General features: G+C 39.6%; 3 protein-coding genes and 1 long non-coding RNA gene across 6 annotated transcripts in view; 3 read left to right on the forward strand and 1 right to left on the reverse strand.

Annotated features, from left to right (window-relative positions):
* Positions 1-3,213, forward strand: part of LOC146383188 (uncharacterized) — an 8,556-nt gene extending 5,343 nt beyond the window's left edge. The window contains exons 1-4 of one of the 2 annotated variants that reach the window (XR_014800610.1): positions 2,237-2,300; positions 2,392-2,434; positions 2,629-2,684; positions 2,782-3,213. This is a non-coding gene — a long non-coding RNA (uncharacterized LOC146383188). Of the gene's footprint in view, positions 1-2,236; positions 2,301-2,391; positions 2,435-2,628; positions 2,685-2,781 lie in introns of those variants that run through there. The other variant, XR_014800611.1, reaches the window with a different exon arrangement.
* A 2,521-nt stretch (positions 3,214-5,734) lies between these two features.
* On the forward strand, positions 5,735-23,692 carry cry2 (cryptochrome circadian regulator 2). The gene is made up of 13 exons (XM_084934393.1): positions 5,735-6,046; positions 10,030-10,138; positions 10,828-10,970; positions 11,994-12,178; positions 12,351-12,439; positions 14,027-14,167; positions 15,873-15,998; positions 16,244-16,429; positions 16,552-16,703; positions 17,107-17,309; positions 18,669-18,749; positions 18,850-19,304; positions 21,080-23,692. Exons 1-12 carry the CDS (start codon positions 5,889-5,891, stop codon positions 19,296-19,298), a joined length of 2,022 nt encoding a protein of 673 aa, XP_084790519.1. The 5' UTR covers positions 5,735-5,888; the 3' UTR covers positions 19,299-19,304; positions 21,080-23,692.
* Positions 23,693-30,315: 6,623 nt separating this feature from the next.
* LOC146383191 (C-Jun-amino-terminal kinase-interacting protein 1-like) lies at positions 30,316-55,363 on the forward strand. Its single transcript, XM_084934394.1, has 12 exons — positions 30,316-30,494; positions 36,430-36,502; positions 39,306-39,872; positions 41,156-41,704; positions 42,912-43,142; positions 43,745-43,820; positions 43,914-44,080; positions 44,168-44,271; positions 47,300-47,410; positions 51,407-51,477; positions 51,646-51,744; positions 52,706-55,363. Exons 1-12 carry the CDS (start codon positions 30,423-30,425, stop codon positions 52,776-52,778), a joined length of 2,193 nt encoding a protein of 730 aa, XP_084790520.1. The 5' UTR covers positions 30,316-30,422; the 3' UTR covers positions 52,779-55,363.
* Positions 55,364-64,933: 9,570 nt separating this feature from the next.
* Positions 64,934-71,810, reverse strand: part of cstpp1 (centriolar satellite-associated tubulin polyglutamylase complex regulator 1) — a 7,384-nt gene continuing 507 nt past the window's right edge. The window contains exons 3-10 of one of the 2 annotated variants that reach the window (XM_084934397.1): positions 70,390-70,520; positions 68,684-68,768; positions 68,406-68,491; positions 67,734-67,778; positions 67,571-67,664; positions 66,864-66,973; positions 66,639-66,702; positions 64,934-65,882 (exon numbers count right to left, since the gene is read on the reverse strand). In XM_084934397.1, coding sequence (XP_084790523.1) covers positions 65,714-65,882; positions 66,639-66,702; positions 66,864-66,973; positions 67,571-67,664; positions 67,734-67,778; positions 68,406-68,491; positions 68,684-68,768; positions 70,390-70,520 — 784 coding nt within the window. In that variant the 3' untranslated portion in view covers positions 64,934-65,713. Of the gene's footprint in view, positions 65,883-66,638; positions 66,703-66,863; positions 66,974-67,570; positions 67,779-68,405; positions 68,492-68,683; positions 68,769-70,389; positions 70,521-71,810 lie in introns of both variants that reach the window. The other variant, XM_084934395.1, reaches the window with a different exon arrangement.

The following is a 71,810-nucleotide window of genomic DNA, read 5'->3' on the forward strand; positions in this document are numbered from 1 at the left end:
AAAACGGAAAAAAGTGACATATTGCCCTAACTGACAGAATACCTGAAGCTCATCCGAGTGACTTCTTCAGTCTCAGCTGACTGCAGGTTTCCCCAATCTTATAAACAGTACATTGCATAATGACTGAAACCAGCCCAGTGAAGGAACAATGGGCTGGGAGGTCAGTAAATGAGACACTATTTTAATAGACTGCATTGGTGTTCAGTAACAACATCTACTGGATTTTAAAAGGTCATAGCAGGCAACCTGGACAAAGAGTGTGGTGAAAGACTGAACTAGATACGTTTATTCTGACATCTGGGACCTATACTACGAAGCAAGTTCAACATATCCAGCATATTTTTCCATTACCCTAACACTGTTGATCAGGATAAATGGTCACAGAAACATGGCTATCTACAAACTAGGTTAACCCAGAGAATACTCACATGAAAGGTGTGGTGTTGGCAGCATCTGACCAATCTAAAAGAGGTGTTTCACAGATCATATCACTTTTCTCCCACAGAAAATGATCTATATGACACCTACACCAGAGACATTATCAAATGGTAATGAAATTATCTATAAAGAACACAAAATAAAGAAAATAAAATAGTGGAGGGCAACACTGTTGTAAGAGACTTTCTAAGAACAGGAGACCATCATCGATCATTAAAGTGGTGATATAGAGCTACTCTAATGTGCAGCCAAGTGACGGCACATTGGTCATTGTGTTCAGAATATGGGGTTGTCGTGTGCTTAGCAAGCAGTAGGAATGTGTCACTAAAAAGTGACAAAACTACACTGATCTACAATAACGCCTTCAGGCAAGCCAGGTTGCACGTTCCAAAGATCAGGACCACAGTAACTGAAGGCCCCCTCAGCACACTTGGGTCTGATTTACATTTGGGACAGAGCGAGCAGTGTGATCTCACTTGTTTCCCCTTTTCAGATTCTTACTTTTCTCTGTCTACACTGAAATTGAGAAGAAAAAATTCAAAGAAGACAAAAAGGATAATTTAACTAAGAGGAATCTGCTTCTGTTGTAATACTTCTGCCGTGATCTTCAAGAACTGTGTGCTGCAGAGTATAGACTGCCTGCTGCACAGTGCACACTGTGTGCACACGGTGTGGGATCAACATTATTTTCTTAAGTAACCTGTGACGGCTCATGTGCTTTGGATTTTGTAAAGGTTAATCAGTTTACCTCAACCTCAATTGTAACTTTTTGTTCCATGGCTCTGGTTCTTTGTTCTAGTGTAATGGTTTTAGAAAAACAATTATGTTTGTTTATTTAGTGAAAATATTTTTTAGCAAGAATGACTTTTATTTCTGTCATCATTCTTTCAAGTATAGTTTTTTTTTTAATTGATTACTGCTTTTAATTTCTGGAAATATAAAATGTCATCAGTGACCACTGTGTCATTGCTACAATTAGACAATTCTCAAAACCAAGCCTGGAATTCTTGTAAAACGAAACATAAAACATTTTCCTGTATAGGGATTTGTAAATGTTGTACATGTTTTTGGCTGGGATAAGCTTTATCTTATTCCAAACGTGAAAAATTTATGGGAATTTTTATATGAAGGTTTCATTAAAATCATTGATAAACATGCTCCATTAAAAAAATAGAGATTTTAAAGTTGTAAAAATACCTGGTTCACTCAAGATCTTTTAAAGTTACTTCATGAGTGTAATGTGGTGTGAGCCAAAACCAGAAAAACAGATCCTAGCTCAGATTGGAAATGCTTTATAGAGCTCTGCAATAAATGCATTGTGACAAGAATAAATGCAAAGGCTGCATATTTTATCTCAGAAAATGTAAACACTCCCTTAAAATTTTGGAAAACAATTCAGTTACTAAATGGATAAGATACTGATTCAGACCCCCGCCCCCACATACATAATCAAAGATAATGAGAAATTTGACAAAAAGAATGAAATACATAGTATTTTTAATAAGTATTTTATTAATTCCTAAAATGTTATTAAAACTCTAAATGCTACCTTGTGAAATGCATCCGGTCTGATTTGAAGCTGTGAGAAGGATGGAACAAAACTGTGTTGGTGATGAAAGGTTTAGAGACTTTAAGAGGACACAATTTGGTGGAAAGACAATGTGGAAACAACTTAAGATGGTAGAATAAAAGGGAAGGGAGGGAAACATGGGGACATCTCCACAAATGAGAAGCTACCTATTTCCAATTAACTACACAGGCAGCTGTTACCACTGAGCAATCAGTCCCCTCTGCAGCAAAGATCATATAAAATCAGCTCTTGTTGTTTCTAGTTGGTATGTGGAAGCTCCTGTTGCAATGAGGTACAGTGCTGGTATTGAGTATGCAGTGTAGTTTATTTATTGGTCTGTTATGCATCTTTTTTTTTTTTTTTTTTTGGGGATCCTGTAACAGGCTCTTGGGGAGGTTGAAACACCTTACTCTACAGCAAAATGAGGTAAGTGATGCTTTAAAACAACTGAAAAAAAGAGTGCCGTAATCCAGCGGCGTCTGCATTAAAATCAGAAATTTGAAAAACGGTTCATGTGCAGTGATGCTTCATAGGAAGGGTGCATTGTGGGTGTGGCTTGGATGATGTGTACATATCATGATTTTTATTTATTTATTTTTTTTAAAAAACATGGTCTGCAGGTTGTTGTGGCTATCATGTCTCACTGGAAGCATCACTTATGCACCTGTGGAAAAAGGTAAGAGGTTTACTAAGCTTAAATGATTGACCGGTTAAAGTTAATGGGAACTTAAATGTATTGGCTAAGTCTTAGCTTCCATTAATTTCTCTTCTAGGGCTGGGACTGAAAAGAGCTGAGACACCACAAACTCTTCCTTGGTATACATTCAGGGGAACGGGGAGTGATTCTGACAAAGCACCAGAACGTACTAGTAGTAGCTATGGAGTACAGAGCCGTCCTCCATATACCCTGTATGGTGCTCCAGCAGCTGGTTTGTTGGGATATACAGTGGGTCAGTATGGAGCTCCAGCAGTTGGCTTTGCAGTAGGTCAGTATGGGTCTCCGGGAGGAGGTTCGGACAGATATGCAGCGGGTCAGTAGCAGACAGGACCTACACAGTTTAACACTCAATCTGGCATCAACAATGACGAAAACAAGCCAGTTTTCAGTGACGTGTCTGGTCTGGAGCCAGTCTACTCCATAAGTTCCCATTCACGCTACCACAAAGGAAGAGCGGCTTTCGCCCAAACCCGCTACACCGCCACAGAATCTCTTGGTTTGTCTGTGCCGCTATTCCCATACACCAGCTACATGTTTGCTCCTCACATTGTCTACTGAAGATCTGGGACTAGCTCTTTTGAATTGGGTTTCTTAAGCTAGTGATGGTTGATGGACTTGTCTTTACCTTGCAGGTGTTAATGTTGTGTCTCTGCTGCTTATGACTCAAAATTTGTCAATAAATGACTTTGGTTTGACTTGTTTAAATCAATTCTGATGCCTTTTGCCATGTTTCCTGAGGCAATATTCCAGAAACTGGCAGTCTTGTCACTATATATATATATACACCAACCTTAAATGTGAAAATGATCAAATGTCAAAATTTGAGCCATGCAATTTAAACTAGGACAAAATGGTCTTTACTGTCACCTTGAAGGCTTTCTTATATATCGCTTACTGTGGACACAATTGCAGGGCACAGAGGTAAGGTTAAAGGATGTTTTAACAGTCTGACTCAAGCCTTGGGAATTACAGGCAGCTTTATGATGCTTGTGCAGCAGTACCAACTCCTTGAGGCTAAGGCAGGGGTGGGCAATTCCAGGCCTTGAGGGCCGGTGTTCTGCAGGTTTTAGATCTCACCTTGGGTCAACACACCTGAATCACATGATTAGTTCGTTACCAGGCCTCTGAAGAACTTCAGGACATGTTGAGGAGCTAATTTAGCTATTTAAATCAGCTGTGTTGGTTCAAAGACACATCTAAAACGTGCAGGGACACCGGCCCTCGCGGCCTGGAGTTGCCCATCCCTGGGCTAAGGGCACTGCAGGAAGGTCATCTAGCTCATCTTGCAGCTGTTTGTCAAATACAACTACTAATCTAGTTAAGAGTGGACTTCTGTAAACCAGTCCACCTCCAAGTGATAACAAGGAAAAAGCACAAAAAACCCTTATAGCTCTTTCTGAGTCTCGCCTGAACTCAAAACATTCATTACAATGTTGTTCAGTAAAGATGGGCAGCTATTAGGTCTGTTGGATGCAAATTATGTGACATTACAGCCAAGGCTCAGCCATAAAGCCCCGAAACTTAACTGCCGAGAGCAAAAAGCGAGGAAAAAAAAAAGAAGTGGTAAATGTAAAACAGTTTTACTTTTCAATGCCATTTTTTTTAATGCTAAAATTGAGTGTTGCTGTTCTGGAACTATAAATACACATTTACAGATTCCTTTGAAAATTCAGAAATGTCTGTACAGATTTACCGATTTATTCAAAACATTTAAAAATTGATTACACACACACAAATCTGCACACAAATCAAAATACACACATGCACAAAATGTTTTGCCACAATGATAGTCTTATACAACTGCTAGAAATAGAACTAATTGAACTTGCTGAACCCTGTATTCCCCAGGTAAGGGGAGAAAAGTGATGACAATTCAAAGAGCTCAGGCCTGACAGGGAATGTACAGTCTTTTTCTTTTTAATGAAAATGATTAGCCTATCACAATGAGATAATGCTTGCTTCACATGGTACTTATAAACGTGTTGATTTCCTAGCATTTTATTTTTGGCAACAAAGAATAAATTAAGTCTGACTCTGCTCCCCCCTCCTTATTTCATGATTTGGTTTAGTCCAAGTGGTGCTGATGCTGAGCATTAAAGTAAGGATGGCACCTTAAAAGTAAAGTCTGGGTTTCAAAAAAGAAAAGGGAGACAGTGGAAATTAAACTCATAGCAAGCTCCACATGAAAGAAACAGTTTGACATTTACTAGTATCAGTTAGCTTACTTCATTTCTAACAGAAAATGTGTTCTGTTAATATAGCCAACATGCAATTGGTGCAGACAGACCCTTTCTACATATGTACGCAAAATCAATTCTCTGACAATCCACTGCCAGGCCAAACAGATCAAACCCCTGGCTCAGGCTTAGTTATAGGTGAGCTCTTTTATGTCAAACACTGTGTCTAATTGCAGGAGGGCCTTTGGGAATTTAGATTAAAACCTTTTTGAGTTTAACTAGGTCTAAGGACAGAGACATATTTTAGTTGGCTATACTTTGTTTGAAAATTAATATCCAAAGGATTATTAAAATTATATTTCCCAATACTAAATATTATATATAAACACATTTAAGGAGTAAAAAAACCCCAACTTTTACTTTTTCATTTGGTATAAGGTACCAATCAGTGTAAACGAAATGAATGAGTAAATAAATAAATAACATTACCATTAAAAAATAAAATGTAAAGAAAATGGCACATGTCTCAACAATCTTGAGCAAAATCAAAATCTAAGCAAAATATATATCCATGTTTGCAATGTGCTATAGTTTTAGTGCTGGAATGGTTTCCAAAATTAAACGGTGGGGCCCAAGGTGATATTTGTTTTCACGGGTCCCCAAATCCCTGCAGGCACCCGTGCTGGTCTGTATCAGAAAGGCGACACAACCTCTCACCGATGCTGCCTCCATCTGCAGCTTCAACCAAGTACAAGTCTCCAGTTTTGTAACTCATGTTCACGATTTCAATTCTGTCCAACCAGCAAACCGACACAACCTAACCATGCCATGCCCACAGAACAGGCCACGCCCCTGAGTGTCAGTTTTCGTTTGACAGTGAGTAAAGTTTGTTGGGAGTCGTTGAGTTGTCAGTGATTTTAACCTTTTTGCTTAATTTCGCCTGTTTTTTTCGGATTTTACTATAACGATGGAATAACAAATAAGAATGGTGGTGAATTCAGTCCACTGGTTTCGTAAATGTCTGCGGTTGCACGATAATCCTGCGCTGCAGGAGGCCCTGAATGGAGCGGACGCAGTGCGCTGTGTTTATATTCTAGACCCCTTTTTTGCTGGAGCTGCTAACGTGGGAATCAACCGATGGAGGTTTGTGACTTCATATTGTGACAGTTTGGGGTTATTAAAGGCTAACTTAACCCAGTGAAATACAGGAAGAGCATTTACTAGGTCAATATTTACACGATCCATTACTCTTGGGCCTCTGCTCCACGTCATTTAGCTAATGCTAGCATAGAAGGCAACCCGATTAATGCTGAGCGCCATTGAAGAAATACATAACTTTAACTTATCGTCGCATATCAGCCAAGTATGTCCACTTAAAAGGCGAAGTGTTTAACGTAAATGAAATACTGTACATTCTTGTTCGGCTTACACTCAAAATTACATTTAAAAAACATTGGAGCTAATTCTTGATGGTGTCTGAAAGGCTTCTGCTAACCAAGTTAACTTACAACAGTTTGGTACAGAAACTATGGAGACAACGATGTCCATTTAACATGAGTAAAAGAAAGGTTCGCATGAAATGGCAAAGCCCGGTTAATCACGCAAGCGGAGAGAGGTGCACTATGGGAGTTGGATGTCAATTTCGATTTGCTTAGCTATGCGAAAATTATTACAAAATAATTCATTGTCACGCCTGCCAAGGAAACATAGAGGTTGCTATAGTAAATTAATTGATAATGACGCTCCAACACGACATAGCTGGAATAACTGCATAAACGTCAACACTCCACCACGTTTCAGAAGAGAACGCTGTACTTTGTTTACTACAGGTGTTTGGCAATATATAAACACATTTATCCAAAATTTCTCAAATGTCAGTGCTTCTCAAGCGCAACGGTTTGATACGTTATGTTAAAATTTATACCACTATAAAGTGTATTTTAAAATTCTATATATTTAATAATATTAAGGTTGTTGCATATTCATCAATTTAATTTTTCTAGTTATAATATACTAGTGGCTTGGATATGGGTATTTGGTAATACAAAGTACTGTGTTCACTCAATAGTAGTGCTGGAGCTATGGATTATGTTTAGTAATCTGTCTATTGTATCACTTATTACTTGGTTACTTGAGTATTTGGTAAATATTAAAAGGTAAAAGACAAAAAAACCCACAGGTCTTTTAAAAAGAACTGCTCATTGGATTGGAATATAGAATTTATAAGGTTTTTAAGTTTAACTGCATAAATTTCTTATATGCAAAAAGTAAAACAATCTCAGGTACAGTCAAAGGTCAGTCAAACAAAATAAGGTACACACACAATCTAGACCAAGGTATAAATTAAATTTGGCTTTATTAGGCTTTCTTACATTAATAGAAGGCAAAAATCATTCTGACGGTATTATATCACCTGGATGAGGTAGATTTTGTGTCTGTTTATATGTATGTGGTTTTTGTGTGTGTGTGTGTGTGTCTGTGTTTAAGTCAATTAGTGTATATTTTGTGTCTGTAAGCCTTTAAAGGAGTATGTTGTGGCTGCAATAAACAAAAGCAACAAAATCAGCATTTGGAAGTTTGCCTTTTGTGTTGATGCAAAAATTTGTGCTGCTGAAAACAGCAAGTTATAATGCTGTACATGTTAATATGTAATTATTAAGAATTATCAATACTTACGGCAACTAATTTCCCAGTCTACTAAAAAAAAAGTTTAGTTTAGAGGAAAAAAAATTGAATAACCGACTTGTCTAAAACTAAGAAACACTCAGATATTACGTTAAATTTGAGAACTGTTTAATGGACAGTGTCAAAACCAACAACAAAGATATTTGAACCCATTAATCCCATTCTTCAGTAATGAATCATGCAGCACCTCGCATCGTTTAGAGCAGGTCCCCTACTGATCGGAGGGTTAGTGGTTCAATCCTAGGCTTCCTCCAGTCTGCATGCCAAGTATCCTTGGGCAAGATACTAACCCCAAGTTGCTCTCCGATGCATCCATCGGAATCTGAATGTGTATGAATTAAGTTAGGAAGTACTAAGTATAGAAAGAAAGTGCTTGTGTGAATGGGTGTGATTGGGTGAATGGGGCATGTTGTAGAAAAGTAGTTTGAAAAGAATCAGTCCATTAACCATTTACCATCCCACACACTGCGAATGCAACATTAACCCCCGGCCTCCCAACCGGAAAATCTTCTACCCGTCACGCTGTGCTGAGCATGTCTGTTTATATACTACCAGATAGGGAAAAATATGGCGACAGCAGGAGTTTCAGATAAGTGAGAGAATGACACTTGCTGTCGTTTGGATTTCACTAGGAGGATGTTGAACAAAATGTGATAATTACCAAAACATGCCTTAAAGACCATTGCTGCAAAAAGTAGCAGTAACACTAATTTATCCAACAAGCTGAAAAGTCATCCACTGCAAAATGAAGCCTGTTTTAAACGTGGCATATCAGCGTCTCCCCACACAGCAAAGAAAACGTTAAATAAACCAGCTCTGATATCTGCCACTGTTGTTTCTGAATGTTTCTGTAATTTGAGGTCAGCACATTTTTATTTTATGGTTTTTACATGTTATAAGCACAAGAGTACCTTTTTAAGTTCATTTAATTTTTATCTTGTGTATTTTTGCTTGATGTAGTTTTTCTTTTTGTTGTTGTTATGATATTTTGTTTGGTAAAGGTTTAGTGTTGACCACTGAAAGAGACTTTCTGTGGCAGTATTGTCATTTGTGAAAAACATCTGTGTGCAAATATTGAATGGTCGATTTGAATGAGTATACCAGTGCAATTTTAGGCACTATATGATTGAAAAAAACCCTTTTTTTAGGATGCTATTGAAACGTATCGCGATATGTATCATTATATAGCCCACAAAAAATTGCAAAATTAGATTTTCCTCATATCACCCAGCCCTAACTCCAAACAGACAAGAAGAAAAACACTTAAAATAAACTGATCTTAATTATGATATTTAAAAAAAATCTCTTACTATAAAAGATGTTCACGTTTTAATATAATATGACAAATTAACATCCAAAAAACTAAAAAGCTGCGACTGAAATGTGTGGCACGTTGTGCTGTGGATTATGAATGATCCACACTGTTCAAAGCTGATTGACAGCTACTTTAATAAAAGTTAAAACCTAAAATAATTGAACAATTGGGGGAAACCTCGAGCCTTTCCCTGCCCAGCCAATAGTAAGTAATCTCTCCGGTGTGTCCTGGGTCTACATCAGGACCTCCTCTCAGTAGGACATTATCAGCTGCAACACCTTAGCTGGCTCATTTCAATGTGGAGGAGTAGCGCCTCTACTCTCAGCCCCTCCCATGTGACTAAACCCCCGGCCTATCGTCCACCTTGAACTTAAATGTCTCTAGGGCCAGATATCAGTACGTCCCACTGCAGCGGCGCATGGTCTGAGCACAGGGTGAACGGGCGTCTCAGGAGGTAATAAAAAAAGGGAGTCTACCACTCACTGGATTACCAGACACTTTCTCTCCACTGTACTGTATCTGACCTCTCTCAGACAGTCTCCGGCTGATGTAGTAAATGGGGCAACCAAGTCCCCTTACCTGCTGGGACAAAACGGTCGGAGTAGCCTACTACGCACAGTTTCTGTTGCCTAAACAGATAAGCAGCTACAGCTGTGGTTTGTATATTTTAGGCTTACTGTAGATTTCCTTGCTGTAAAACAAACAGTGCTGGATTGAAGCTGCAGCATCACATGATGATGACTGAGCATTAAAGATTTTAAGTAAAGCATTGACCCCAAAAAATTGCTCAGGGTTTTTTGTCATGTTATTTAATTTCAAATTCAAATTGAATGAATAGTTGCAGCCCGACTGAATAAGCTGCATTCCTCACTCTGAAAAAGAGACTGGAAATCTTTCTTTTATGTTTAAGAAAAACATTGCTTTCTTGACTTTGTAAATAAAGACCACAATCACAAGAGCCAACCTTCACTCTCTACCTGCACAATGAGCCTCGGCCACCTTTTTTACTGGTTCATCGCTGTTCTTTCCTTGGACCACTTTTCATAGATACGAACCATAGGTGCTGATCACTGCAAACTGGAAACACCCCACAAGGGAGTTTATGTTCATGTTTATGTCTGTGCAGGTTTCTCTTGGAAGCTCTGGAGGACCTGGACAGCAGTCTCAAGAAGCTCAATTCCAGGCTTTTTGTAGTCAGAGGCCAGCCTACAGATGTGTTCCCCAGGCTTTTCAAGGTCTGTATTCCTGTCAGTTGCTTCTCCTCTGTTATTCCTCATCTGCAAAGAATGTTCAGATAGTACAGATGCAGAATTTGCATGTGGGATATATTTATTTTTACATTTTTCTCACTGAAATTGCTGTTCTAATATTTTTCTGCATCTAAAACTAGATTAAAGATCTAGAACTGAACAAGGTCACATTCATACGTCTATCATTTGCATACAAAAACCAAACCTTTCATCTATGTTTTCAATGCTTTTAGCTAATGCATTACAATCAGTTTAGCTCTCTGTTAACCATTTATCTAGTTATAAGGTAACATTTTATGCTACCTTATAACAAACCATTTCTCTGGCCCATTGTTTCTTTTAAGCCTGCCATGTGTTTCGCTGCTATCATCTGCTACCATCAGTGTGAACAGGAAACACAACAGATGAAGTGGCTGTCAAATACATTTCATTTTCTTTACTTCTTATTTCTGTTCAAACTGACCCATTTGGAACAATCCAGTTTGGCATTATAAACCGAAGCTTGAATGCACAACTTGAATACAAAAGTTAGACTTGGTGGTCTGGGTTATAAGTAGGCACATGGTAGATCTATACAAGACTTAGAAACTGTTAAAGCCAAAGATTTAATTAGTTCTTTGATCAATGTTACTATTTAACATCCTTTTTTCGAATTCTTTTATTCTTTGCTGCAGGAGTGGAACGTGACCAGGCTGACCTTTGAATATGACCCAGAGCCTTACGGGAAAGAGAGAGATGGCGCAATCATTAAGTTGGCCCAAGAATTTGGAGTGGAGACCATTGTCAGAAACTCTCATACCCTCTACAACCTAGATAGGTTTGTGTTTTCCACACAATTAGTCTATTTCTAGTGGTATCCCCACCACAAACGCAGGTATTATGCAACCCCATTTAGTCTCTTCCTTCCTGTATCAGCAGTCCATTCTTGTATAATGACAGGAGCTCTTTATTGACAAGTGTTTGAGAAGTAATTTTAAAAAGTAATTCTTTTACCTTAACAAAAGGTAATGAATAAGTCTTCATAGTCTGCTGTAACCAGTATTTGATAGCAAGCTTATGGACTTAGGTATCATTTTCCTTTTGTTTGTTTGTTTTTTTAACTTGTTAATCCAATTCTCAGTTACGTATAGTCAAGCCCATTTGGAAAATGACAATTTTGACCTCATACAACAACAACAGTGGCTTTAAAATTAAGCAGTTGTGGATTAAAGTGTCGACCTGCACCTTTAATACTGAAACTGATGACTGGGTTTCCTGCCTTGAGGTGATGTCCTAGATTTAGCTTCTGCTGTCTTTGGTTGATACTTGAATACCTTCCTTAGTTTTGTATTCAGGAAGTGAATCACATGCTCAGTCAAACTGAACTCAAGTGACTGACTAATCCTATAACAAATATGTGAAATTAATCAGCTAGCTGATTAAACACAGATGCTCTTGCAAACTTACATCTTAAGAACAGTTCATTAATAGTTTTGTTTATTAACTGTTGTAACATTACTCAGTGTTTTCCTTGGTTAATATCACTGTGGTTCACCTAGAAAATAATTTCCTGATGGCTTTTTGGTACCAACATCTGGCAACTCACTTAATACAGTCTGTCCCTAATCATTAAAAAATGTGGTAATGTCAGTGTTACATCAGGGCGCACCAATTGACCATTGCTTTTAATCACTTGTTCAAAGGCTGAGCATAGAGTGTTGTCACGCCGTGTGGAGCCCCTTTACATATTGTCGGCACACTGTATTTCCCAGACTTCTCTCCCAGAGAGGCCACTGGTAAACTGATACAGATATGTTGCTGTGTGTTACTCAAATTTTCTTCCTTTTCTGTTTTGCTACAGGATAATAGAGATGAACAACAACAGTCCTCCTCTGACGTTTAAGCGTTTTCAGACTATTGTGAGCAGACTGGAGTTGCCTAGGAGACCTCTGCCTCCCATCACTCAGCAACAAATGGACAAATGTCACACCAAAATAGGAGACAACCATGACCAGCTATACAGTATCCCTTCTTTAGAAGAATTAGGTATGCATAATTTATGTTTTCACGTAAAGTTTTTCTATAACATTTATGTTTTTAATCTGATTTTAAGAAAAAATAATTAATGGTTTGCACACTACACAACTCTACTTTCCTTATTTATTGAATCTAAAGTTAACACATTGATCTGTATTTGAACTTATTTTGATGTGCCCAGGTTTCAGGACAGATGGTTTACCTCCAGCTGTGTGGCATGGAGGAGAGTCTCAGGCATTGGACAGACTCGGTAAACATCTGGACAAAAAGGTAAAGCTAAAGTCAAAGTGCTTTAATTGGTCTAATCCAGAATCCAGGAGTTTATTTTGAATGCTAAGTTGCATTGGCTGGTTTTTTTGTTTCTTTGTTTGTTTGTTTACTTTTGTCCTCCTTGTTCGTAAACTTTCAGTAAATGCCCGCAGAATAGGGATAAATTAGTAATTTGACAGTGTTGCCTCCTTGCTCTGCTATCCATACCTACTTATCTGGTAATCTCCGGATGTAATGCAAGTTTTTCCGTGTACGATGGTTAAAATGGTTTTATCGTAACAATTGAGTATACAAGATGGCTGCTGTGTTTGCTTCGGATTACTCCTCACCCCCTACCCACCCCTGTTGCTTGTCACGTGCTCCATAATGTTGTGCTGTGGACATTTATGTGCTTTCTGTGTAGAGGAGTGTTTTTGTTTTCTGTTCTCATGCTGTCCTCCCAGGAGCCCAGCATGAGTAGAGGTCTCGTTTTTCCCCTCTTGGACTTTCCCATTGTAGTGTACATTTCAGTGTTTTTCCGTAATACTACCGATCTCCGACCTGTCTCCCCATATGATGTCTGTGTTGTCCATTTCACTGCAGGGCAACTTGCATGTGACAAATAAAGTTTTCTCGAATCTTGTATAAGTTGCCATGGCAACATTAAGCCTGTTTGCATGTAGTTCACTGAGTTTTTTTTCTTCTCACACACACTGCGAATGCATCAAACATTTTTAAGTTCATTTGTTTAACTTTTGTCTCATGAATTCTTGCTTGATGTAGTTTTTTTGTTGCTATGATCTTTTGTTTATTAAAGGTCTTGTGTTGACCACAGAAAGAGACTTACTGTGGCAGTATTGTCATTTATGAGAAACTTGTGTGTGCAACTGATGGTTTTTGTATTCAAAGTAGAAAAAAAACATTGAATGGTTGATTTGAATGAGTATGCCAGTGCAATTTCAGCCACTATATGGTTGAAAATAAAATTTGTTTTTGTAGTTTATTTAAACATATGGTGATATATATCGTATATTGTGATATAGCCAAATAATATCATGATTGTGACTCCATAAGGCTTTCATTGATATACTTTTTTTTTCCGTTGTAATTTTGCATTTGTGAATCACTCCCTACTTTGATTTCTGAAAGCCTTAGTGTCTTTAAGGTGCTCTGTTTGTATCCAGTCATGCTGTTTACCTGTAGCAATTAATTTAGAGTTACTACACATATTTCTGTAAGCATTACACAGCTAGTCTTGTCTTGCTTCTTTTCATTTTTTACCCCTCACACGTAAAAGGCTGATAAGATATTTGCGTGTCCCCACTTGGGTTGGAGAGAATATATCATAAAATATAAAGTACTTTTTGGCATAGTGGTTGGACAGTCATAATTTAAGTGTTGTGGACAGCATGGATAGCTAAGTTTGTAAATGTGATAACTCAAGAATGAGGCGCTGTAGGAGCTTCAAATTCATATCATAGGTGTATCTGCTAGGAGGCTGAGGGGTCGCACTGGTGGGGTCAAGCTTTTTTTTTTTTTCTTTTTTTCTTTCACGTGATACAGCCTCAGCTTGAAGATGATGATTCCTGATTGTGTCTGTCTCTTTAGGTGTGGGTAACCAGCTTGGAGCACTCCCGTGTTAACACCTGCTCTCTATATGCCAGTCCTACCGGTCTCAGCCCCTACCTGCGTTTCGGGTGTCTGTCCTGCAGAGTTTTGTACTACAACCTGAGAGAGCTCTACATGAAGGTACTGTCACAGATAAAATGACTCAAAACAACCGAAGGGTGGTTTAAAATGTCTTCAATTAATATTCATCTAAAAAAGGCCTTAAAAATGTTACATTGACCTAAATTTGTATTGGATAGTTATTGCATGTTTCTCTTGACTACATCAGAGCTTCCAGCAGACAGTGATTCAGTTTATTTTTTAAGGTATTTATTAGTTTAAAAAAAATTATTTAATTTTTTTTTAAGTTACTTTTGCCAAGGAGTTCCCCTTTTTAAGAAGAGGCACCGAGGGGTGTGCTCCTACAGCAGGGGGATTACACTCTCTCAGCCTCTGGGAAAGTCTATGCAAGGGTATTGGAGTGGAGAGTCCATCTGTTTGTAGAGTCTTGGATTCTGGAGGAATAATCTGGGTTTTGTCCTCCTTGCGGACCTCTGGACCAGCTCTAAATCCTTTCGAAGATATTCGAGGGTGCCTGGGAGTTTGTCCAACCAGTTAAAGAAATGATTTGTTGACATGGAAAAGACATTCGACTGAGTCCTTTGACGTATCCAGTGGGGGGTGCTTCGCAAGTATGGGATCTCTGGCCCATTGTTACTGTCCATTCGTTCCCTGTAAACAAGAGCTTTATTCCTATTAATGGTAGTAATTTTTCACTACTGATATACAGCAGTGACAGTGGAGTGTCATTCGGACTGGAGAGGTGTAGTCTGACGGTAACAAAGAGAGGGAAGGTAGTCAGAACTGAGGGGATTGAACTACCACAAGGCAACATTGCAGACATTGAGGACAGCTACAAGTACATGGGAATCCCGCAGGCAAATGGGAACCACGAAGAGGTCGCTAGGAAACGCGCAACCACTAAATACCTGTAGAGAATCAGGCAAGTCCTAAGGAGTCCGCTGAATGGGAAGAACAAGAGCTGGGTTATCAACACCTACACCATGCCCGTGATCAAGTAATCAAGGAGGAGATGGAAGCCAGTGGCGTCAAGACAAGGAAGCTACTCACCATGCACGGAGGGTTTCACCCCTAATCCAGCACCCTGAAACTGTACACCAAGCGGAAGGAAGGAGGCCAGACACTAGTAAGTGTTAGTACCACGATCAAGGATGACACAACGAACATCCATAAGTACATGAGGAAGATGTCCATGTCCAACCGCATGCTCAATGAATACTTGAGGAAGCAGAAACCCAAAAAAGAGGAGCAAGAGGAAGAATCATCATGGAAGAACAGGCCCCTGCACGGTATGTACCACCGGCAGATAGGATTTCTGGATGTCAGCCACTTCCTCTATCAGTGGCGGGACAAAGCTGGATTGATAGACAGCACGGAGGCACTAATCATGGCAGCACAGGAACAAGCACTGAGCACAAGATCCATAGAGGCTGGGGTCTATCACACCAGGCAAGACCCCATGACAAAATAATAGTGGCTAACTAACCGGACATAGTGCTGGTAGACAAGTAGATGTAGTGATTCCGAATGACTGCAACATCAGGAAAAAGGAAAACGAGAAGTGCCAACTGCTCAGAGAAGAGCTCAAGAAGATGTGGAGGGTGAAGGTAACAGTGGTCCCAGTGGTAGTTGGAGCACTTGGTGTGGTGACTCCCAAACTAGCTTGCACTTCAATAACCCCTCATTAATGGGGTTTTAACACAGTGTTAACTGAAGATGAATTACTTTCTCATCCCAGTTTTTCCCCTGTCTGTTTTTCCATCAGGTCCGCAAACGCTGTACTCCTCCTCTGTCCCTGTTCGGCCAGCTCTTATGGAGGGAATTCTTTTACACTGCAGCCACCAACAACCCAAACTTTGACCGTATGGATGGAAACCCCATCTGTGTCCAGGTGAACCTTTGCAGGGAGTGGATGTGTAAATAAGCATTACTGTAGGTAAAAGAGTTATTAGCACCTGTCTCTAGATAAAGTGCCACAAAAAAAAAAATAAGATAAACAGCTGCATTATCAATTTTGGAACCAGGTGAGAGAGACTGAAAAGTTGATTTCTCAGCTTATAAGTACAGGTAACATGTTTATCAGCCTAAATATATGTCTAAACACAGTTACTTACTATGTAACATGTTTGTTTCCAGATCCCATGGGACCAGAACCCAGAAGCACTGGCCAAGTGGGCTGAAGGTCGGACTGGTTTCCCCTGGATCGACGCCATTATGACCCAGTTGAGACAAGAGGGCTGGATCCACCACCTGGCACGGCACGCTGTGGCCTGCTTTCTCACCAGGGGAGACTTGTGGATCAGCTGGGAGAGCGGCATGAAAGTAGGACTGTCTGTTTTTTCATTCAATCTGAAACCTGTTGTCTCTCAGGTGATGAACAGGTAAATTGACCTTATAAGACACGGTAACAGTGCTCCTTGCAATCTGGTTCTGTGTTCCTGCAGGTGTTTGAGGAACTGCTGCTGGATGCAGACTGGAGTGTGAATGCTGGTAGCTGGATGTGGTTGTCCTGTAGTGCTTTCTTTCAGCAGTTCTTCCACTGCTACTGTCCTGTTGGCTTCGGAAGGAGAACTGACCCGACGGGAGACTACATCAGGTATCTCGTACCATCACATTCTGAACACATCATTACCTCTGAAGGGAGGTAGCATGTAATCAATTCTGTTTGCTTGTTAGTCTGTTTTGTGACAGTCTAGCATCCAAAGTTTTCAAGATATAATTTCCAAATTTTGTGTTATAGTATATACCAATAACAGCTCAAAACATTGTGCACATGAGGACCAAATTGCTTTCTTTTTTTGTCCAATATAAGCTTGACGTCAGGGGCTTTTGAGCATGTAGATAACTGATGTCGTAATGCACTCATGTGAAAAGGGTTAAAAATGTCTGTAAATTCTGGAATGGATGATTAAGCTTTGCTATAGGCTGACTTCAAGTGATTTGAAGTGAAACACATGCCATATTAAAGTTCAGATTATATTCTTTTGAAATCTCTGCAGGCATTACATCCCCATTCTTAAGGACTACCCGAACCGGTATATCTATGAGCCATGGAACGCCCCTGAGTCACTACAGAAAGCAGCCAACTGTGTGGTGGGAGTGGATTACCCCAAACCCATGATCAACCATGCAGAGAGTAGTAGGCTCAACATTGAGAGGATGAAACAAGTTTACCAACAGCTTTCCCACTACAGAGGACTCAGTAAGTCATCATATCAAAGGGCAAAGTGTGCCACTCCCTTCATGCTGAGATTGGTTTGGATTAGGGCAGTGCAATATGAGTAGAATCTCACCGGTCCTGGTATAAGAATTTGTTTCCCTGGATTACGACATATATCACATCACAGTGCATTTTCTGTACATATATTACATAGTTAATGTAATCATTACATCAAAAGCACTATTTCTGTTTTACATTTAAATAAATCAAAAATGAAATGAACTTGGGGGCTTATGTGGCGTTATCCCATAGTGATACATGGTACATGACCCTATGGAGTCACGCAATTACTTCCCTGAGGCCTCTGCCTTTCATTACTGCTCCTGTATGTTTGTCAGGAATCTAGCTTGTGTACAAACACTGACTGCAGAGTGTCCAGTCTCGGTTGAAGTGCACCATTAAGCTAATACAGGGATGTGTTGGGTGTACAGACCATTCCACTCTAAAAACTGCACAATAATGCAACACAACAAAAATGTCCATTATGAAAACTCAAAATGGCATTATAACAGTTGCTCTCCTACTGCTATAAGAAGAATAGCACCTCAAGATCTTTTAATTGTGGGCCTAACCCCGCTGCAGGATATTTTTTCTTGAAAATTCCATCAGTAATTCATTCTAGGAATGTGCAATTCAAATAAGAGAGAGGCTTCTGTGGATTGACTTCTATTAGACATAATTTGTTTTTGCATTCGTGCACCTCACAGATGGTAACAGTAGCAGCATGACATGACAGTCTGTCTGTCGATAACCTGAACAGACTGACAAAACACAGACACCCCAAGTCAAAATATGCAGACACCCCAGGCCCGGTTTAACAATCCAAGAAGGCGTCAGTTAAACAGAAGAATCTGTACTGATACTGTTGTGTGCCTGTGACTTGCTAAACAAGCCATATGCAGAGCTGAATCCGATTGAGATGCTGTGGCATGACCTTAAAAAGGTGGTTCATGCTCGAAAAACCTCTAGTGTGGCTGAATTAAAACGATTCTCTAAAGATGAGTGGACCAAAATCTCTCCACAGTGCTGTGAATGACTACCAGTTATCACAAACGCTTGATTGCAGTTGCTGCTGTTAAGTGTGGCGCAACTAGTTATTAGGTTTAGGGGGCAATCACTTTTTCACACAGGGCCATTTAAGTTTGGATTTTTTTCCCCTTAATAATAAACACCTTTGTGCACGGAGGGAGTGTCATGTCATTATCTACCAATGACAGTGCTACCACAGTATATCTCAGCATAACAAATAATTGGGACAATATAAGAAGATTTCTCACTTTATCATTAGACAGGACATTAAATCAACATTGCACTTATAAAGTATGTATGTGTGTATGTTAGGTCTGCTAGCATCTGTACCAACAATCCAGGAAGAAGCCGAGCCACCGATGACTGATGAGTCCCAGACCAGCAGTGGCCCAGGTCGGAAGAAACAAAGAACCAAGATTCATTTTCTCCCTAAAAAGAATGTTCACAAATAAACTGTACGCAATTTGTTCATTATTGTTTTCTGTTTTCTTAGATTCTCCTCAAAGAGTTCCTGCAAACACAGAGGGAGCTGGCTGCTATGAAGCTCCTGATTCTTCGACAGTCTGTCCATCCTCCACATCAGCCCCACATCCAGACCAGGAGTACCAGGCTCCTTGCATCTCCTCAGGTTGCCACACTGATCCCAGTCATCCTCCTTCCCTTTCCTCAATACAGGGACACAGCCCACCGTTAAAGTCCAAACCGTGCTCCCCTTCATCTTCTTGTTCATCTCAGTCATCCTCATTGGGAACAAAGAGAAAAGGCCTTAGCCGCAAGGTGCGACGTGGCCAAAGGCAGCGAGGGCGACAGTACTGCACTCTAACAGCTCGCGAGGAGGCTACAGGACAAGAGGAGACGATGGAGGAGGACATGGAGCAGGAGGAGGAAAGAATGGAGGAGGAAGAGGAGACTTGTGCAGAAACTGCAGGACAGCTAGAGTGATAAAAGGTGAAACATTTGGTGTCTGCGTTTGTATTCAATACATAGAAACAAATAATTATTTACAAAATGTGGATTTTGTTGCTAGTGACTGACATGCAAGCTCAGCAAAGTCACCAAAAGAAATGAGAACAATACTGAAAAGTTGAAGTTAAGATATCTGCTAAAAAAAAATCCTGTGCTCCTGTACCATGTCACACATTCTAATATGGCATTGCAGCACCTTTAGCTTTTATGTTGTATGCTATTGCATCACTTCAATAAGCTTGTGCATTGTCACATTTCTGGAGGGGAGTCAAGAACCGGTTGTCCCATTCCTTGAAATTAGTCTGCTTGTTTGTCGATCTCACGTATCAATTCTAGTTGCACTTGCACTACAATCAGGTGATTTCAGTTTGTGTGTTGGAGGAGGATATTACCAGTGCAGTGAATATGGATATAACATTCAATTTTTATTGCACAAAAAGACAAGAGCACAGGGTAAGTTCAACCTGATCCAGGACAGAAACTGCTGCATTATACTGATTCAGAATATCACGTTGCATAATCTACCAGACCTAATAGAAAGCAATATCCCTGTGTGCTCTGGTGAAATGGCCTGATGAGGTTCGGGCCAGTCACTCAAACAGGACCTTAAGGTAGAAGGTCATTATTATATTCCATATGCCCTGTCATCGGGTTATAGTGAGCTGCCTGGAGCAGCTCCATCAGTGGGATGTGTCCCAAACTCCTGGCTTCCAACACCTTCAACACTCCTGCCCCTACGTTCATGTTGCTCTCAGTGGGTGGGGCACAGTGTCCTTAGCTGCCAGGGCAAAACAGCAAACGTGGCACTACATACAATATATTGTTTAGCTTGTGTTTGGGGCCTCTGAAGGAGCCGGTCACGATGGAGATGGACCCTAGAGCCTCCTCCTCTGGGCTGGGCCTGGGACTGACTGACTGCCCGCCACTGGTTGTGGCAGTCCCACTGGCCCTATGTGTATGCGTAGTGCTCTCTCAGCTGGGTGTTCCTCTGCCAGCGTCACCACTGGGTCCAAGCCAGCTGGGCATTGGCAGTGGACCCATTCAGTGCCTGGTAGAAGTCCCTCCACGAACTGCTCCAACACAATCAAGTGAAACAGGTTATTTGTTATAGTTATTTACGAGTAGTCAACTGACCTCATTTTTTGGGGCATATAATGACTTGAAGCTCAAAATAATCAAAATATTTGGTAATACAAATGCAAAACGGAAACACTTGGGCATCATCCTGAGAAGTTTTACTTACTGTACAAACATTAACATAAGGCATCAATGCGACGCACTAACTTAACTGTCAAAAACTGGCCCGTTCAGAGTGGACGTTACAGCTCCAGGGTGCTGGCATTTTAAATGCTGATGGACTGCAATAGTGCTGTCATGGAGGGAAACCTTAGATTTGATTTCAGGAGATGACCTGACCTCTCCTTTTATTTTTCAGGGTATTTATCCTGGACTTTTTGTCTTTTATTACATGGATTATTTACCTAATAAATCCTAATAGTTCAGTACATGTATATTCTTTATGTATGAGCTGCTCAACTTGAGCCTTACTTTTCTTGTATTGTGTGTAAAATAACTGAGTCTCTTTCTCACAAAGAGGGTTACAGATTATTAATTCTCTTTAGATTCTGCGTATCGAAATGCTCTTACCTTTACTACGCGGCAAAGACGTGAATTCTATTGCTGATTATTATTTTATTACTTTTTATAATTGTGTTTGTTTTACAATTTTAAAATCTTTCCTGCTGTTTTTTCTTCAGGTGGAATGTAAAAGAAGAATGAGGGAAGAAATAAATCCCGCACACCGGGACACGTAAAGACACACAAAGAACAATCTTCTGGATATGTGGATAAATACAAACAGAAGCATGTATACAACACTAGTGAAAGATGTACAAAAGCATTTAGATCTTACTTCAGTCAAGAGAAATGCTAAAAAGCTGTCTAGATGAGCATTTTAATAATATCATTAAAAGTAACTTGACTGAAACTGATTCCAGCATGTGGACGTTCATTTCCCTCAGAAATTCTTAAGTATGAGTAAACGTTTATAGAATTCCACCTCTGAAGCACACGGTGAATAAGAAGCAATGTCAACTTCTTCACACTGAAGCCATACAACACACAGTGGCACTTGTTCTTCCCTTAGCACTCAGTGTGTCTGTCATATTTCTGCACTAGACAATCTCTAAGGTGAAATGACGATTTTGCATACAGTGACTTCTTACTATGCTTTACGAGGTTTAACGAGAGATGATCTGAATTGCAAACTAAATGAAGATGAACAAGTAAAGCTAAGTATGCCGGAAACCATCTTGTGCTCTTTGATAGAAGAACTTCAACGTCACTTCTTCAAGTTCAACCTGACATAGGCCGGCCATCTTGAGAGTTCACAATTATATTTTGTACAAGGATGGTTAGCAGTAGACAACTGTGCACTTGTCGTAGCATGGGGAACCGTTCCAGTTAAGAACTGATACCACACTGCACAGTCTTCATCTTTAACTACAGCTGCAGGTATCAGCCCACCAAAAGCTTCAGGCAAGTTTTACTGGGTTATACACTAGGTTCAGATTTTGCAGCATCCCAGTATTCCCTTTAAAAGAAAGACCAAGGGTAGATTGGCTTTATTTTGTGCACTGTATAAAGTTGTATCTTCAACTTTTTGCCATCTTTTCTTACCAAAGACTGAGCATTAGCCCATGTAACATGGATTTTCTTGTCAAAGAAACAGACTAGACTTAACTTGCTCTCGACCAAGTTAAGTCTAGTTGTTAAAGCTCAAACACCTTCAGAACTGAAGTTGCTGTAACACATACAGCCAAATTCAAAAAAGTTTCGGGGGCTTTTTTGTTTTTGTAAATAGTTTTGATGAAGAAAAGCACCAAGACTTCTTTTTTTTCTACTCAAAAAAATACACAGACGTGAAATGGTTTTATGCTCATGTTGAGCATTAAATCAGCTGGTTTTTTTTCTTCTTCTCTTTTTTCTTCTTCTCAGTCTGAATCTTGCATGTGGCTTCAGTGTGAAGACAGTTTTTAGGAGGCACTTGTTTACACAGTTGCTCCAAGCTCCAACTGTTTGTAAATACTGTAAATCCCCAATTTTGAATATATCTGATATTTTTTGTTACTAACTATGGTAACTAGGGAATTGGCTAATATTTGATTGTCTATGAATCCTTTGTGTATTTGGTGGTTTGTGGAAAAAATGGCAAATGGCTGACTGAATATGACAGTGGATCCTGTAGATATGGTGCAGGGGGATGGCAGGCATGAAAGAGAGTCATTTTCCTCTGTGGCAACTTAAGATCCTGCTTGTGTCACCTGAATATAGCAGAAACAAGTGTTGTGCTTTTCTCCTCACATTTATCTGTTTGTATATAAAATTAAATATCATAACCTGTCTATTTTGCTAGAAATAGTATGGAGGGGTTTTCATAAAGGCTCATGGCTGCCCAGAGTGTCCACTAGAGGGCAACACCAGATCCAGCAGTGAGTGTACTACAGTGATTCCACAGCTTGTTTTTTCTCTTAGCCTGCAGGAATAATAATGATAATAATAATAATAATAATAATAATAATAATAACGATAATAATAAAGTTAAACTGACTATCATTCCCTTGTTTCCTTCAACCAACAATTTTAAAAAGAAAGTTTTTTACTTTTTGAATAAATTGGATTAGCTTAATCGCTTTCTTTCACCAGCAAAGTTCAAAGATCTTCAGGATCATGGCTCAACAGCTATGAATAAGTAAAGTGACACACATCGGTACAGCCTGAAATAATTTTGCACTTGATATATTATCTACTGATTATTAGTAATTAAAAAAAAATTCTAGGTGACAACTTTATATATAACTTTACAACTTTAGCATAAAATATTTTTATGAATAATTAGTCACTTTGCCAAAACAAATTGCAGGAAATTGTATTTTTTTTAAGTCAGCTACCATAGACATCTCCAACTTATATTGATAGACAGAAATAAAAGACTACTTCAATAAAAGACCCTTTTCCTTCGTGTCAAACAAATCTCCGTAAATGTAATTAGTAAATATAATTATGAAGTCTATAACTTGTAATTTATATGCACATGTTTGTGTAAAACAAAAAAGGTAAATTTGACAACCATGCATAAGTCAAATTTACCTGCAGGAGAAAAAACAAGTGGAAACTGTACGCTGGCCAGAAAAGTTCAGTTCCAACTTTTCCTAGAAGCAACAGCAGTGCTGACATGCTAGTGTGCTCCTTCACATTCTACTTGCTGACAGCATAATGTGTTGCCTGAGTCCAGCATGAAATACTTGGATATTTATTTGTTTTGTATTCTAAACATAATGTTTATTTTCATTAAAACTGATGAAAAGTTGTGACTGGAATGTGTGTGGGTTTTTCTTTGTTTGTTTTTAATAATGTGCTCTCAGCTTGGTCCATAAAAGGATTCCTTGCTACAGAGAAATGCCTTTTCCAAGTCCAAAAAACACGTGTGGACTGGTTGGGTAAAATCGCATGCACCCAAAATATCCTTGAGAGGATAAAAAGCTGGTCCAGATTGAGGAGTGTTCCTCTGCTGTGTCTGTAGAAAGCTCTGTATAAATAAACTTCAACTCAGTTTACTTACCCATTTGAAATCAGCAGCATCCCACCACCACTGTAAACAGTGTTCAGAATAACGCTTCCCCCTTTGTATGAATCACTGCCAGAGCCACAATCTGCTTGGCCTGCCGTACCTGTCAAGCGCGTCTGGAGTCCCACAGGCTAGCTAAGCCCGATAAGTCTCCTATTTCAGCCTAATGTCTTCTTTCACCTCTGGTGTCCACCATATGGTTCTGGGATTACTGCCACCACAAAAGTTGTGTGAAGAACCTTGTAGCTGCAGATGAACGTGGAGCAGAACATGGTCCACTTGTACTCGATGTCCCCAGCCCCCCTTAAAATGCAGTCTGCCGGAAGTGGGAGTTGAAGATTTCGCGGAGTGGGCCTCTGACATATGTTCTCAAGCTATGCATTGAGCTGAGCCCGACTATATCTAATTGGTATCTCCCAACCTCACGCACCAGCTCAGGTTCCTTCCCCACCTGCAAGGTGACATTGTACCAAAGGCCAGTTTTGGAAGCTGAGGATTGGAGCACCACGACCTCTGACTGCCACTCGATCTACAAAGCATTGAATCCTTTGGTTGCTTGGCTGGTCTCAGAGTTAGGCAACCGTTTCTCAAAATGTTCTTGATCTCATAAAGCCATCCTGAAATCCAAAGTTGCATTACATTCAGGCAGGAAAGAAAAATTCGGACAGCTTATAGATGCAGCTTGGATCACAGTTAGTAGCATTAGCTCATAGCTTAGCACTCTACATTCTTTCAAAATATCAGCTACAAAATGTGGAGTCCAAAATAAGTGATGTCTCAGTGGCTGCAAAGTCTTTTTCACCTCTGGTGCCTGTCCATTGCTTTGTAAGGTATTTAAACTCATACTCATTTAGCTTGATCTGCTGCTGCTTACCAATCATCGTCTTAACCTGGCTCCAGCAACTCTCTCCCATAGCTTTAAAGAATGGCTCATCTCCTTAAACCCCCAAATCAGTTCCGATACACTTCTCGATTTCTCTGTTCCTCACGTGTTCTCTTATTCTCCAAGATTGTGTTAAACACAGGACATAAAGTCCACTGCCTGTTCTCCTGGGCATGTCCGTACCTCTACAGGTATGTCATCTGAACCAACTGCCTTTACACACTTATTTTTACAACTGTCATTGTTTCCTCCCTACTAATCCTCTGCACTTGCTGCTTCGCTAAAGGTACTCCATCTGTCCTCATTTTCTACATTCTTGAGCTCTTCAAAGTAATCCTTCCATCAATACTCTGCACTTGTTAGCACATTTCTCTTTTTCATTTTCCCTCTTTTTCTTTGGTATCTTCTTACTTTCAGTACTTTCCTATACTTTCTCATTTCCACCACCACTGGGCATCACAAGGACAAATGCACACACAGTGGAGCCCGTTCTCACTCCTGACGCGTAATATACCGACGATTTGTCATGTCCCAAAGTGTTCCATGGGAACGCGAAAGGTGTCCTTCTGCGTTCATATGCTACGCGCTGGATTGTGGATGAAATCAATGACGCTCCTGCAGTAACACCCGTTACAGCAGTGTATTGAAGCCCTAACCCTAACCATAGCCTTATCTGTAATCTTAACCACCACCTTAATCATGTTAGATAGTACGCAGCCCCGCAGGGGACATGGGAGAAAAAAAAAATTAAGACGGACTTTTGCGAGATCTCGCAAAAGTTTTGCGAGATCCCGAGTTTGTTTTGCGAGATCTCGCAAAAGTCCGTCTTAATTTTTTTTTTCTGTGGCCATCTATCTCGTAAGATAGTGTTTTCCAAAGCGATTCGAGTAAAATAAACATACATGCGTAGATTTGTTCCAAACTGTTTTGATGTTTCCTAATTTTTCCGAACTCATAATATAGGGACATGTTGGGTGGCTGAAAGCGTAATATAATATAGGATAAAACACTTTTTTACTAAGTGTTTTATCCTATTGTAAAGTGTCCTTGGGTGACTTGAAAGGCGCTCATAAATAAAATTTATTATTATTATTATTATTATTATTATTATTATTATTATTATTATACCTATACCCACGATTTGTCACCTAGCGTAAAATGTTACGTTTTGGGACTGAGAACGTGTTGCACATTGTGGTTGTTTTGTGTCTTTTATGTTTTTTATTGTCACATTTATTTACTCTTTTTAATTCACCCAGTTTGATCTGTATTTTGTTCTATTTTATTTTCATTTTACAATTTATTTTTTATTTGAACTAAGCGGAGTGCTCCGCAGGTGTCGACACCTGCACGAGAGATGTAGGCTACTGTTGCAGTTTAACCTACAGAGTTTATCTCGTGTGAAAGATGTCACACTACAAATTCTAAATTTGTAGTGTGACATTTGTCTCTATGATGGCTTATGGGAGGCATATCGATGCTGCTTTCCAGATGCCTCGGAACTCGGATGTTGGAACTTGGGAGTGATGTCAATCCCAAGTTAACCCAACACTTACTGATGTCATTTGCTCTTACACTGTGTTTTGTAGAGACATGATTATTCTTTCTATGCAAGTTTTTTCTTTTTTCTTTTTAATAAAATACCCTAGTAATTAACCATTGGTGACTAAATCTGTGAAGTCCATCATACTGAAAAGGAATCTTGGTTTTAAACATAGTACTGTGGTGGTTTGCTTACCAAGGAGGCTCAACAATGAGTTGTCTCTTCCAGGGTGCCAGTCAGGTTTCTCTCCCTGACATATAAACCTAGTTTGTTTTGCAAACCATACACAAAGGAAGCTCAAGCACTTTAAGACCTGACACTTTAAACATCAAAAGAAAACCAGCCCAGTATACTTTGTGAACACCAAGCAATATATTAAACGCTGCAATTGCACATAACAATTCCCAAAACACCCATCTACCAAAATATGTAGTTAGTAATTCTTCTTCCCATTGATTAAACTCTTCATAATGATAACCTTTTTAATTTACCAGGTTTAGTTATAGGGAAGCCTTACAGGACCGAGCTGCAGACAATCTTCCTGGACTGTGCCTGGAAAATAATCCTGAAAACCACAGCGGTTTTCTCCTTGGTGTTTTACAAACACGAGGTAAGCTAGCACGGGAACTCACTGAACGAGGTGGCCAAGTGTTGACCGTGATGCGTTGCAACAAACTGATCATTTCCACTCTGATCTCTCTCGCACTTCATTCTGTGTGTTGGTCCATATGAAAAGGAGTGATTAGCTGATTGGCTGGTTTCATTTTTTGGAGGTTGGGCAGTTCAGACTCCTTGCATGGTGAATGTAAAAGAACACAGTTTTTAAAATCAGCTTTTTTCACTAGCCATCACTCAACAAATTATAGCTTTGTTACTTTGTGGGTTACATGATGCTCAAAATTATTATTAGTTCTTGTTTTTAGTACTTTGTACTATGTTTATTTGTTGTGTGTTGTGTCTGTATTGAGAGTGTGCATGTAAGGATGCATGACTCATGCCTGCAGAACAGGTGCAAATAAAGTAACCTGAACATGAACCAAATCTCCTTGTCCTCTTTTTCTCGTCCCGAACATGCACCAAACACCTTCTTGGCACTTTCCCTCAGCACTACAGCTATATTTTCCCAGTCATCTGGTAATACTTCCTTACCACTGAGAATCTGGCTCAACTTCTGGAATTCTGTGCAACATTCGTCCCTCTTCATCTTCAACCATTCATTGCTGCCTAGTCATATTCTTCCCTGCCACCACCTTACAGCCTCCTGTTTCTTTTGCACCATCAGCATTAGATGTAGTTCACCTGTGTGCTCCTTCCTCCACTCTTATATTCTGTTTCCCCATCTGTTTGAAGTATGTGTTCACCTCAGCTTTAACACCATACCACTCGGTTTCCTTCACCTACATGTTAACCCCAATCACCCCAGGGGACACAATCTACCACTTCATCCAGCTTACTCCAGAATTCCTTTTTCATATCTGACATCCAATCTGTTAGGCATACTTATTGATAACAATTAACAATATCTCTTTTCCAGCTTCAAATTCATGATCCTGTCAGACACAACACTATTTAGATACTTCTTTTTCAAGAATACCCCTACTCCTTTTCAGAATACTTTATTGATCCCTGGGGGAAATTATTTTTTTGTTACAGTGCTCCATTATAAACAAACATTAACAAGACAGACAATACGCTAACTAAGAATAGTAATATATACACATATACATATATATGTACATATATATACACACATATATATATATATATATATATATATATATATATGTACATAAAGTCACTTATTAATAAATAGCTGAAAAAGAAACATGTGTAGTTGTAGCAGTAAACAGTGTGTTAAGTGGATGCGTTGTACAGGGAGATGGCCACAGGCAGGAAAGATTTCTTGTGTCGTTCAGTGGTGCTTTTCGGTAATCTCAGTCTCTCACTGAACGTGCTCCTGTGACTGACCAGCATGTCATGGAGTGGGTGGGAGGTGTTATCCAACATTGTCTTTATCTTGGACAACATCCGCCTCTCCGACACCACTTTGAGGGAGTCCAGCTCCATCCCCACAACATTACTGGCCTTATGGATCAGTTTATCGAGTCTGTTGGCATCTGCGACCCTCAGCCTGCTCCCCCAGCATGCAACAGCATAGAGGATCGCACTGGCCACAACAGACTCGTAGAAAATCCTGAGCATTTTCTGGCAGATGTTGAAGGACCTCAGTTGCCTCAAAAAACAGAGACGACTCTGGCCCTTTCTGTAAAGTGCTGTGGTGTTTTTAGCTCAGTCCAGTTTATTGTCAATGTGTACTCCAAGGTATTTATAGTCCTCCACAATGTCAACACTGACCCCCTGGATTGAAACAGGGGTCAAGTGTTTCCTGGTCTTCCTGAAGTCCACTATCAATTCCTTGGTCTTTGCCACATTGAGCTGCAGATGATTCTGCTCACACCACGTGACAAAGGAGTCGACCACAGCCCGGTACTCTGTCTCATCATCCCTGCTGATGCATCCAACCACCGCAGAGTCATCAGAAAACTTCTGAAGATGGCAGGTCTCTGTGCAGTGGCTGAAGTCTGTGGTGTAGAGGGTGAAGAGGAAGGGGGAGAGGACAGTCCCCTGCGGTGCCCCTGTGTTGCTAATTACCTTGTCAGACACACACTGTGGGAGACGTACATATTGTGGTCTTCCTGTCAGGTAATCAACAATCCAGGACACCAGAGAAGCATCCACCTGCATTACTGCTAACTTATCACCCAGGAGGGTCGGCCTGATGGTATTGAAAGCACTAGAAAAGTCAAAAAACATGACCCTCACAGTGCTCGCCGGCTGTTCTCTTCATAGAACAGTTGAATCCACCTCCAATGTTTCCAGCCTTGCTTTTCTTTCAACTGGTCTTCAGCACACACAGTATATCTACCTTGCGTCTACATTTAGAGTCCCTACTCTCACATCCACAATCTCACACCCCTCCTTCTCTCTTGCTGCCTCCTAACATGCTTTTCCCTCTTCTTTTCCTTTGCTCCAGCCAACAGTACATGATTGGGCAAAATGGTAAATAAAACTTATTTGTCTAAGGATTAACATTCATCTGTCAATTTTTTTGGATCAGTATATGGGGTTGATGTGGATTATGGTAAAATCACCAAAAAGTAGTTATGGAGATGACTTTCCAAGTGTTTTATAATGAAATTAATGATCTGTATACTGTTATTTACATGATCCTTGCTCTGGCCTTGGTTTTAGTCACTGACTACTGTGAATCATGTGAAAAGGCTTGTTTGCGATGTTCACTGAATAACGAACTGATTTGTCGACTGTTGTTTTATTTATTTATTTATTTTAAAATCTGTGTGTTTCACTAACTGGTTCTCAGTTTACTGGCTGATCTTTTCTTCAGCTGTGTTGTAGGCTGACTGTCTGGTTTGCTGACTGGGCTATTTCCTTTGTTTGAATTTTCATATTACTGTCTAATCTTATTTTACTGGGTCACGAGCACATATGCATGCCCATAACATCACAATGTTTATTAGCCTCAAATCAGAAAGCACCACAGGCAGATCAGTTGATGATGTCATGCTTTTCCCTGATTGGCTGGTACAGAACTCCCCCTCCTCCCTGCATCTCTGTTCTTTTCCTCCTCCTCTTTCAGCCCTCATTCACTCCATCACTACCCAACACCACCCACTTCTCTTTCTCCTTCTGTCTCCTCTCGTCTCCATTTCCACATCATCAGGAAGATAACTGTGGTGATGATGATGATGATTATGGTAGTCTGACGCTGTGGATGCCGAATGATAACGCAAGAAAGGACTGAAAGAGATGTGCCCTGAGGCTGAGCTCAGCGCTGATCGATGCTGAGAAGACAAAAGGAAAATAACGGAAAGAGAGGGAGGTAGAGGTGGTTGGAGGGTGGGGTGGGGGGGGTGGGGGGTCTGTCTGAACAGCAGTGCGAACATTGGCTTAATAAAAGAAAAGAGGAGGGGGAGGGAGGGAGAAAGGAAGCTGTCATTTGTCAAGGGGGGATCCGTCTATGCTGTCATGGACAAATATCGACCAAAGAGACCAACTACCTTGGCCCTGTTCCCACAGCTGCCACAAGCCGGCACCCAGGTAGGAGGCCTGTTTTTAAAAGGAGCTGTGGGATGCTGTGGAAATTGTGTGTCATGGTTGGATTGTGTATTTGGAATGAGACATCTGAGGCATCCAGCTGAATAACCGTATTTCTGTGCATTTCCGGGGAGGATCCAGTCCTGAGGATGAGACAGCACTGGCTTGTTGTGTATCTGTGTATATTTTGTGTTTATGCGTGTGCTGGCACATAGTCAAATGCTGTAGATTCCTGTTTATTGATTGTTGTTGTTTTTTTCACAAATTCTCCACACATGCTTTTATTTAGACAGGCGGTCCTGATAAATCAATCTGTATCATGGCAGCTGAACGGCTAGGGGTTGGGTTAGCTGGGGGATTTGCTCAAGGACACTTGGAAAAGCAGTTTTTTTGTTGTTGTTTTTTACCATCCTATTAAATATATACTTAATATAGGTATACTGCACTGCCTTGCCAACCTCGAATACCTTAACTAACTTCTGGACATTTGATTAAAATTACACCAGAATAATCTAGTCTATAGGATGGTAGCTAACACCCCTTCAGTGTTATCCCTTCTTTCTGTCATTGCATCTTCCTTAGCTTTGTTGCGTTACTTATGAGTCAACACATTCATATAGGTTATTTAAATTATACATATTTAATGTCATGTACAATCAAGTAAATTTACAAGGGCTGCTTTCTCACTCTCCTTCTGTTTTTCTGAGCAAACTCTTTACAGTAGTGACCTGAGATTTTACACAATTCCTTTTGAAAAACATACCTTTACCTTCTCAGGTAAATCTGAAATGGTCTGGTGGAAAGTATTTAATAAATTGGTATAAAGTAATTCTTATGTGCTTATGTTGCCTTCAAATTGCATGCTTTCAGAAGTTATTAAACTATAGATAAGTATATTTTGCTTGTAAACACTAACTTTCAGACAGCTTGTCTATTTGTAAGATTTCAAATTGTAAAATAAAACAGTTAAAAGCTAAATCAAGCTAAAACCACCTAACTAACATTTAACTAGTATGCTTTTTTTGTGTTCAACTAATACATTTTTACATTATTTTTTACATCTCCTGTGGGCTCACCACCCACAGAATGTGCCATAAGTGTCCAGTGCCAGTGAGTATGTCAGCAGTCAAAAATGGAGGCCCTGGCAGTCCAATTCCTGACTACTAAAACTAGCTCTTGGTACATGAAACATCACCTCTTTGGTGGAAAAGAAGCCCCAGCTAGTGCCTGACGTTGAGGAGATGGACTAGATAAAATAGGATTTACCTCAATGTGTGGCATAAGCTCTGGAACCAGTCTTGCTGAGAGGAACTGAACTCTGTTGCAATCTGGAGTTACCCTCAGTGAATGGTGGTATGAAGGGGTAGGACAAGCAAGACAAGTTCTAGAAATTCTGTATATAAAAACTGTAAAAAGAATTAGTGAAAAGGGCAGCCCTGGTGGAGTCCAACAGCCATCTGAAAGAAGTTCAACATGCTGCCAGCATCAGGACCAAACCTCTCGTTATGATTATACAGGGACTGAATTGCCTCGTCCAGTGCTCCACGACCAGGATGAAAACTGCATTGTTCATCCTGAATCTAAGGTTCAACTAAAAAAATGGACCCTCCTCTATACCCTTGCCTAGAGTGCTGTGACAAAGTGTTTGCCCCCCCTTCCCGATTTCCTATTTTTGTGTGTGTTTGTCACACTCAAATGTTTTGGAGCATTAAACAAATGTAAATATTAGACAAAGATAACACAAGTAAACAAAAAATGCAGTTTCTAAATGAAGGTCTTCGCTATTAAGGGGAAAAAAAAAATCCAAACCTATATGTGTGAAAAATGTTTTGGAAGGTGTGCGTCCCATTACATCTGCCATATAAATAACATAGCATTTCAGAAAAGGAACATGATACCAACAGTAAAATATGGTGGTAGTGTGATGGTCTGGGGCTGTTTTGCTGCCTCGTGACCTGGAAGACCTGCTGTGGTAAATGGAACCATGAATTCTGCTGTCTGCCAAAACATCCTGAAGAAGAATGTCCGGCCATCTGTTCTTGACCTCAAGCTGAAGCGCACTTGGGTCCTGCAGCAGGACGATGATCCAAAACACACCAGAAAGTCAAACTCTGAATGGCTTAAGACAAACAAAATGAAGACTTTGGAGTTGCCTAGCCAAAGTTCTGACCTGAATCCGATTGAGATGCTGTGGGATGACCTTAAATAGGCAAGTTCATACTCGAAAACCCTCCGGTGTGGCTGAATTACAACAATTCTGCAAAGATACATGGGTTAAAATTCCTCCACAGTCCGGTAAAAGACTGATTGCTAGTTTTTGCAAATGCTTGATTGCAGTTGTTGCCACTAAGGGTTGTCCAACCAGTTATTAAGTTTAGGGGGCAATCCCTTTTTCACACAAAGCCATGTAGGTTTGGATTTTTTTACCCCTTAATCACAAACACCTTCATTTCAAAAATACATTTTGTGTTTACTTGTGTCATTTTTGTCTAATATTTAAAATTTCTTTCATGATCTGAAACATTTAAATACGACAAACATACAAAAAAATGGGAAATCAGGAAAAGGGGCAAACATTGTTTTCACACCACTATAAATTTTCCTAGTGAACCACAAAGAACCACCATCCCAGTCTGCCAATCCAGAGGCACTTCCCCAGACCTCCACACAATGTTGCAGAGATGTGTCTGCCAGGACAGCCCTACAATATCCAGGAACTCCAAGAACTCTCTGCGAATCTCGTCTACTCTAGGGGCCCTGCAGCTGAGCAGTTGTCTAAGTAAATGAGTGACCTAACAGCTAGTGGTAGAACAGTCATTCCTCTCACCCCCAGAGTTTGCCTCTATCACAGAAGATGTGACTGAGGGATTTAAGAGATCTGTGAAACTGTTCCTTCCACTGCCTGACTATAGTCTCAGTTGAGGTCAGCAGAGTCCCTGAAAGCTGTGTGCAGTGTGAGTAGAGCACTGCTTCCCCCTCCAGTCACCTGATGGTTTGCCAGAATTGCTTTGAGGCTGACCAAAAGTATTTTTCCATGGTCTCACTGAACTCCTCCCACAACCAGTTTTTGCATCAGCCACTGACAGAGCCACACTTTGCTTGGCCTGCAAAATGTAGAAATATTTGATGGTGCAGTTTCTACATGTTATGATTTTCCAGACCTTTGCTTCAAGAAATTTTCTCTAACTGGATCCCGTTATATTTTTTCTATATCTCTGCTATAGATCAATGCTATTGATCAAAAACAAAACATAAACATTTGAGCTGCCAAATACACATTCTCCTTTCCATTACTGCATGTTTGCACATAGCAGTAGAAAGGAACGTCCATACATGTTTGCATACATGATTCTATGTTTGATCATCTGCAGTAATCTGCAGGTTATCAATTCATGACAGAGGAGGGGATGTCTGGGTGGACGCCCTTAGTCAGAAGTGTCTCTCTGCTCTTTGCAGATGATGTGGTTCTGTTTGCGTCATCAGGAGGTGACCTGATGACAAAGACAGAAAATGTAATGGATCAACATTGTTAATGTTAGGGTCATGTGTGTCACTTTGTGTCACTTAGTGGTTATTGAGTGTCTGTGGTTGTCTTTTAATATCTATGGTCATTTTTTTCTATTTTGGGAATTATTTTCGGTGTCATTATCTTACATGATTGTGGTTGTTTTGTATCTCTTTTTGTTTGGTACCTCACTGACAGGGTAGTGTATTTCAATGCTATACATGAAAATAACATGTATATAATGTATATTGTAGTCTGGTACAATGCCCTTAAAGTATATTCTTCACTAGACTTTGTATTTGTTATTGATAAAGGGTTTCCAGTGTAGGTTTGTAAGCTCCTCAGTCTGAAACAGCAAAATCTTTGAAACAGCAAAATCTTGAGTCTCTAAAGCCGTTTTGTGCTGTTTTGTTATTAATGTGCTGAGAACATTCTCTGAGTATATTCTGCACCACAAATGCACAAGAATAAAAAACACCTCTTGTCCCAACTATATTAAATATGAATGATATAGATTCTCTATGGACAGAATATATTACATGTGCAAATGTCAGGGTTCTGGGTCTTTGTCCCAGCCTTTTGAGTTTATTTTGAATTTAATTCTTTCTTTATATTGTAATGATTTAAGTTTCATACAATTTACACTTGAAGTTAGTCCTTTTCATCTCTCTGAGTTTATTGTAATTTCTGGTTGTCTGTTAGGTACCCTTCGTGCCTTTGCCCTCGTCCTCTGTGTTTCTTAGTCATGTCGCTGTGTTTTGTCGCCTGAGTCTGTCTTGTTCACATGTCTGTTTCTTCCCTGTGTTTTCGTTTGTTTCTCAGTGTGTTTCCTGTCTTATTTTTGACAGTTTCTCGCCCTGTGTTCAGTGTGTTTGGTTTTGCCTCCCCTGTCATGTCATGTCTAATTTATTTCTGCTGTGTTCTCATGCGTTTCCACTTCCCTTGTCACCTTTCAGTATATATATTGTCTCCGTCTTATTCAGCCCTTTGTCAGAAAATCTGTTAATCCTCTTTCTTATCTTCATGTTTCCAAGTCATCGAGGTCTCACTTTTTTCCCCTCTTATGTTGAACCCCCTTACTTTTTTGTTCAGTTTGAAAATTTAGTAGTTGTATCTTGTACTGCCAGGATTTTGTACCTGGGTTTAAATTGAGTCACGGTCATTTTCATAGACATATAGAGGTGCTCATTGTTGATCCTTGAACATTATTTAGTTTTGATTTTGTTCATTGGGCCTCACAGTTGTGTGTGGACCCAAACAATGTCAAGATCAGACCTAAGAAATCTGTCCCAGGGACCATTTGAGGCCAGGAAGTGGAAGAATCTGTTCTTTCAGGGCCACGTCTGCTTGGAGATAAACCAAATGCATCTGGAAAGGCCCAGCACTTACTCATGCATTTTTGCTTTCCACTTTTTTTTTTTTTTTTTTTTTTTAAGTTTTTAAAAAATTTTTTCCTTATTTTATTCTCACTTTCTCCATCTTACCTGTCTTTTTCTCAGCTTTCTCTGGTGGAGTCATCTGTATCTCTCCCTTTTTTCTATATGTATCACTATCTTTCTTTTACTTTTCTACCATTTTTTCATGTGTAACTTGCCTATCATCTGTCTGCATTGATTGGCTTAGTGGTGTCTTGTGGGCTTGCTTAACTCACATCCAGTTGGTCTGTGCATTCCCTTATCCACTAAACCACTACCATAAAGACTACAAAAGCACCACCAGTTAAAATAGATGCGCCTCGTCAGGTTTTAAATCATAACCTTCAGTTTTGGCTCTAGATCCAGGTCCATATGTGACAGTTTCTAAGCCCAGACCCAGACCGCAGTCTGCCTGTTGGTGACCTCTGATCCAGGGACTCCACTGTGTTATTTGCAGTGCGTACTGCCTGGAATGCACAGACTTGATTAGCTCAGTGATGTCTTGTGGGATTGCTTAACTCACGTCCACTTAGACCATTCATTGACGACCAGTTAAAATTGAAGCTTCACGTCGTCTTTTAAATAATAACTTTCTGTTTTGGCTGTTTTGGCCTTCTGGGTCTGAATACAGACCACGGTCCACCTGTTGGTGACCTCTGGTGTATATTATAAAAAATAAAGACAAGTTAGGAGTGTGGATTAGAGGTTACCCTGATTACCCTCTCAAGGTGACCTGGCATTGCTCTGTCCTCTGGACCAGATCCGAAGCACCTTTGAGTGTGAGGTCATTTAGAGGGCTGGTCAGTGAGGGATTGGCATACCTTTTCGTGATGATGCCACACACTTCCTCATCAGTCCTCCTACCTCTTCCTGGCATTGCTGTCATTAGAGACTTTGGGCCTAGTTATGTACCTAATGTGATAGAAATAAGATTTCACACTTTTTGTGTTAGTAATCCAGTCATTTGTTGTTGTTGGTCTTATTCTTATTGCTGCTCTGTTTCATACTTTCTTTTCAGGACTCCATCAACAACAATTCTTTAGGCAAGGCCAGCTGGAAAGACTCCCACTCTTCCTCCCCACATATCACAGGTACGAAAACTCAACACAGGTTCAAAATACAAACTTATAGTAGTTCTTAAGATCCCTCAGATTATTACAGTATAATGCAAAATAGTGTATTTGATGATTTAGAACAGAGCTGGATAAATCACACAGTGCTCTCATATACAAATCTTAAACCGTAACTAATATAGAGTTCGTGGGGCCGATAGCTTTTTACAACTAGTGGGTGACTGCAATATTTTACTTTCATTTGGCTATTTCTAGGTTTAGGGCAGGGCATAGGTCAGCAAACTTTATTTTATTTCTTTATTTTCTAATTCGCTATCTAATTCGAACCCAGGAAGCAGACTGTGGGTGGTTTCGTGCTTAGTTTGTCTTTTTACAGTTAATACAGAGAATTCCAGAGATTGAGCTGCTGGCTGTTAGCATGTGATTAATCAATCACTAGCAGTGATGTCTGTGAAAATCTAGTTGGAGGAGGCCTGTGAAAGGCTGAGGGGCTGCTTCGAGACCACAGACTGGGATGTACTCTGCAGTCCACATGGGGAAGACACTGATGGTCTGACGCAGCGCATCACGGATTACATCAGTTTCTGTGTGGAGAGCACAGTACCCTCCGAGAAAATATGGGGGGTTTCCAACAATAAACCATAGGTGACCCCTGAGCTACAAGCCTTGCTAAATGAGAAGAAGATGCCTTTTAGCTCAGGGGACAAAGACAATCTCGAGCGAATCCAAAAGGAACTGAAATGCAAATTAGGCAGGACAAGAACAGCTACAGGAGGAAACTGGAACAGCAACTGGAGCAAAACAACAATAGGGAGTTCTGGACAGGGCTGAAGAAAGTTTTAGGTCATAGAAATAATGGGGGTACTACACAGGACAATGGCAGTAAGGAGTGAACAGATTATTATTTCAACAGGTTATCAAAGAAGCTTTGAAAGAAAAGTGACTGGCATTCTCAAAAGAGTGACCTTTATCCTTTAGATGGAGATGTAAAGTTGAGTCTTGTCCTGTCGAGGTAGCGCTTCAACATTGTCATCCCTTATATAGCAGGTTTATCAGAGACAGATGCCAATGTTGACATTTTGGACAGAGGAGACAGATGGTTTGAAAGAGGAGTGAAAGAAGCCATCTATGTCCACTGTGAACAGCCATCTTTGAACAGAGGAGGTGGTTTATGAAACCAACTATCAGCCACCTACAATGCAGTTTTGAGATCCCTTCCCAGGCACCTGATCGCCCACTAACATTTTGAGTTAGGTGATCTCAATGGGTGTGGTAAGGTCTCACAATGGTTTCACCTGAAACCTCTGCATATAATGACTGACACCCTTTTTCTCACCTCGGCTCATGCAAAGAGGCACATGATCAACAGTAGGTCAGCGACCCTGCTAAGGGACAGATCCCACTAGGGTTTTAATACCTGGGCTGAAGAAGCTTCTAGGATGAGAGATGAACCATCTTCAAGAAAATTAAAGAAGTCCAGTTGCTTTTCTTTCCAAGCTCCTTAGATTACCATGACCTGGATGAGTGAGAACCTACAAAGACATATTCAGCAGGTTTGATTCAGACCATAGCCCTCCCCCACCCACATCTGCCAATGTGCCCCCTCTTCACATCACCCAAGGCTGCCAGACACTATCCCCAGATTTGATAAACTGTAAATTTAAAGCTTGCATGTAAGTCCTCATGTGTTTAAATCAAATATTGGGTCTGTACATGTGACACTGTTTTTCATATGGTGAAACATGTTGCTAAACAAACTAAGGCAGACTAACTGTGTTATTTAAAGACTGCAAGAAAATACATTGCAGGTTAGTGCAGGATAAATGGGTTAGTCTGTCATGGATTTGAAGTAAACAACAGTGTGTGACTGGTGCACAGTGGCTGTGGTGCTCGTGGTCTGCTAGATCAAGAGTAGCAGAGATGAATATGACTCTTAGCTGATGATGCTTAGATCTAGAAAAAAGACAGCATCAACAGTGTGCTGTCAGTGCAGAGGATAGAAATCAGCCAGGACAACTCATGGAACACCTGCTTAGATCTTGTTGAATTCAGTTGTGTAAATCTACAAAGAGCAGGGAACCTCAGAGTGCCAGTCGCCCAAATCAACTGATCACAGCCTGTACACAAAGAAAATCTACTGGAGCTCTCAATAGAAGTTATTGTGACTTCACTTGTGATTTTTTCCCCCCACACTGAGTCACTACAACTGATTTTAGGGCTCCCCCACCTGCTAGATCACACTTTAACCCCTGACTGTACACATTTTCCTGTTTAGAGGCAAAGTCAAGCTAAGTACAATTAGAATTAAAAATTGGACTAAATTATATATTCTTATATACTAATTTTATTTTATTATTACATTATGTACAAAGCTTTGCACTAAATATAGAAGTCTAAAAGCTTTAAAAAAAATAGTAAAAGTAGAAAACTGATAGTTAAGGTAAAATTTTGTGTAAGGTCAGACTCAAGCTGCAGATCAAGCATACCAGTAAGCAACTAATGGCATAATAAGTCTGTTCATGCACTGTTAAAGTCTCTGTTTTCCTTAGTTCTTTTTTTTCTTGTTTTTTCTTTGGAATCCGCGGCTGTCATCCTTTTGTCTAATGTAACAGTGGAATTATTTGTGTGGCAAGCAATGATGATGTAACAGAACAACAACTCCTTCAGTCAGGAAATCATCATGTGTGTTTTTTTCTTCTGCTGTTGCTGTAACAGGATTAACAGCTTACCATAGGCTACTTTGAATATCCCTCTGTATACCGTATATCTGATTGCCTAATACATAATCTGCTGCTTTTGTTGTTTGTGTGTATGTATTAAGGGGATCTCGCTCCACTAGATGTCCAACCAAAAGCTGAGGACAAAGTCCAGCACAGCACTCAGCGCCGGCCAGCACCCAAACCTCCAACAGCCAATGTATCCAACAGCAGAGCCAATGGTCAGGCTGCTGCCACTGGCTCAGACACACGAGCTCGACCACGGGAACAATCAATGCCTGGAGCTATGCATACACAGTCTTCCCGCACACTAAGGAACCAGAGGAGAGCAGGAAATGGAGGAGGAAGAGGGGGAGGAAAAGGAGCAACAGTGATGAGAGACAGGGGCCTGGGCGACCTCAGAGGAAAAGATGGAGTGATAGATAGAAGAGGAGGACGACCGTGTGAAGAGTCAAAAGCAAAAGACAAGAATGGACATCAGAGGCCAAGGGAAGAAAACGGACTGAAAGGCCGAGCAGCTGATGGGAGAGGAAAAGGAGGCACTAAAGGAGGCAACAGAGGAAGCGCCTTAAAGTCGAATAAAACTCTGTCTAATAAGGAAGTCTATCTGCCTGCTATGGTGGTGCCACGCACACCCATAGTACAGAGAAACCTGGAGACAACACACCAAGGTATTGAATCAAGGTTCACACCAATTTTTTTTAATAACCATTTCCTGTTTGGCAGTTTTAGCAAACAGAATCATGGTTTCGTCTGTGAAACACATTATGCTCTCTGCAGGCTCCTCTTTTTATTTATTTTTACATTGATTTTATTTTATTATTGACCTTAATGTCTGCGTGGATATTGGACAGGGGGTGAAGACCAGGTTGGTAAAAGGAGAAGAAGTTGGAGGAACAGAAAAAGAAAAGGGACAGAAAGAAAGAGAGAAACATACCTGGAAATGAGAGTGAGAAAATCTCTTAACGAACCATCACTATCAGGAGGAATGTTATTATTAGCATTGAAAACTAAAGTCAGAGAGACGTCTGTGTTGAGATAGATATCTTTTTTAATTTCTTTAAGTCATTACATTTGAAATGAGCTACTTATATTTCTGAAATCAATTAAAAAATATTAAGTATTTAAAAATACATTACTAGAGTCAACTAATGAAGGATTTCTGTGCCTGATATTGCTTTTGAGCCAAAGCTATTAAAAAAAAATCAGAGATCCAGGGTTACGCTTGATTTAAAATCTTGCATTAAATATATGTTATAGTCATGGTATAACCTTAAACCCTACAAATGAATGCACCTTTTAATAAAGTTAAGTATAGTTGTGATGCAATCTATAGTACAGCATAGGCTCTGCTGAGGTCCAGCGCAGTACTATAAATGTAGTTTCCTAGAAATTTCTCCTTTTTTCTCCTTTTAATATCAACCTGCTAACCTACATTTCGAAAGCTTCCTAGAAATTTCTAAAGGCAAATAGTCCACACAATTTTATTTATATTGGTTGGTTCACCTGTATTAATTAGACTGAACCCCCACTTTACTAATTACAATTGTTTTAGTATTAGCAGTTGCCAGCTTTCACCATTCATATCTCACTGAGCTCAGGCAAATGTTCCATTTATAGCTACAGGTAGAGATATAAATGGGCTATCTATAAATAATTCCCCGTGTTTGTGCAGTGCACTACAATATTTGATGTTTGAAAATTATTCCCCTGGGATTTGATAAATAGCCAAGTATACTGTGGGACTATTGTAAATTCTATTACCTAAACCTGCAAACGTATTCTGGAACCTTTGTTAACCAATTGTTAGAATTCCCTTGATATCAGCTATAAAGAATATTGCAAAATAAAACTATCTTAGAGTATAACCATATGTGTGAAGTTCATCTGTGTTATCTAAAATTTTACAAACTGGAAACATTTGACAATGATGGTCCGTGTTTTGTATTCTTAGACCAGAACCATGACAGGACCCAGGACAACCCCTCTGTCCTCTCCCGGTCCAGCAGTGAGGGAGGGTCCAACAGGATGTCCCTTAGCTCAGACACAGAAGGACCCCCATCAGGGCCTCTGCATCCCTCTCTGACCTACCGAACTAACCCTGACATCAGTGAAGAAGAGGGGGAGGGAGTTCCAACTCCATGCCTAAACTTACAGAATGATCTAACGTGCTGTCCCACAGGTAACAGCAAAACGGACTGTACCACTGAAACAGGGGTAGACCCCAAGAAAGAAAAGGATGACAATATCATGGCCTCTGTGGCTAATCAGACTGTACCAATCCGTGAAACTTTAACAGGGTTAAATTATGACTCTGTTAAATATACTCTGGTGGTGGATGAACATGCTCAGCTGGAGCTGGTGAACCTCAAGTACTGCTTGAATGGTTACAACGAGCACAATGATGACAGTGATGCAGAAACGGTCTATCAGTCAGCCAATGAGGATGAAGACCCACAGTATGTGGAGGAGAAGAAGAAAAATGAGGAAGCAAAAAAGAAAGGTAAATACTTCTGCTAATTTTTAACATGCCCCTTGCACATTTCTGTTTTTAGAAAAGAAATAAGCATATTTTATGGCTACAAAGTGTAGTAAGGTATATCTAAGGCCTACAATCTCACATAACATTATATATATATATGAGTAATAGCAACTCTCATTTCTTCCGGGATTAAAACACTTTTTCCCTTTTAAAAAAATATAGGGAGGAAAACAGGAAGACCAATTTGCCACCATAAGGTAGCTGGTGATCTGGCAGAAAGTAAAGGTCTGAGCTTAAATACTGCCGCTGCTGCTGATGAGCTGGTTGCAGCAGATGGTGGTCTTGGGGCTCGAGTTGCTGGTTGAGTCTCTCTCTATCAATTTGTCTGAGGATGAAAACCAGAACTTAAACATTGCTTGTACCTCAGGGGTACAATAAGTCTCCCAGACTTGGGAGATGAACTGACGCCCCTTGTCAGCCACGACTTGTACTGTGATCCCGGGTAACGTGAAAACATGGGAAACTAGCAGTTTGGCCATCTCAGGTGGACAGTTCAGAGGGCAAGGAATCTGTCAGTGATCGAAAGGATGACTGTCTTACTGTTTGAGGCAGGTAAACTGATGAGTTTAATGTGTGACGATGGCACAGTCATAGGGTCTGTGCGGGGGCAGACATAGAGCCTTGTCTTTGCTAAACATTTCTTGTAGGTCACAGTATTCCTCCAGCGGATCTGATAGATTAAGAGGAGGTGTGTGTACTGAATCTGGGCTGGTGGGACCACAGGGTTTTGGAAAGTCTAGAACACTATTTCTGAAGACTACTTAAGAAATGTAAGACATTTTGCTTAAGAGCGTTAAGATTGTGTTGATGAATAAAGATGGTCATATCAAATACGGACTTGAAAGCTTGTTATAATTGTACAAACTCTCTTTTACCTTTTGCACACACTTCAGTAAATCACTGCCCCTATGTCCGATTTTAATAGCAAAGACTTTTGAACAGAGATAAGTATCTTCTGAATATCAACAAACATTGAAAGCATGCCATGCTCTTATTGAATTACAGAAACAAGTAGATAACTTAGTACAAAACCTTGTGTAACACCACTGACCAGATTAAATTATGACAATTTAAAAAGAGAGAATACTGGCGAAGTTGAAATCAAACCTACACCACCTGCTCGTTCCTCTCTGCTCTCAGTATAACCTGTCTTTTCTACTGCTCCAAGAGAGGAGGGAAGTGGCGGAAAAAAGAAGAAATGAGGAAGACGTGAAGAAGAGGAGGGAGGAGGAGGTGAAGAGGAGCAGGGAAGTCATGCCAAGATCCTGCAAGCTGTCCAAGGTAACATCATCCACAACGTCAGAGGAAGAAGAGTTGAATGGTGGAAGCGCTTGTGCTCCCATAAGCAGAAAGTTCCTCAACCTGTTTGCCAAGAACGACAGCCAGAACAGTGCCACAGGTGTGTATTTCCAAACATTTAAACATTCATAACTAATGTGGTAGAATTAACTGATCTTTGGCTAGGAAAATTGGAAATAATTGGTACCCCACCAACCCACCCACCACCACCCTCCACACGCACACGCACACACACACACACACACACACACACACACACACACACACACACACACACTTTTTTTTTCATACACATCAATACATGCCATTGCCAAAAGATTTGCTGTGTTTCCCAGAATAGTAAGAAGGAGATTCCAGAAGACAAGTAGTTACTTTAGGGGAAGGTCTTTAACCCATCAGCAAGACTGGAGCAGCAAGAGCAATGATATATTGCAGTATTGCTGCAGTATTGACAAGTATTTTGGTTTAATTTAAGCCTTCCAATACTACATTATTAGAAAATGATGCAGGGTAGCCATAATTTTACATAAAAAATGAAGCTTTTCTAAATAAATGTCAGTGGATGCTTATTTTTTTTGTTTGTTTTATTTTGATTCATTGCTTTTCTTTTCTTTCCTTGTTTCCCATTAGATGTTGAGGATGGCAAATATACAAACTTTAAGTAGCTGATTGTGAGTATAATGCCAGTGATGTGTTGTTCAGGTGCTGGCTCGTTTGGTGTGTTCTCCTGTGTTCTGGATGGAGTGGAGAGGCAACAGAGTCACAGAGCTGTCTACAGGTCAGCACACATGAACTTACACAAATTAACTGTGCCATGTGCAAAGAGTCACATGAATCTGAAATCCTGTACTTTTTCTCTCTATGGTTTTAGGTTTGTTCCTCGTCATGCAGATGAGCTGGACCTTGAAGCAGATGACCCTATCTTAATGTTGAACCAGTCTAAGGACCTGTGGTGTCAGGGTTACAACATGAGGACTGGGGCTATAGGCATTTTTCCCACCTTCTATGCTGTCAGGGTGCCCAAAGAAATTGAGCAAGGTGCGTTGCAGCACACTGGATTGTGTAAAGAGAATTTCATCAGCTGCAACGATGATTAAAAGCATGTTTTCTTCTTTCTTCTTGCAGTTCAAAAAGATGGTTGGATTGAGAAGTTCCTGGTGCAATATCTGGGTTCCGTTCCAGTTCCCATCTACACAGGCAAAGATGTGCTGTGTGCTGCAATGCAGAAGGTACAAAAATAAACTGTTAAATTAAAGCTCACAGCTGAAGTATGGACTAAACAAATTCATTAACATAAATTATCAAAATCCCCCAAGAATCAGATAAAATATTTTTTTTAAATAAAAAACAAATGAGATAAAGGCAGCTCTTCACACTGATATAGAAAAGGGAAGTTTTAAGCCTAATCTTAAAAGTAGAGATAGTGTCTGTCTCCCAAATCCAAACTGGGAGCTGTTTCGCCAAAGGAGGGGACTGAAAACTGAAGGCTTTGCCTCCAATTCTACTTTTAACTACCCAAGAAACCACAAGTAGGGCTGCAGTCTGAGAACAAAGTGGGTGATGCAGTACTATGAGGTCTTTCCGATAAGATAGGGCCTGATTATTAAAGACCTTGTATGTGATGAGAAAGATTTTAAATTCAATTATGGATTTAACAGGGAGCCAATGAAGGGAAGCCAATATAGGAGAAATATGCTCTCTCTTTCTAGTCCCTGTCAGGACTCTTGCTTTTCAGGGAGTTTTTTGGATATCCTGATAATAATGAATTACAGTAGTTCAGTCTAGAAGTAATAAATGCATGAACTACTTTTTCAGCGTCACTCTGAGACAGGATGTTTCTAATTTTAAAGATATTGCACAAATGGAAGAAAGCAGTCCTACATATTTGTTTAATATGTGCTTTGAAGCACATATCCTGGTCAAAAATGACTCCAAGGTTCCTCACAGTGTTACTGGAGGCCAAGGTAATGCCATCCAGAGTAAGAATCTGGTTAGATACCATATTTCTAAGATTTTTAGAGCTGAGTACAATAATATACAATGATAACTTCAGTTTTATCTGAATTTAGAACCAATGTCAAATTATGACTTTTTAAGTAACAGTTTAACGACTGGCAGCTTGAAGGCCTGTGGTACATAGACGATTAATAGAGATGGGTTAATCATATTTAAGATTGAAGCATTAATTAATGGCAGAACTTGCGCATTTGAAAGTAATACAAGGGAGTCAAATACTTCTGATTTGAGGCTTTTTTTTAAAGGAGTTACAGTGGTATTGTTGTAAGTTAAATGTTATTAGGAAATGATCCAACAAAAGAGAGTTTTCAGGAAACACTGTTAAATGTAAATGTTAAATGATTAATTTCAACTAACATCATCCTGCTGTAACCAGGTTTCTGTAAGTCAGAGTAAATCAGTGTGTTGATTAGTTATTAATTCATGAAGTAACAGGGACCTGTTAAAGAGACCTAATGTTTAATAATCCATTTTTGACTGCTTTACTCTATGGTGCAGTTGTGGATACTATATTGTTCTTTCGTTGTTTTATTATGTTTAAATTGTTTTTTACTCATTTTTGGTTGGTTTTTTAGTGGTCTGGAAGACACCGTTTCTAAGGGAACGGGGCCTTGAGTGAATAAAAGGAGGGAAAAAACTGCGGATAGGCGTGTAAGACTGTAACTTTGCTTCCTGGTTCCAACTCAGGACAGTCATGATTTTTTTTTTGGGGGGGTGGGTGGGGTTAATACATTACTAGAAATGAGAGCTGCTCCATCCAAAGTTGGATGGATGCCATCTCTCCTAACAAGACCAGGTTTTGCCCAGAGAGCTCATATGTGGTGTTGGTATGTGCTGTTCTAAATTTCATTTAAAACATGGGAGGGGCATGGTGTCAACAACCAGATAGCATCTTGTGTCAGCACGGCCCCTCCTGAGAACCCTCAATGTCTACATAAAATTGAGAGGTGGGCGCCGGCACCAGAGGTGAGGTTGAATAAACAGAGCGCCAAGGGCCTATACGTATGTGTCGTGACAGTGTAAATAATTTGAGTGTCTAAGTTGTGGAATAAAATTGAGGCACAGGTGGCCAGGAGGGGACGGAGGAGGAATGTCTCCCCTGCACCTCAGTGACGCACCTGTACCTCAAGGCCCTGCATGTGTGGTGGTGTGATGGAGCAGAAGGGGGGAGGCAACTGGGCATGGGAATGAAAGGATTGTCTAGGGGCAGCTCCCCCGCTGACCTCCATGGGCACGCCTGTCCCCCTGAATCCACCAAGGGCAGGGGGCCTGGGTCCATTCACACCGGGGCTCACAGCAGCAGCACCTCCAAGCCCCACAGAGCATTGGGCAGCATTACGTGCATTTTCCATAGAATTATGTCTTCATTACTGACTTTCATTCAATATATTGAAAGTTTAGTCCAGTTTCAGTCAGTATGTTCACAGTACTGTGCAAAAGTTTTCAGAAGGTGTGAAAAAATGCTGTAAACAAAAAATGCTGTAAACAAAAAATGCTTTCAGAAATATAAATGATTGTTTACTGGCCCCAGATGTATTCTGCAGCAGGACAATGACCCCAAACATACAGCCAAAGTCATTAAGAACTAGCTTCAGCGTAACGAAGAACATGAAGTACTGGAAGTGATGGTATGGCCCCCACAGAGCCCTAATCTAAACATCATCGAGTGTTGTACATGAAGAGACAGGAAGATGTGAGGATGCCTACATCCACAGAAGATCTGTGGTTAGTTCCCCGAGATGTTTGGGACAACCTACCAGCCAAGTTCCTTCAAAAACTGATGCTATTTTAAAGGCAAAGGGTGGTCACACCAAATATTGATTTGATTAAGATTTCTCTTTTGTTCATTTGCTGCATTTTGTTGATTGATGAAAATAAATGGTTAACACTTCCATTTTTGAAAGCATTCTTTGTTTACAGCATTTTTTTTCTCACCTGCCTAAAACCTTACAGTACTGTATACTGTTTGATACTTTTTATTTGTTTATCACAGTTTCGCTTTCTTTCTTTTTTTGTACATAAAATAAAAGTTAAATTGAATGGGGTTGCATATAATTCTATTGTGCTTTTGGCATAATGACAATAAAGATTTTGATTCTGAAAAAAGCTTTTGAAGAGATGGTTAAAGAACATTTTCCCGATGCCACTTTCATACTTGATTCATGCGGGATTAGTCCTGTTAGAGTCAAAGCAAATCTCGCCTGGCATGATTACTAACTAACTGTGTGTTTGTGTTAACAGGTAGCATACAACAGGCGGTCAGCGGGTCAGCCTCCATCAGCCTGTGCGCTGGAAGTCAGTGTGAAAGGGGTAAAGATGAGTGTCCAGGATCAGTGTCACTCCGCTCACAGGGTACAGCACTATTCTCTCTCTTCACACTTTTCTTTACTCACAGAATAAAAATGGAACACTCTGATTTATAGAAGGAATTTTTAAAATGTATGTATTTTACAATAAAGTAGTATTTGTTTAAACAGAGAGTACATTTGAATATTAGACTACTGTTAAAATGGTGCTAAAACCATTAAAACAAATAGTGTTTAATATGTACAATAAACAATAATAATAAACAATAATATACCAATGTTAAATCTCGCGACACCGCACGTGATTTAATCTCGCCTGCTTTGGATCGTGGTTTAAGGAAGGCATCCATCTCAGTCAAGTCGAGCAGCCGCCTCTACTTTTTTTCCAACATGCTCTTGAACACCCTTGAACGGCTAAAGAATTGGTGCAGCGTTTCATGATGAGAAGGAAATCCGCATTGTTTCTCCAGAATCCAAGGTTTGACTAATGGACCTCTCATCCAATAAATTTCAGGGTTTTTTATTAGCAAATCACAACAGTATTCATTAAAAGTTCCTTTATATTTTAAGGTAAAAATCCTACAATAATAAAGAGAAAACCCCAACAATCAGACAGCCCCTTATAAACAAGCACTTGGCAACAGTGGGAAGAAACCTCCAGCAGATCCAGGCTCAGGGAAGGGAGCCATCTGCCATGACCTGTTGGGGTCGAGGGGAGGAAGACAGGAAAGCATAGACCTTCCTAAAGAGGCTGAGTGGTGTAATCCTATAGTTGGTGTAGCCGCGTCAGTCCCCCTTCTTGATGATGGGAATTATGAACCCAGTCTTCCAATCCAGAGGCACAACCCCACATCTTGAATGAACATTGCAGAGGCTTGTCAAGCAAAACATCTCTACAGCATCCAGGGTTTTTAGGAACTCAGGGTGAATCTCATCCACCCCTCTGGCCTCTGCCAGACTCCTCTACATGCCTTTCGTAAAAGAAGCAGAGTCTGGGAACAAGGATTAAGAAGATCCTCAAAGTATTTCTTCTTATACATTTTCTATTCAGCAGCTTTAATTTAGCATTTTCTATTCACGTTTCCCATTTTGCTTTATATGTATTTCCATTTTCCATCCTAATATTTGGTCTCTACGGAGCCCCTCTGATGACATGGTCCAAAAAATAAATAAATTGTGGCCACAAAATACTACTTCGTGGGCACGAAATGGGTATAACGTGCCCACGAAATACTTATTTGTGGCCACGAAACACTTGACCGATAACCGTGATCCTTCCCAGACCCTTGCAGTTGGTTGACAATAAAATCTATCCCGGCGTCCAGGTCGTACTTACATCTGTAAAGCAACTGGGCTCTCAATAATAATAATTGCTATATAACTTTTGCACTGTCCACTTCCTGCTGTGACAAAACAAATTTCCCACGTGTGGGACTAATAAAGGTTATCTTATCTTATCTTAATATCCTGTTTAAATGTCTCTCCGTAATAATGGTTCCTTGCATTGCAGGCTTTTCAAAATGCATTTGTAGCTCATTCCCAGCCTAAAATAAAAGTCAATCATACTGTCTCTGTCCATGGTGTATAGGTTTAGCCTACTCTTATGCTTATGTCTCTACGCAGCTGTCCAGGAATTGTATCAATATGGTGTGCGCACGTTATCTATTTCGTTGCCACAAATGCGTAATTCGTGCCCACAAATAAGTATTTCGTGGGCACGTTATACTATTTCAAGGGCACGAAGTAGTATTTTGTGGCCACGATTTATTTATTTTTTGGACCATGTCATCAGAGGGGCTCCGTAGGTCTCATATCTCTACCTGGATAAATAATTAAAACAAGGATGGATTTTCCTCCTGGGATTTTTTGTTCACCATTTCACATATGTCATTTTAATTTTTAAAATTCCCATCTTCATTTATTTATTTATTTTTTATTAATTTTTATTGAAAATATTTTTTTCTGTTGTTTTAGTCTTCAGAAAAAAAGCCGTTTTCATCCACATTTATATGCTGTTTCTGTTTTCTGTGTGTGATTTGTGGCTTAGCATAGGAGGGGTGGAGCAGTGAGTTCAGGGTGTGGTGTGTCAGAGGTTGACCCACACAGCTGTTCTCCATTACAGGGTCATGCCTTCCCTATTTCAGGAGGATGCTGGGATCTAACGAGAGAGCGGTGTGGTGTGCTGAGCAGGAGATGGAAGTGTGTCAAAAACCCTTTTTAATAAATCACTTGTGCGTGAGTCCTTATTCCTGTCACAGTGTTGCCGAAAGTGTCTCTGAGCGTGGAGCAGCTTTGTGGATGTCTGCCATTTGCCAGGCGGTAGTGGAACATTTGAGCCTTGAGTCAGAGGACTATTGCAGGTGTTTCCAGGAGGAATAAATGGGTCTGGAGGGCCAGCCTTTCGCCTATGCTAGGGGGCTCTGTGACATGGTGGCGGTGGCTGCAACCAACCCCTGCTGAAAGGGACGCTTGCATTGTGGAGCTGGTGGTGACAAAGCAGTTCATAGTTGGGCTCACCGCAGAGACCTCAAGGTGGGTCCGTTGCCAACGGCCAGCCAGCTTAGACGCTACCATGACCCTGGCTGAGTGCAGTGGCTCTATTACATGAAGGATGGTAACACCCAGATCACCTGGTGGTATCTGGCTCTCTGGCCTTTTAAGTTCAAGGTAGTCTAAGGTGGTCCATCACTGGGTCATGCTTTTTCTATTTCAGGAAAAGGCAGTTAAAAAGTCAAAAACCCTTATCAATAAAACACCTCTCAACGTGCAACACCCTGTGGGTGGGTCCTTATTGTGGTCACACTGTGATACTATGTCAATTGAATACATTGAGATGGGTTAAATTTCTAAATACAACAAACCCAATATTAAATATTGCATTTTCTTGTGTACTTACAACCTAACATAACCTAACATATTCACATGGTTCACGATTTAAAGCTTGTCATCTTCTAATCAGAGGCCTCCAGCCCATTTGTCAAAGTGTCATTAGGCAAGCTACAAATCCTCAAATTGCTCAGAATGAAGGCACAGATAGAAGCAATGTATTAATGGCTGAATGTGGTTGCATTCTTAGTTAGAAAAGTCCTGCATAAGTTATATTCACTATCCATCCATCCATCCATCCATCCATCCATCTTCTTCCGCTTTATCCGGGGCCGGGTCACGGGGGCAGCAGCCTAAGCAGAGAAGCCCAGACCTCCCTCAGGCGTTCCCAGGCCAGCCAAGAGATATAATCTCTCCAGCGTGTCCTGGGTCTGCCCCAGGGCCTCCTCCCGGTGGGACATGCCAGGAACACCTCGCCCAGGAGGCATCCTTGTCAGATGCCCGAACCACCTCAACTGGCTCCTTTCGATGTGGAGGAGCAGCGGCTCTACTCTGAGCCCCTCCCAGATGGCTGAACTTCTCACCCTATCCCTAAAGGAGAGGCCAGCCACCCTTCGGAGGAAGCTCATTTTTGCCGCTTGTATCCGCGATCTTGTTCTTTCGGGCACTACCCACAGCTCGTGACCATAGGTGAGGGTAGGGACGTAGATCGACGTAGATCGGTAAATTGAGAGCTTCGCTTTTACGCTCTGCTCTCTCTTCAGCACGACGGACCGGTGCAGCACCAATCCGTCTGTTGATCTCCCGCTCCCTTCTCGCTTCACTCGCGAACAAGACCCCGAGATACTTGAACTCCTCCACTTGGGGCAGGAACTCATCCCCGACCCGGAGTAGGCAAACAACTGTCAGTGGCATCATAGCCCCTCTAGCCTAGGTAGAAGATAATCAACTCTTAATGATGTACTCATAAAGTTATCTTAAATATAATTGTTGACTGCTACCCCATGACTTTGCTATGGGACTTTAGTTCCAATAGGTCTATTGGTAGTTGATTTCTCCAGTTGTAAGTTACCATTTAAAAACATTTTCTAATGTTATTCACTGTAATGAATTAATTTAAATTCTAGCTTAACAAAAGTTTCTAACTATGATGTTAATTTAGAGTAATATTCCAGAATTACATGTTTACATGGCTCTTTGTCTTTGTTGTCATCAGGGGGACCAGTGCTTCCATTTCTTCCAGTTGAAAAATATTTCATTCTGTGGTTGTCATCCAAAATACAGCAGGTGAGTCAAATGCTTTAGATGGCTTGTATTACAATTCCCTCACCTCGTGAGAGATTAGTTAACTTTTATGAACATGAATCTTTTCTGTGTGCTGCTTGCTCTGTTGTTTTTCGTCCTGCAACAGGCTTAATTAAACCTTGGGAAATAATTGTTTTATTTGCACTGCAGGTACTTTGGCTTCATCACCAAGCACCCTGACCAGCAGCGCTTTGCTTGTCATGTCCTGATGTCACAAACAACTTTACATCCTTTAGCAGAATCTGTCGGGTAAGTCCTACTCTACTGTGTTCTGCTCTGCATTTAATTCAGTTATATTTAAGATTCAATGCATATGACTGTCCTATCTATGGACATGCTGCAGAGGGATTATTACTTCTGTAGACACTAGTTTATAGTGTGTTACGATTTCTATCAGGGTTTCAAACTCTGACAGATGAAAGCTCTGAGAAAGTAGTGTCTTTTTAATTGTTTTATGGGGGGAAAAACACATCACCGAGGTTAAGTACAATTCACTATGGTCACTATGGTGTCCAGTAAGTAACAGGGCAAGGCTGATGTTGGGAGGCTTTTATTAGCTACAGTTTTGTTTTCATCCTTAACAAAACAACATGGAGATATAACCTGTTTCCAAAAAAAGATGTTAGGCTGTGTAAAAGATAAATAAGAAAAAATATAATTACATTTTTTTATTAAAAGAACAGTGGAATATTTTCCAATGTTACATTACAACCTTATCATCAACAAAAGTGCTGGAAGCCCAGGAGGCCAGTTGTAGTTTTAAAAGCTAAATGTTTTCATGCTAGATATGAGATTTTAAATACCCAATTAATACCTATACAGCATTTATACAGCAGCATTTCTGGATTCCTTTTATGTCTCGTTATTTCTTTGCCATGTAGAGTTTTAACTTGCATTAGTGGCTGATGGGAATGGTCTTCACTGGCACGATTTTCATGAATTGGCCTGCGAAATGATTTCTACAACAGAACTGTGTTAAATGCAGAAACCTGCGGGCCTTGACTACTTGAAATATATTAGGTTTAAAGCTGATTTTAAAACAATTTTTGTTTATGTACACAAAATAAGTACAATAGGGTCTTTCACATTTTGCCATAACACTGGCTGGACCATTAAAACAAGTCAGTCTGGCTTGTAGCTTGTAAATCAACCATTTCCAGTGACCTGGTCTGCTTGGTTATGAAATCTTTTGTGCTATTTTTCCTAACAGGAGGGCATTCCAGCAGTATTACAAGGAGCACGTCGGCTACTCCTGTCCCACTGAAGACATCTTCATTGAATAATGCCTCCTGTCCATCCATTCTATGAATTTAATATTCACTATGTGCATGTAAGCCTGGTCTTATATACCACCAACTGGATTACCAATATATCTTCTTTGCATGGTGGGTTATTTCTTTTCTAAGCTGCATCCACTAATACAGCAAGCTTCTCCTTCTTTTGGCCATATCACAATATGAATAATTCTATGGATTGATAGGGACACGTGGGATTTTTCACGCCACAGAAAGTTACCAATAGTTAAACAGAGATATTGAATATTAATGCATTTTATTTGCAAAAAATTATCTTAATTAACTATGCATGGATATTGCATATATACAGACTACCTTCAGAGCTACTCTAGCCCACAAAGCCAAATCTCAGCAACTACAAATGTTGTTAGAAAAAATCTGAATCATCTTTCTGATATTAGCAATTACCATACAAACAATCTGGCACCATAGAAACATGTCAATATCTGTCAATGATTGTAAGCAATCTAATGAGACAATGTTTAAATAACAGTGTTAGTCATTGAATCACATAACATTAAAGGAGCTCAAATAAAACACATGAGTAAAATCTCATAAGATTTAAAGTAGTGGTCCTAAAAACTAGCTGGAAGTGCAGCTTCTGATTTTATTTGATTAAACAACCTTTGAAGTACATATTTAAATGTTCAGAGATACATATATTTAACTTTAGCTCATAAGTTCTGGGCAACAAAGCTTTAAGCAGAATAAAAATTAAATTATATAACTTAAATATTTGTTAGATTGTTTAAGAGCCTTAAAACTTAAGAGCCAGGTCGCTGTGGTTCAGGTAGGAGAGCAGGTGTCGACCAATTTGGTTGGTAGATCGAGCCCTGGCTCCTCCAGTCCACATGTCAAAGTATCCTTGGACGAGACACTCAACCCCAAGTTGCCCCTGATGCATCTAGAAGCACTAGATAAAAGTGGTGTGAATGTGTGATTGGGTGAAAAAGACTTGTGGTAGAAATTCCTTTGAGTGCTCATATTGAGTAGAAAAGAGCTATATAAGTACCAGTCCATTTAACATTTAAGTGCTGTTTGCATAGGTAATCATGTATGACTTTTTAGGGTTAGTATGGAGTTCAATGAAAACAAAAATTTTAAATAAATTCTTCCTGAACTTGCAAAGAGTGTGCAAAAGAAAATAATCACTTTGATGATTGATCAAACAACCACAAATAACATCACCCGAAAGAGACTTCAAATAGTCACAAAACAACTACCAAGAGATGCAAGACGCAGGTGAGAGAACGTTTAAGTGTATTTAGGGGCTCATAGTCTCAGGATGAATCTATGGTCACCAGCCATTAGGATTCATGATCATTTGTTTAAACTCACATGGCAGTCTGTCCACTATTTGTATACTCTATGAAACTGATGGGTGACACTACACAGTTCAACAAATGGAAAAACAAAAAAATCTGGTGCTTCTAGTTAAACAAATCTAGAGATGTTACTGCTTTTCTCTTTTAGAGTGGGGGAAAAATTATCTGATGCCCTGCTGAATTTGTAAAGTTTACTCACTTATAAAGAAATGAACACTCTCAAATGTTTATGGTAGTTTCATTTTAATGGAGAAAGAATGACACACAAAAATCCAGAATAAAAACATAAAAGTTCTAAATGTATTGGGACGCCATTGAGTGAAATATGTATTGGATTTCCAAGCCGTTTTCTAGTTACCTGAAATGATGGATATTGGAAATGTCATTACTCCAGAGTTGAGTGCATTCTTATAGTAAAGTCAGAAACACAAGGAAAAACTTTTTCTCGTCTTAGGACGGTTGAGCCATTCATGTATCGTTACCAATACAATACAGTGCTTTTTTTGCACTTTAAAACCCGACTGCTGCAACACTGGCTGCACGGATTAAAGATTTTACAGTTTTTCTAATGTTGGATGTTCACTGCCATCATCTTGGACTGTTAACTTGGGGTTAATGGGGCTGCGCTGATGAGGTGAGGCAGTGATCCAGTTGAAAATTCAACAAATTCAGCTTCTGACTTGTGGACATGAAAAACTACATGTATAAAGGCTAATTTACACTGCCTGTAGCCCTGCTCTCAAAAACTGACATAGATGTAACTCTGCATGTGTGGCTGGTTTTAAGAAAGAAATGCTTAAAGTTCAAGTTTTTAGAATATGTGTAGCGCCATCTTGTATCAGTTACAGAACATTACATCATCGGGTTGGTTGGAGTCAACAGACATTGCATTACTTTATGTTAGCTAACTAGTAACACAACCAATAACCCAGGGAAAAATAAGGACTGTAAAACTTTTGTGCTGCTTTTCCTCACCAGGCCTGAACTGTGCAGTCAGCTGTTAAAACAGTTTCTCACAAGGTGTGATCAGCACTATTTTATGTAATAATATTCTCTTTTCCCAAGCATATCCAAACAGGGTTTTTTTTTGTCACACCACAAACATAACTATGTTTTTTACCAAAACACGATTGAAAATCCAGTCCATCAGCATGTCCACAGGAAAAAAAAAATTTAAATCTCCACTAGTGCTGTCAGCGTTAATCTCATTAAAATGACGTTAACGCCATAACCGCATTAACGCGGCAAATCTCCGTTAGCGAGTAAGCGCGGGTCGTCCCGTGCGTGGGGCTGCACGGCATCAACGCATTAGCACGGTTAGTTCGTTAACGCATTAGCGCTGTGCAACCCCACACACAAGGCGATCTGCGCTTACTCGCTAATGGCAATTTGCCACATTAGTGCGGTTATGGTGTTAACGCCATTCTAACGAGGTTAACGCTGACAGCACTAATCTCCACATTACGCTCCCCCTCACTAACGTTTGGGCTTCACTTTTCTTCAGTTCAGTTCATTTTTATTTCAAACATATACATTCACCAACATTTCATAAAATCTTTCCATGCAGTTGTTTGAAAAGGCAGAAGTATATACTTATTTAGCCCGACCCCCTCAGGTTTACATCCTCATCATCTAAATTTGAACAACAAAAACGTATACAATGCCTTCAACTTAGAACATAACATCACAAAAAAATATTTTCTCATGTTCAACTAAAACTATATTTAGATTTGCTAATCTGCAGAAAAAAATAAACATCACTTGTCTTGGGTTAATTGCATTTTCTTCATTCTTATACTTATTTAAAATGTATTTTGTGAGTTTTATTTTAAACTGGTTTATATCACATTCTTCACTTCTAATATGAAGAAATCCAGTCACTGAAATGATGTGAGGAGATAAAAAAGGTCTCCAAAAAGTGTGGCATTTCTTCCTTGGAGCCTCCATTTTTTGTTTGTTTGATTTTTGGTTTTTGTCCATCACACACATCGACACATTTTTCCTGCAGTTCATGGGATTCCCAATGGTGCTTTGGTAAGAAACGTAGTTATGCTTGTGGTGTGATTCGCATGTAGTAATCTGTTATGCTGTAAACTGTCTGGATGTGCTTGGAAAAAAGAGACACTCTTTTATTGCATAAAATAGTGCCAATCGTATCAGCTGATTGCGCGATTCTGTACAGCCAGAGGAGGAAAAATCTGAGTTTCTTACTCCAGCTTGTCCGTCCAGTGAATCATCTGTCACCTGACTCAAAAACAGACTCTCCTCCACACTGTCCTCATTCAAAAAGTGCTTTGCAAACCCGAACATTACGCCTTACAGTTCTATTTTCCTGTTTTAGTGTAGCTAGCCAAACATCGAAGAGCCAGTTACTACTAAAGAGACAGACAGTGAAAGTGGACAGTATATGCTTATATAGCAGAAAAGTGATCCCCTCAAACTGATTTTTAGCTTTAGTGCTTTTAGTGCATTTATTATCCCCTCAGTTATTGGTTGTGTTACTAGTTAGTTAACATAAACTAATGTAATGTCTATTGACTCCAACCAACCGATGAGGTCTTGTTCTGTAATGGCACAAATAGCACTAAAAATGTTCTTTAAACTTTAACGTTGAGCACTTATTTCTTCAATAAATAACTCCAGATACACAGACAGAGTTACATCTATGTCAGTTTTTTGAGTTCTGGGCTCGATGGTGTAAATTAGCCTTTATACATGTAGTGTTTCATGTCCACTTTAAACTAAAATGCACTTTTAGTACTTGGTAGATAACTCCTTATTGGCAAGCACAGCAGTAAGATGTTTCTTGTAGTTGGTCACCATTTTTTCACACATCTCAGCAGGGATTTTGCGCCCACTCCTCTTTACAGAAATTCTCCAAATCCTTTAATTTTCTTGGCTGCCTGTTGACAACTTCAAGCTTCAGTGCTGATTCTCTCTACAGATCAGATTTATAGGATAGAGGTCTACAGACTGGCCACTCCATGATCATAATGTTCTCCTTTTTTAGCTGCTCTGTTGTTTACTTGTTTGTATTTAGATCATTTTCATGCTTTAAGACCCATGTACAACAGATCTTCAGTGTTCTAACTCAGGGAAGAAGGTTCTCATCCAAGATCTTACAGTACAGCTCTGTCCACTGGCCCACTCAATGTGATGAAGTGATCCTGTACCCTTAACAGAGAAACAACACCAATGCATAATGCTCCCATTTTCATTGCTTGACTGTAGGTGTGGTTTTCTTTGGGTCACACTCTGTATTTCTCTTCCAGCAAACACAGTGCGTTTAACTGTCACTAAACACCTCAATATTGGTTTCATCTGACCACAGTATTTTCTCCCAATCCTTCTCTGAATCATTTAGATGTTTGCTGGCAATCCTACGATGGATCTGTACACATGCCTTCTTAAGCAGGGGGCCTTTGCAGATGTAGAAGATTTACAGTGTAGTGTGTTACCAGTGGTGTTCTGAGCCCCAGACCAAGGGCCATTAATAGTCATTTTATATTTCTTCCATTTTCAAAAAATTGTACAAATAGTTGTCACCTTCTTACCAAGCGTCTTGCTGGTCTTGTAGCATATTCAAGCTTTATGCAGGTCTACTGTATTGTCCCTTTGGTCTTTCCCTTGTTAGTGGAGACGCTGGAACTGAAGAAATTGTTTTGGTGGACATGATTAATGTATAAACAATGCAGGTTGAGACCAGGAGTATCTCCAGTGTACTGAATGATTGATTTATTGTGGTTTGTGTGCCATGTGGGCACTCAGAAATCTGTGGGACCCAGAATTCTTACTGGGTTGTAGGGGATCAAATAGTTTTTTCGCTCAGGGACATGCAAATCAATTTAGGACAGTTTTTTTTCCTGGATTTTTGGTTGGCATCCTGTTGCTCTCCATTTGAATGAAACTGACATAGAAATTCAAAACTGTTCATTTCTTTGTAAGTGAGAAAATGTACATGTTCAGTAGGGATTCAATTAAATATTTGTATGCCACTGAACACTTAGACCACACTTTGAGCTCCAGGAACACAGTCATTCATTTTTAAACAAACTGAATAGTTAGTAAAACAAGAAACTAGTGCATGAATGCTCTTTCTTATTATTAACATTTGATGTAACTGAGTGATACAGGCACTTGAGTTCAAATGATAACGCTTTATTTTACAAGTTTTATATTTTCCAGCTAACGTGGTAAAAACAAAAGACTATAAATTACAAGGATATTTTTTTAAACCCCTCATAAAGCCCCTTTTAAACACTTTCTACTTTCCCCCATTCTTTCTTATTTTCTCTGTAGTCATTCACAACTTAAAGTAGGATTTAAAAAATAGCTGATCTATTCTACCTGCTTAAATGATTAAGTGCAATGATGATCATCTCAGTGACGTAACTACATTCTTCTGATCAAACGAAATTCTTTTGACAATCTTTGATTCAAGTTTATTTTAAAGGTTCCCCCTGCAGTTTCCAAGACAGTATTTTAAAGGACAATAAAAACAAAAAACATTTCTAAAACTCTAAACTGTATATTTTCTGAACCCCAGACATGACAGTCTGCTGTTGATGATCTTTGGAGTTCTTGTAAAGATGTCTCATTCGTCTTTTTTGCTGCTTTCCTTTTTCTTCCAAATGTGGCTCAACTTCAACTCTTCATGCAGCTTTCTTTGACTGCGCACTGATGTACTTGATGCAGACTAATGGGAAGGACCTCATTATTTTAAGCTGAGACATTTTCTGTATTGCTTAAAGCATACATACTCAACCCTTGCTAACAGTTGGAGCTTTAAGTTATCAAAAAGGAGGTAGAAAGTGGCACATGTGGTTTCACAAATGGAAGCCACATGTGCTGGTCATGCTAGGTGGTTGGGTGGTGTGGACACCCAAGTTTATGAATGTGATAACTTGAGCACAAGGTGACGTAGGATTTTGAAATTCATGCCATAGGAGCACGTACTAAAAATCTCAGATGAGTTAGAATCTCAGTGAATCTTCAGTCAGAAGTAAAGTTTTCTGAAAATCCTGTGAATGCAACAACTTAAGAACAAGGGTGATGGAGGATTTTCACAAACCACTAAATATCTTGGACAAGAATGAATCTCAGTGACCTCGACCTCAAGGTGAAGGCCAGAGGTCAACTTTTCTGAAAATCTTTCTGAATGCAATAATGCAAGAAGGAATTCACCCAGGATTTTGAAATTGATACGATAGGTGCATCTTCTAAAACTCAGACGAATTTGAATCATGGTGACCTAGACCTTAAGGTCAGAAGTCATTTTTTCTGAAAATTCAAACTTATACAATAGGGGGCTCTACTAGGAGGCTGAGGTGGTAGCAGTGGCAGGTGCCAGCATTTTCTGTTCTAGGTGATGTTTCACTTTCTTACTGGGGTAAATCACCATGATACTCGCTGACCTCATATCACTTTTGCAATGGTGACTAAGCCTATTTATAAATTATGTTTTAATACTAATCCTTACTCTCTGACCCCTAAACAATGTTTATGTTTTATAAGTGCAAGTTTTTAAGCTGTAGTTCATCGTTAATTGTTAATCTTGTGGTTTTGCACACAGAACAAAAAACAAAATAAATGACATTTTGTTGCAGATTAAAATTACATGCAGCAATATTTAATATTTTTTCCAAATCACCAAACTAATACACGAACATGCCTGTGGCAATGTGACTCGCAGTTTTGATTCTTCGAGCTGTAGACCCTGTTTAAGGATTTGAGAGAAAACATTAAATCTAAAACCAGAATTCAAAGGTAGTCTACTTACAAATTTCATATGAGGTCAGCAAGTACAGTGTAGGTGTCCTGTTTTAGGATCAGATATCAATGCCAGTAAAACAATAAAATTCTTTGTTACAGTGAGAAAAAATAATCAAGGAATAAGTTTTCATCTAAAAGTTATTTTTTATTACCGATGCTCATTAAGGAAACAAAGACAGTTTGTGCTAGTAAAAATCTTCCTCTTTTTAATGCACAGAGGTCCGAGTGACCTTGCAGGCATGGTAATGCTATTTTCTCTAGAACTGATTGGTCAGTAGGCAGTGATTTTATACCTCTCGATCACCAATCAGGATTTTAACCTACAGGTTAGATTCACAGCATAAGTTACCGTGGCGATTTACCCCAGTAAGAAATGCACCGCCTTCATAGTGCAAAACACCCAGGGTGAAACCTGAAGTTCCCTGGATAAGCTGAAATCCTGCTTCCTAGTTTAGGCCTCTGGTCATATAAAATGTAGACAGCTGTTCTGCTACCCAGATGTGGCAAAAATCTACTTACTGCAGTTATAAGTTCAGGAATTTGAATCTTTGGTCTTCTATTAAATGTATATGGAATAAAACGATTTGAGCAGATTAAGCCAGTGGAAATAAAGGTGGAAAAGTTTTACACTATATCAGAGCAACAGTGCCTTTTTTTCTATTTTATTTTCTGGTGTAATGATGATGGCTTTCCTCTTTGTCACAGAATCGAAATAGAAACAACAGCCAGTTACAGACAAGCAGTCTTGTTGCTGGACAGGACTTTAGAAGAGGGACAGAGAGGGTGGAGCTCTTATTAAGGAAGGCATATGACTGTGTGGACGATCCCCGACCAAAAACAGATATTAAAAGCAAAAATTCTGGGGACTGAAAATAGGCATCTTTCTGCTATTATAGGTGGTGTGTTTTGCCCAAATATTAGGAAAAGACAATCAGTGCTTCATCTTGGACTCCTCATGCTGTCACTCTTCTTGTATGGGTACTTCTGCAACTTGTCCGTGAGATTCACTAGTAGGAGCATTGCAGCTGCTGTCCTAACACAGTAATCTCAGTGATCTTTATGGTCCTCTTTGCATAAAACCTGAATTTTTCAGGACAACCAAAACAAAGTGGCCTGCATCAAACACACTGTGTCACACCATTCTTGGCGTACATGTTTGTTTCAAGAATTACATTTGCATTACACACAATATATAAGACAGCAAACTTTGTTTGTTGGTTAAGTCAAATATGTACGACTGTGGCTGTCATCTTAGCTGCATCATGGTGAGAGGCTGTACCAGAAAGTGCCCTATGTATTCCACTTCTGTGATTCTAACGCCATGGAGATCAAGTGCACATAACTCAATATAGATATATCCTGTATAGATGTTTGTATAGAAGTTATTATTGTATGCTGCTGGTTTGACAAAAATCTGGGTGTGACACTGCATAATATCAGTGTTGTAAAACAAAGTCAAGATGATGCTGGTGGTGGTTCTTGTCAATAAATCATGTTTACAACTTAATTTCAAAGCAAGACGTTTTTTTCATAAAATATAAAATGTGTTCAATTTCTAGAAATATTTATTGCACGAAGTTTGTGTGCTACTTTCAGACCTGATACTTTTGATATGTATGTTGCAAAAATACAGTTGAATTATTCAGTTATGACATACACTTTTTTTTTCTGGTTTCCCAGATAGAAAGATAACATTGAATGATGTTTAGTTTTATCTGAATCATCATTGTGGTCCAGATTGAAATCTTAGTGCTAAATAAATGTTGAATCAGTGTTAAAATACTGATGAAACCGACAGTATAAAAGTAATGACACTGAAATAACACAGATTCAAAGTTGACCTGTTATAATTGATTAATGATCTATTTACAGTTGACCAGGTGACAACAATGATGCTCAAATGTCATGGATTTATAGTTGACCAGAAAATTAAAGCTATTGTCAGATGGACTGTTCCATCGCACCCCTCTCAAAGTGGTACATCCCATCTCTCCACCATTGAAACATCATGGATTTATGGTTGACCGGGAGACATTACTACACCCCAGAGATATCCTCTGTAATACATCAGGTAAGCATTCACTTATTTTCTTCTATTTGAATTGCACCAAATATATTTTTAACTAACTATATTCCATATATGTTGTCGAACACTCAGTACAGTGATACATATTGTAGATGTGTAATTTAGGCATATTATGTTAGCTAGGGTGAGTTAGAGAAAGGCAGAACTATATATTAAGTAGAAAAACTTAAATCTGAACAAAGTATGCTCTTTCCTTATTTTTTCATATTAGTTTTTTATTTTGTTTTCGTTTTGCGGATAGGGGCGACTCATCAAATGGAGGCAGTGACAGTTCTGAGTTGTCCTTTACCTACAGGCAGTTGACAGTTAGGATCCAGACCAGGTGGAGGCAGGACATCATTCAGTGTTTGATGAATTCACCAAAAATTATTAAATTATTAAACTATTAAATCACAGCTGGGATAGGGGTCCCCCCCCACCCCACCCCCCCACCCCCACCCCAAACCCTGAAAAGGATAAGCGCAAGCGAATGGATGGATGGATGGTGAAGTTGTCTGTTGTTTATATGTTAGAGCCTAGTGTTTAATAGTAGAGTTAAAAATGTTTTCATCAACATCCTTATATCAATTAAAACGACATTAGACAAGAAAATTATATTATTTTTGAAGTATTGTAAGTAATTTGTTTTGTTTAACATCACTGGAATTGCCATTTATGTCCACTTGATCTTTAGTAGTGGCGTCCACATTGCTTCAATATTAACTGAGGGTGCAAAAAAGATCGTATTCGTATTGTATCTTTATTTTGAACATGTTAAATTAATACAACAACAACAACAGAGAAAAAAGAGACAAACAAAGCAAAACAAAAGGGAAAAAAAAGGAATAATAATTATAAATAACTTACATGTTCAAAAAGGAGTAGGACGCAGCATAAGCTTATTTAATCCCACCCCCTTTCCACTATTTAGTAACTAATAGTCAACCATTTTATCTTCCTGTTTATCTTCCTATTCATCAAAATTTCTGGGCCATGTGCAATTCCTGAGCTGGGGCTAACACCTCATAGGAATCGGGCCTTGCTTAGGCACTTATGATGAACTGATATACTGTTTCTAAGATAATTTGGTTGCAGTGGTACCAGTTATTTCCTTGGGGAAACACTTAGTGCATGTAATAAGTGTCCCCATGTGATCGTATTTGTTTGTTTGTTTGTTTGTTTGTTTGTTTGTTTGTTTGTTTGTTTGTTTGTTTGTGATGACAGTGACAGTAGAAAACAGACAACACCATTTTTGAGTGAGTTAAAAAAAAAAAAAAGGTCTTCAGGAGCGCCCCTACACTGCAAAAGATCTGAGTCTCCTCAGCAGGTAGAGTCTGCTCTGACTGTTCCTGTAAAGAGCATCAGTGCTGTGACTCCAGTCCAATTTATTGTTCAGGTGAACACCCAGGTACTTATGTAGTGATCAGAAATACACAATAAACGTTGAGGCCTTGAGCCTACTCAGCCAAATTATATCTGATTTATTTATTTAAAGGGTTTACAACAAAATTAGACCATCTGACTCCTTAATTACAATAATTAGAATAAATTGTTTACATCCCTGCTTTTAATTGCAGTTTTTCCAGTTTCTGTAAAAAGCACAAATATACAGCACTTTTTGTACATTTTTATTAATTATCCTACTCTGTTGCACAGAGGGGTTTTGAATCTGAGTATGCTATTTAAAGTGTAAATATGCCCTCTACAGTCTTATTTATTTTCTGTTTGTTTTTTATTTCATCTTTCTTCTTTGCATGCTCTATCTGCCGGTCACTTTGCTACCTGGATTTCCCCAGTGAGGGACAATAAAGGATATTTCTATTCTTTTTTTGATCGTTTTGATCAGAAGCACATTCGTGAGGTCAGACACTGATGCTGGACAACAAGGCCTGGCTCACAGTCTCTGCTCTAATTCATCCCAAGGTGTTCTATTGAGTTGGGGCCAGTCAAGTTCTTCCACACCAAACTTGCTTGTCCATGCCCTTATGGACTTTGCTTTCTACATTGGTGCACAGTTGAGGTGGAATGGGACGTGGCCGTCATCAAACTATTCCCACAAAGTTGGGAGCATTTGTCCAAAATGTCTTGGTATGCTGTAGTAATAAGAGTTTCTTTCACTGGAGCTAAGTGGTCGTGCCCAGCTTGTCAATATGCAGAACCATCACCCCAATAGTCTTTCTGTTTAAAAGGTACAGTCTCTGATCCTATGAATATTACCAGTTAGGAAGTGCAGAGCTTGGATGGAGGTGATAGGTGATGGGAATCGTACCAACCAAACACACCTGTTGCAGCAGTTCTCCTCTCAGTGCCCTTGGAATATGACTAGGTTTAATTAAGTGGTCTGGAGAGCAGTCCCAGGGGATCTGTTGTTTTTAAATTTGGAGTAACCTGTAAGAGCTATTTATAAGATGTAAACTAATAGTCAGATTTTGACCTTTCCTGTTTAGAATGGGAACATATAGACTTTTTGAATGCAGGATGTCTTTGTAAAGAAATTTTGGACTAAAGCAAAACCTAATTCAAATAATAAAAGCAAAACAATCAAATCACCTTAATTGTATTTATCTAATAAACCTACTCTGTGCTAATTTTGATTTTATTTCTGATCTTTGAGGGGAGTAAGATTAAAGAGAGACTGGGCACGCCTTGGCCAAAAACACAATCTTTCATTCATGCTCATAATGACCCAACAAGAAAGCAGTATCCCCTGGAAATTCAACTCCTCTGGAACACTTTTACCTTCTCCACAGATGTAATGAGAGATACACCAGGGCAGCTTGAAACTCTTCCAATTCCGGCCTTTTCAACAAAAACTCCTGAAGAACAACCCCTGGACTGTACAGCAGTAGAGATGTGTTCTCTGAAGTGACGCTTCTCCATCTGCCAATCCCGTGCAATTCATGGTTCAGGGGTGGCTGTAGCTCAGGAGGTTGGTGGTTTGATCGCTGGCTGTTCCAATCAACATAGCAAATATCACAATATACACTTTCCCATTCAATTTTATTTATACACTGCAAGTTCACAGCAAAGTCAAGGTGCTTCACACACTAAGGTAAACAACCTACAGAATTAGAGAGAACCCCAACAACAGCACTTGGAGTAAGAGACCTCCAGCAAAACCAGGTTCAAGAAGTGGGAGTCATCTGCCTCGACAGGTTGGAGGGTGACGGGAAAGAGCAACAAGAAAAGTAAAAGTATATCGTTTTGTATCTTTCAAAGTTGCAAAGCCTTGTTGCTTAACAAGGTCACAGAATTTTATTCTGTATACAGTTTTGTGTTTACAGTAAGTTTGTAGATGTATTTTTTCCACATTGCTCTTGTGATAAACAGCCTCATACAAACATGGTTACATATACAGAAATGGAACGGTATTCATATAATGCTTTCTGCTTTTCTAGTCTTATTGACTAAAAAGCATGCTACAAGACAGGTTTGTATTATATATTTACTATTTTTGGATGCAGATGTGTGTGTATTGATGTTTGGAATTCATCTGGTTCCTTGTTTTTTGCATTCTGCACAGTTTGAGCCACAAACAGATTCATCAATAAATTATAGTGCAGTAGTGATTGGTGAGAGCTTAATTCTGTATGTTTTCTAATGCATGTTAGACACATCCTGCTTTCTTTAATATTATTTGCATTATTTACAATAGTAAAAGTTAGAAGGACGTCTTCTTCTTCTTCAGTCCTGACACACTGTCGATTTTCAACAGGCGTTCCTTTAAGACGGCAGGCAACAGGTCACTAAGTTGTCAGAGATCAGTTTTCAGATGAATCGGTCTCTTCAGTGGAGCCGTCACTCTCCACCTCCATCCTCCTCCTGTGGTGGATGTTCCTCCTGGGTGATGCCTTCTTCTGCACTTCTTTTAGCCCCCCCACAGCACTACTGCTACTGTTACTGCTAGGACTCACTACGATTTGAGCAATCCTGGACAGCAAGAGAACAAAAGATTACAATTAAAAGAAGAAAAGAGCAAAATGGGAGAAAAGCAAAGTTAAAGTATGTAGAGATTGTACTGGAGCTCTATTACATTTGAACACGAGAGTAGCAGCAGAGTAACTGTTTTCATGCCAGTGAACAGAAGTCTAACAATATCAGAATCAGCAGCTTGGACATTAATTAGATTTTGACCTTTGAAACCCACAAATTTACATATAAAAGATAAACCAGGAACTTTGAGCAATCCTGGACAGCAAGAGAACATCACTGCTGTGATTTTTCAAAAATTGATAAGTGTTAGCCATTATTGACATAAATGTATAAAAAAATATAAATTATATTATTCAAGGGAGTTTTTCTTGTTTTATAGCCTTGTGCTGCTGAGGGGTTTAATTTCAGATTACTTCGATGCTCTTTGCTATCAATCCAATCTACCTTACTACAATCTATACTAACTTTATACTGTCTAGGGGTTGAAAAGCAGCTCTGAAAACTCTTGTAGCATCTGCTTCTAAAATGTAGAATTCAGTTCGCTTAATCCTTAATAAGAGTAAAACAGAAACAACACAGGTCAACTGAAAATAGTACAAATCAATTTTTTTCTGTTGTAAGCCTCCAGCAGATCTGAGGAATCCCTCACTTGTCATATAACACATTAACACCTGGTTACAGCTGCCTAATATATGGAGTAATGTTCCTGTTGTTGATATGTTTATTACTATGTGCATAGATGTGCAGTCTCACAGTTTGTCCAGTTCCTGGTCCATCTCTGGGTCAATGAGCAGCTCTGCCTTACTGGGTAACACTCCTGCAGAATCAGGGAAACAAAAAGGTTCGAAATTCAAACATTTGAAAGCAACACTAATGTAATACAAACCAAATGCACATTTTTTGACTGATGTAATGCTTATGCACTGTGTGTCAATAAGACCCAGTGTCTCATTGACACACAGTGGTGGTTGAACTCACCAATAGTTTGGTTGATGGCCTCTTGTTTAGCCAGACTCATAAGGAAGCTGTAGTAAGAAATTCTGTCAGTCTGCTTCAGGATTTCCCTCATACATGACCTGGGCGGATGACTGCACACACACACACACACACACACACACACACACACACACACACACACACACACACACACAAATAATGACAAATCAGTACTGCAACTGGTACTGAAATTGTTGTGTGGTGAGGTGGGAATATTTTTGCAAATATTTAGTGTATACGCACAAAAACGCAGCGATTTATCAACATTTTTGCGCCACAATTTTTTCGTACTTCACAAACAAATTTAGTGTACGGACAAAATACAGCCTTACTGTCTTAGGAAATTTAAACACGCGTCTTTAAAATGAATACTTTTTTTTAAATTCATCATTATTATTGCTTTTTGGTCATTATTTATTAGTTTATATATTTTTTTATTTACAGATTACAATTAAAATTTAAAAAATGAAGCACCTAAATATTGGCCTAGACACACTAGATGCAAAGTTACTTCCTTAAGTCATCGCATTCACAAGATTTTAAGTGAATTCTGACATTGACCTTGAAGTCTAATGGTAGGAATTAGAAAATATTACATCAGCTACATCACCTTTGAGAGTTATCGCCTTCACAAGAAGTCTACATGAAACTAAAAGAATATAGTGGTGAGTGAGAACTGAAGTGTTTACCTGTGTTTGGACCTGTCGCACAGGGCGTCTATACACTGAACCAAAGTGGAAGGCTCCACCCCATCTTGTGGCCGCTCTTCTTTGTTGTTCTCCTCTGTAGACACAGATGGGATCTGCTCGATGGAGGTGGATGTGGGGACGATGACAGTGTTGGGACTCTTACCTGTTAGCAGATCTTGGTAGATTACCAGCACACAGTCCAGGAACTCTACGAACACAATGGATGAATTTAATGGACGTTTCCTTTAACTTCTACAAAAACAAATCACATTATTAACATTATTACATACATTTTATTAATTTTGTATTTATTGTTATTACTATATTTTTATTAATATTGGTTTGTTTATTCCCTCGGGTGAAATAACTGAGACAATGGGTTCATAAAACCTATTTTATCAGTTATTTTATCCTTTATTATCCAATTTAATCAAATCTTTACATTCTTATCTGTTACCCAAGTTAAATATTCTGTTTTTCTAGGCTACTTATTTTTTCAGTTAGTGGTGAATTCTTTACCCCCCTTAGTTTATTACACAGTCGTTATGAATGAGTCCCTTTATTTTATTAACCCATATTACCATTCGGTTCCCTGGATTAACAGTAATCTACTCCCTTTGGTAATTTTTTCAGTCTGTTTCCTAGATTTCCTATTTCATTAACTAGGTTCTCTTCATTTAATAATCAGTGCACATGAATTATTACCATTTTCCCTTATTTTCTCTATATAATCCTTTGGGTTTTTATTCTGTTCCTTCAGTTTATTGATCCTTTCCCTCCCTAAATTCATTAATTTGCTCTCTTTAATTATTCTTTTCATCACTTGGTTTATTACCTTGGTAGTAAAACTGCAGCTGGAAAGCATAAAGAAAATCAGAGAAAGACATCAGACAATCGATGGTGTCGTCCATCACAGCAATTCTAGAGGAGGAGAGAACAGCAATCATTACCCAGAAACATTCAGCCTGTTAAGATCTGTTGTGTTCAAAATGTGCTACATTGAAAATGTGCTCAAATGAATTACATAGGATTATATATTCTGCAAACCACTCAGGTTTCATCTTGATGTGAAATAATCAAGATGAAACCTTGGGAAGTTACTCTTTTGCTGACCTGGCGGCACTCTGAACTAACACCACTGGAAAATCTGGACACAGTAACTGCAGCAGGGACCTGTATTCCAGCATGGAGAGCAAGTCTGGAACACAAGACACAAAACATATGTTGGCTACAAATTACACAATGACTAACCACCAGTTTTAAACAGAAAACTCATGACAGCACAAAACTGTAACACATAAAACTGTCAGTGACAACTAAAACAATAATGTAACACTTATGACATAAACATAGTTTTATATCAAATTTTTTATTAATTACAAATACAATGACATCAAAAACTTTGTCTCTTTGATCTGCAAGGATTTGTAAATTCACTGATTTTGAAAAAGCATGTTGTTTGAGGTCACTGCAACCACATCAAGAAGAAACATACAGCATCACCCAGATTTAACTCCTCCTGTGTCTATTTAATGTCTATGTCTACATTTACCAGCTTCCTAAGTATACCATAATAAACTTTAGATCTAGTCAGTGTGTCCTGCTGGGATGTTTCAAGAGTACAGGGCTATTTGGTCCTTGTACAACTGTATTCACACTTATTTCTAGTGGGTAATGGAATCTCCCAAGGCTGCTTTGACTGATTTGTCCATGATTTTTATGGACAAAATTTTAAGTTTTAAGGTCAACAGGTCCAACCAAAGGTTGTAGTGTGTCAAGGTTGGTAGCCTCATAATCTCATGTCTGCTTTTTACAAGTGATGCTCACTCAGTTGTCTTCATTAAGGCTCAGGTGGTAGAGCAGATCATCTAATAACCGGAAGGTTGGTGGTTCGATCCCAATCTGCCCTAGTCTGCATGCAAGATGTTAGTCCAATGTTGTTCTCTGGTGTGAATGCATGTGAATGTTAGACAAAAAAGAACTTAGAAACAGCATAGAGAAAAAGTGCTTGTGTGAATGGGTGAATGAAACAAGTTGTGTAAAGCAGCGATGCCCAACCTTTTTTGTGCCACGGACCGGTTTATGCCCGACAATATTTTCACGGACCGGCCTTTAAGGTGTCGCGGATAAATACAACAAAATAAAACTAGTACCGGTACCGAAAAAAAGAAGATTTATTCATAACACACGTGAAAAGACCCAGGAAAACAGAGTTAACGATAAAAACGATAACAAAATAACGCTGAAAACCGATAAAACCCTAAAAACCACACATTTCACACCTGAGCCTCAACTCTCGCGGCCCGGTACCAAACGACTCACGGACCGGTACCGGTCCGAGGCCCGGGGGTTGGGGACCACTGGTGTAAAGCACTTTGAGCTCAGGCAGAGTACAAGGGCGCTATATAAGAACCAGTCCATTTACCATTAATCGTTAAGAGATACCCTCCAGCTCGGAGGATTCCAGAGTTTGATTCAAAGCTAAGTGTTAAGTGCCTTGAATGAGAATTAGGACCACAAACTGTGAGGCCAGAGTTCTCAGTCTTAACCCAGAGTGCACATTCTGGGTTAAGAAAAAGTTGCTGTCCCAAGTGGTTAGGTCTTAGTATCTCAGGAGAGTGACAGATGGGTAGGTCTGTCATCAGCAGTACTGTACATCAGCAGTAGCACTGTACCTCACAACAATAACATCTTGAGAGTGAATCCAGGCTGGGGTATTTCTGTCTGTAGTTTCCATGTTCTTTACTATGACTACATGGGTTCTCCCCAGAGGTACTCCAGCTTCATTTCACAGTCCAAAGACCTTATTGTGTTCTCACCTCCACTTTTGCCGATCTGTCTGTAGCATTTCCAGAATACTCGAATGAAGGATGCTCTGTTATGTGGAGTGGCCTGGATGTAGTTAAACTCTCTGAAGAGGACGTGGTTACTGTTCTTTACACTGCTGAAACTACAGAGACATTACAAACCCAGATATATTATATATTTCTCTCACACACACACAGACACACAAATTTACTCAATTGCTCTCTGCGATTAATGAAGTCTCTCTGACTCTGATATGTCTTTATAAATAACTTTCTGTCAGGACAAGGAAGGCAAGAAGTGCTTGCATTGTTAAAGCTCCCCGCCTGTCTATTAGCATGTGCATCCATCCTTTACATTACTGCCACCTTGTGACCACACGGAGCTAGAATTGCTGCAGCTCTCTCTGGTTTGAGGGCGTGTCCATCTCCCGTAACACTGACTTGAGCTGGGCAAGCTGAGAGGTCAGCAGCTTTTTTCTGGTTGTTTTGCGCATGTGCACTGTGGATAAACTGCTAGTCTTTAACGGTAAACTGATGGGAGACCAGTGTGCGAAACAAGCTGCCGCTGGCTCAGCTTTCACTGCTCTGACACCAGTAATGAACTGTGCTTTGTCTGGAAACACACCCACCATTACCCTGTGAAATAGCTTCAGTCAGATTCATCATAACAGATGAGTTTCTTCTTGGTAACCACCTTGGCCAACATGTGTAATGAAGTGAATATGGTGTGAGAAAAAGTTGTTATTAACTTCTTTAGTACTGTGACAATACTCAAGATGGGATAGTAGCTCTGACCATGTCTGCTCTTTTCAGATTAGCATTTCCCGAATGTAGATTTTTTCATTAATGTTTAATTCCTCAATAGACATATGCACAAGCTTTTTAATTCAACTGGTTTTTTTATTATTAATGTATTTTAATACACTTAAAAAAATCATGATGAAGGACTGTGAAACTGAGCTCTTAAACAACAATTTCTTTTTCAGAGATCAGATTTTTCAGAGATATGTGATGCTCACACAACAGCCACACATATGATGAATATGATACTGTACATTAGGGCTGCAGCTATCGATGATTTCAGTAATTGAGTAATGTATTGATTATTCCATCTATTAATCAAGTAATGTGATAAGATAACTTATTCCACTCTCTGTGTTCCAGATGCTTGATCCACAGATTCATCATTTTCACAGACTTTTCCTGTCTGTCTGTCACTGTGTAATGCAGGATTAAAGACCTGAGGGGGGGGCGGCTCCATCTCCAGCTCGTGCAAATGCATGTAAGTATCAGTATGATCTTCAGACAACAATGAAGTAGTATTGATACGTATAGCCTATGCATTTGCACGAGCTGGAGATGATAATCCTTTTAAACCGCATGACACACTGGCAAACAGTGACAACCATTCCTTGAACATGACGATGTAACAC

Source organism: Perissodus microlepis, chromosome 7 (assembly GCF_051167445.1).
Source record: "Perissodus microlepis isolate ML-2025 ecotype Zambia chromosome 7, ASM5116744v1, whole genome shotgun sequence".
Taxonomy (NCBI): Eukaryota; Metazoa; Chordata; class Actinopteri; order Cichliformes; family Cichlidae; genus Perissodus; species Perissodus microlepis.

Coding starts and splice junctions, on each gene's coding strand:
- cry2 (XM_084934393.1), top strand. CDS start 5,889: ATGGTGGTGAATTCAGTCCACTGGTTTCGTAAATGTCTGCGGTTGCAC. Junction 14,168..15,872: donor TGAGAGAGCTCTACATGAAG/GTACTGTCACAG, acceptor TTTTTCCATCAG/GTCCGCAAACGCTGTACTCC. Junction 16,704..17,106: donor CCGACGGGAGACTACATCAG/GTATCTCGTACC, acceptor AAATCTCTGCAG/GCATTACATCCCCATTCTTA.
- LOC146383191 (XM_084934394.1), top strand. CDS start 30,423: ATGGACAAATATCGACCAAAGAGACCAACTACCTTGGCCCTGTTCCCA. Junction 44,272..47,299: donor TGTGTGCTGCAATGCAGAAG/GTACAAAAATAA, acceptor TTGTGTTAACAG/GTAGCATACAACAGGCGGTC. Junction 51,478..51,645: donor TGTCATCCAAAATACAGCAG/GTGAGTCAAATG, acceptor TTTGCACTGCAG/GTACTTTGGCTTCATCACCA.